Raw genomic sequence first — 70,433 nt, forward strand, 5'->3', positions numbered from 1 at the left:
GAAAAACAGAAACGAGCGGACAAGAACGCACTGTAAAACAGATACGACCTGACTACACGCCCTGAAAGACAGATACGAACCCACAAGCACCAACTGAACAGCAGAAAACGATCTGTAAAGCACGGAGACTGAAAATCGTGAATCGGTTCTCAAACTTTTACTAACGCACGGTAACACGAAATCAGCCCAAAGGGTGGCACCGTTGGATTTGATCTTCCCCTTTATAGTACCGTTATACGTGTTGTGCGTCACCGCGTTTTGGACGGTCGGAATTTGGTCTGACAGTGTAGGCAAGACAGCTTGAACGGAATTCTGACGGAAAATTCCGTCTGAGTTTATCACGTTTGGAAATTCCGATCGTGTGTACAGGGCATTAGAAAGCCTGAAGGCGGTGATTGGTTTTCGGGGTCCTGTAAGTGGCTAGGCTGCCAAAAAGTCCCACATGTGTGGTATCCCCGTACTCAGGAGAAGCAGTAGAATGTATTTTGGGGTGTCATTTCACATATGCCCATGGCATGTTTGAGCAATATATCATTTCAGTGAGAACTGTTTGTTTAGTTTTTTGGCATTTTTCAATCACTTATGACAAAAAAATAAAACATTCAATGTGCGCAAAAAGCCTCTCAGCAATTTCATTGTCTACTTTCCAAAATTGGGTCATTTGGGGGAGGGGGGGGGTTGTACTGCCCTGCCGTTTTAGCATCTCAAGAAATGATAGGCAGTCCAAACTAAAAGCTGCGTAAATTCCAGAAAATGTATCCTAGTTTGTAGAAGCTATAACTTTTGTGCAAACCAATAAATATACGATTATTAATTTTTGTTTTTACCATGTGGCTGAAAGCTGTTTGGCCTAAATATATGACTACAATTTTTTGATCTTTTTTTGTTTATATCACCAAAAATAAAAACCACAAAGGTGATCAAATACCACCAAAAGAAAGCTCTATTTGTGGAAAAAAAATTATGCAAATTTCGTTTGTGTACAGCATTGCATGACCACAAAATTACCAGTTAAAACAGCGCAGTGCCAAATTGTAAAAGGTGCTATGGTCAGGAAGGGGGTAAAACCTTCCGGGGCTGAGGTGGTTAAGCAACATTGCCTGTGGCCCACCACACAGGGCACCCATTTTTAAGAAGGTTTACATTCTGTGTCTTCCAGCTCCAGGAGAGGCTGAACCTGGAGGGGTAGGTGAGGCAGTGGGATATACTTGCAGCAACCAAAGTACTTACCAATAAGGATGAGCTCCAGCGTGTTTGCATAGTACATGTGCAGAGCCTGCCAGGAAGTCTGCACGGCACTGCGCTAATCACAGGCAGGGAGACATTTCCCGATCTCTGCAGCCAAGCATCGGGAAAAATGTCTCCCTGGCTGTGATTAGCGCAGCACCGTGCAGACTTTCTGGCGGGCTCTGCACGTGTACTATGCGAACACGCTGGAGCTCATCCTTACGTACCAACTGAAATCAACAGGTTGCCTGGATCATGAGCAAAAAAAGAGAACACTTCAGCTGGGAGGGGCTGTCTTTTATTTAGCTAGGAAGAGGTTGTCCTGTGGGTTCCAGGGAAGGTATTAACCTGTTGTGTGCTGACGTGAGGTGGGCTAGGAAAGTAATTTTTGTTAGATAGCTGTTAAACTGGTTTTAAAGGCAGATTTTTTTTATCTTAATGCATTCTGTGCATCAAGATAAAAGAAAAAAAAAAAACTGTATATAGCAGCCCCCCTCATACTTACCCGAGCCCATCTCAATCCAGCAATGCTGTGCGAGAGCCACAAAGTATATGCATATTGTAGCATTATCATGATCTTAATTGTGCAGAGAACATTTTTATTGTGGCATTACTGTGACATCAGAGAAAAACCTTCTACAGTGTAGTCTATGACCAGTCTAACATTAAAGGGGTTCTAAATAGGTTCCTTTAAGCTAGTGTATTGTTGGTTCACTAACCTTTTCTTTCGAAATGTTTTTTTTTTTCTTTGTTTTCTTTGTCTGAATTTCTCACTTCCTGTTCCTCCTCAGTAAGCTGTTCTTACATAGTTACATAGGTTGAAAAGAGACACAAATCTATCCAGTTCAACCATAAAAAATAAAATAAAAAAAATATCGTACAATCCCATATACCCAATTCTATACCCACAGTTGATCCAGAGGAAGTTCTGGCTGACCAACCCCCAGCCAGAAGAGCTTGGATAACAGGGGCAAGTTTACTGAGGAGAAGCAGGAAGTGAGGAATTTAGACAAAAAAAAAACATTTAGAAGGGAAATCGAAGGAAAAGGTAAGTGAACCAACAACGCACTAGCTTAAAGGAACCTATTTAGAAAATAAAAACACCTTTACAACCCCCTTAATATTTAGTTTAGAAGTGATCCCAAATCATACACTTGTCAGTGTTTTTCAGTGATAGGTAGAGAATAACATTCTACAGCTGGTTGAACCAGTCTGACAAGAAGAGGGAGGAGTACATTGCATTGCATTAACAGTTCTACAATAATGACAGGTAACTCTTTAAATACCAAGCAAGGCCACATACCTGGCATTCCAATCGTGTCCTACCCTATGAGGCATGCTTTCTGCATTCTAAAGAATATTTCATGACTTACACAGAACCAAGACACCAAGCTGCTACGAGAAAACAAGTTTAACAAGTTATGCATCCTAGATGTGGGAGAAAGACAAAAATATAACCAGTAGGTAACTGGGCACATCACAAGGCAACGTATAATGTGTTCCAAGCACAGATTTCTGGCACAGTAATATACTCAATAGGAAAACTGGTGTCTTTCCACCTAAAGAAAACAAAAAATGTGTTGATACAAATATACTGTAGCTATAGACTATCAAACAAAAAAATACTATGTTAAAACCATAGATAATAACTGTTTTTCTTAAAGGATAAAATTGGGAAGAATATTGCATATAGTAAACCATAAACCCACTCTAAGTGCAGATTCACACTGCTGTGATGCGGGAACCCTGCGAATCCACTGCAGGTTAATGCATCGCATGTTTCCCGGAGGCAGTCCACACTGCCCTATGCGAACTGCTGCGATTTTCAGTTAAAAGTTAATGACACCCCCAAATCAGTTTGCATATCGCAGTACGAACTGCAAAATCGGACAGAAATCGGATGGCATGGGTGTGAACACCCATGCGATCCAATTCTGCTGCAGACAAAAAAAAAAAAGGGTTCTGTGCGAGTTTGATGCAAATTCAGCCATACGATCTTTATGGCTGAAATCGCATTGCAAAGGGATTGCATATGATTTTCACTGCAGTGCGGTATGAATCACATCCGATCTCTGACATCACACCAGTGTGAACCGACCCTTAAAGTGGTTTTAAAGGCAGAAGGTTTTTTATCTTACTGCATTCTATGCAGCAAGATAAAAACCTTCTGTGTACAGCAACCCCCTAATACCTCCCTGTACTCCATCTTGATCCAAAGATGTTGCACGAGGGCCTCGGCTGTCGGAGACTCTCCCTCATTGGCTGAGACAGCAGTGGGTGTCATTGGCTCCCGCTGCTGACAATCAAAGTCAGTGAGCTAATGAGGAGAGAGAAGGGGCAGGGCTGAGCTGCAGTTCAGTGTCTGACGCAGAACAGTGGCTCAGGTGTCACATAGCAAGCTCCTTGCTATGGGGGCACTTGGCAGGAGAGAGGGGCCAGGAGCCCTGGCGAGGGACCCAAGAAGAGGAGGATCTGGGTTGCTCTGAAAAACCATTGTACAGTGCAGGCAAGTATAACATGTTTTTTTGAAGAAAAAACAAAGACTTTAACTACTTCAATACAGGGCACTTATACACCCTTCCTGCCCAGATCAATTTTTAGCTTTCTGTACTCTCACACTTTGAATGACAATTACTCAGTCATGCTACACTGTACCCAAACACATTTTTATAATTTTCCTCACAAATAGAGCTTTCTTTTGGTGGTATTTAATCACCGCTGTTTTTTTTGTTTGTTTTTGCGATATAAGAGCGAAAGTTTCTATTGTAAAATTTTGCAAATAAGGGCTCTTTCACACATATGTGTGGAGAGACGGACCTGTAGGAGCATAAATTACACATCTAATTTCATTCCTACCTATTATAATTTTAAAGGCCCTGGAGCACCAGGACTCTGTAAACGCCCACAAAATTACCCCATTTTAGAAAGCATGGGTCTTTTGAACATGTCGTTTTTTTTCCCACAAGTTCAGAAAATGTGGGGGGAGAAAGAGAATAAAGCATAAAAATAACACAACATGTACATAGAAAAAATTACACCCCAAAATGCATTTTGCTACTACTCCCGAGTATGGTGATACCACATGTGTGTGAGACTAGCCACACAGAGAGGCTCAACATCCAAGTAGCACCTGCCTGTGTTCTAGGGACATAAAATACACATATAAATTCCTGCCAACCTATCACATTGTCGAAGGCCCTTCATATTTCTAACACATAGCATGTACTGTACATACCAATTACAAACCAATATACATTCTGCTGAGCAAAAGGTAAACAAAAGATTACCTGTGGTTTTAGTAGTGCAGTGGTCCACAGAGGAAAGCATCGGTCCAGGCAGCAGACAGGAATGTGGACAATGACAGAAAAACAGGCAGCAGGCAGGAATTCTGTGCATAGTCAGTGCAGGTAGAGATATTGTCAGCACAGCCAAAGCATTTGTCCCGGCAGCAGACAGGGATGTGGTCAGGAGCAGTGAAAGCAGCAGGCAGCAATACTGTCCATAGTTAGTACAGGCAGCAGGCAGAGATATGGTCAGTACAGCCAAAGTATTGGTCCAGGCAACAGGCACATCGTCCATAAAAAGTCCTGGGTCAGTGCAGGCAGAGATATTGTCAGCACAGCCAAAGTATTGGTCCAAGCAGCAGGCAGGACCATCAAACTTAGAGCCTCAGTCAGGAAAGAATGGGGATGGGGTAGAGGCTTCTCCCACCCAAATCGCTTTGAAGCCTCCGGACTCCAGACCCTGTTCTGGGAATTACAAAACAAAGAAAACCAAAAACATTTTTTTTCAACTCAGAACAAAATTCTGAAGCCCCTCACATATGTGAGACCCCTGTGTAGCAGGGTGAAAGATCAGCCCAAGTGGCAGGCAAAAACATGGTCAACAGGCCAGTGCAGGTAAAAAAAAGGCAGAAATAGAGGGTAGGCATAGTCGATAGTCCAAGGTTAAGTCCAGGGTCAGTTCACGCGAAAGGCATAAACACGGCGGTGCTCGCTCCTACGAGGCAGCCCATGCTTGCCAGCCCTCATTTTCCACTCGCGAGTAGGTGAGTGGAAAATTTGAGGGCTGCTAAACTGCTACCACTTATTAGAAATAGGAAGCAGCTACTCACAACCTAACAATGTGTCCCCACATCTAAAATACAATTGTTTACAAATATGAAGTAGCGCTATGCTTCAAAATCTAAAAGAATATTACATGTGTCTGATGTCTCAAGGTAGATATTGAATAATGTTTTATCTACCCCCCCCCCCCCCCAACTAGGTATAGAATTGGGTATATGGGATTGTATGATTTTTTTTTTTTCATGGTTGAACTGGATGGACTTGTGTCTTTTTTCAACCTGACTAACTATGTAACTATGAGTTAGTACTCAAAGTGCCAGTGCTGCACCAAACTTCACTTTAAGTTGTGCACCATAACGCAAATAAACATAATAAAATTATATATATATATATATACATATATATATATATATATAAATGTAAGTAAACGTCTCCAGACATCATTGCATACAGGAGGTGCTATGGGTGAATACATTTCATTGCAACCATAGCACCCTCTATGGGTGAGTAAATTCAATTGCAACCATCCTACCTCTGAAAAGTGATACCCAATCAATGCTATATCTTTTTTTTCCCCAGCACAATAGAAAATCATTATTTATCAAAAAATAAATAAAAAAACACTAAAAATGTAGGCATTTCTATATTGCTATTATATCTCCTCTCAAGCGTCTTGTCTCCAGGGAGAATACTGTAAGTTTAGGGCTTTAAGTTGTTCCTCGTAATTGAGGTCCTCCAGTCCCCTTATTTTTATTTATTTTTGGTCAAATACAGCCCCACCACAATTACTGTGTATTATACAAAAATAGACCAGATTCGTGCCGACAGTGCCCACAGAATGTATAGATCAAAAAGCAACACAAATATAAGGCAACTTACATAAAGAAAATACATGACCTTGTCAACGCTATTCCCATACTAAGTTCAAATTGTATAATCAGCCCACATTAAGGCCAATAAGCCAGTCCATTTTCCGATCCGCTGGAACAAGCCCAGGTGCATCTAGCAATGGGTCCCAGAGTTTATCATATTTGCGTGCCCTATGCTGGTAAATGAGCTTTACCATTCAAATGGTTTTTCCCACAGCAACCACCCACTTTTTAACCATAGGAGAAGTGTCTGATTTCAAATGTATCATCATTAGAGTTGAGCGGACACCTGGATGTTCGGGTTCGGACCCGAACCCGGACTTTGAAAAAAATGTTCGGGTCCGGGACCGAACCCGAACCCGGACTTTGACCCGGACCCGAACCCCATTGAAGTCAATGGGGACCCGGACTTTTGACTACAAAAATGTCTCTAAAAAATTAAGGGAAAGGGCTGGAGGGCTGCAAATGGCAGCAAAATGTCGGGAAGAGCATGGCAAGTACTCTGGAAATAAATGTGGATAGGGAAATAACTTAAAATAAAAAATATAATGATTTTGACCTTGGATGACGAGGTCCATGCAGTTTTGTTCAAAATGATTCAACCCCCCAATGCTGTAAAGGGTTTTAGGGAATTTAGTGTACATTTGTAATTGTATTCAGAATGAAATCCTACAAGGACTTCATAAAGAACCATATGCAACTAATATGACATCAATTGTTTTTGTAATACAGTAGTAAATGCAAAATTCAAGGCAAAGGGCACTGTTGAAACGCTACCTGGTCGCGGCAGAAAGAAGATGCTGACTTCGACTGCTGTGCGCTACCTGAAGCGTAGAGTGGAGAAAAGTCCCCGTGTGACTGCTGAGGAACTGAGAAAAGATTTGTCAGATGTGGGTACTGAAGTTTCTGCTCAGACAATATGGCGCACACTGCGTAATGAAGGCCTCCATGCCAGAACTCCCAGGCGCATCCCCTTGCTGTCTCCAAAGAATAAGAAGAGTCGACTGCAGTATGCCAAAAGTCATGTGGACAAAGCACACAAGTTTTGGGATTGTGTTCTGTGGACTGATGAAACAAAATTAGAACTGTTTGGGCCCATGGATCAATGCTATGTTTGGAGGAGGAAGAACAAGGCCTATGATGAAAAGAACACCTTGCCTACTGTGAAGCATGGCGGGGGGTCAATCATGCTTTGGGGCTGTTTTGCTTCTGCAGGTACAGGGAAGCTTCAGCGTGTGCAAGGTACCATGAATTCTCTTCAGTACCAGGAGATATTGGATAACAATGTGATGCAGTCCGTCACAAACCTGAGGCTTGGGAGACGTTGGACCTTTTAACAGGACAATGATCCCAAGCATACCTCCAAGTCCACTAGAGCATGGTTGCAGATTAAAGGCTGGAACAATTTGGAGTAGCCATCGCAGTCACCAGACTTAAATCCGATTGAGAACCTCTGGTGGAACTTAAAGAAAGCAGTTGCAGTGCGCAAGCCTAAGAATGTGACTGAAGGATGGAAGCGGCGGTGGAGGAGGAGGAGGAGGTAGCCAACACACCAGGTTTTGGTTTTTAATTGATTTATCTTTTAAATTAGGGTAAACCCCAAAATCGTGAGACAGATCTAGGGTTGCTACCTCATCCCTTTAAACCTGAACACAGAGTTACACAGGTTCTGGGGCTAATTTGATGTCGATAAGGCACCAAGTGAGTTTAATTAGCAGCACCTTAATCAGCCAGAGAACCCTTGTAATTAATATGTTTTTGCTTTGAAAGGGATGAGATGGCAACCCTAGAAAGCTCAGAAAAAAACAATGGCTGGGTAAGGCCGGCCCGGTGTCTATTCTGCACAAGGTACGGACAACTCCTCTGGGATCCATGCCTGGTTCATTTTAATGAACGTGAGCTTGTCCACATTGGATCTGGACAGGCGGCTGCGCTTGTCTGTGATAACGCCCCCTGCCGTGCTAAATACACGTTCAGACAATACACTGGCCGCAGGGCAGGCCAGCACCTCCAAGGCGTAAAAGGCAAGCTCAGGCCATGTACCCAATTTGGAGACCCAGAAGTTTAAGGGGGCATAGCCGTCATTCAGTACGTGTAGGGGTGTGCTCACATACTGCTCCACCATGTTGCTGAAATGCTGCCTCCTGCTAAAACTTTCCATATCAGCTGGTGGTGCTGTTTGTTGTGGCGTGCTGACAAAGCTTTTCCACATTTCGGCCATGCTAACCCTGCCTTCTGAGGTGCTGGCGGTGCCCCTGCTGCGTTGGCGACCTCTTCCTCCTCCTCTGCCTTAGCCTTCTGCTTCCACTGTGCCCCCGCTGCCAGGTGGGAATTGCACCAGCAGCGCATCTAACAGCGTGCGCTTGTACTCGCGCATCTTGCGTTCACGCTCCAGTGAGGAGATTAAGGACTGTACATTGTCCTTGTAACGGGGATCCAGCAGCGTGGCCACCCAGTAATCAGCACCTGTCATAATGTGCGAAACACGCCGGTCGTTGCGGAGACACTGCAGCATGTAATTGCTCATGTGTGCCAGGCTGCCCAGAGGCAACGAAAAGCTGTCCTCTGTGGGAGGTGTATCATCTTTGTCCTCTGTATCCCCCCAGCCACGCACCAGTAATGGCCATGAGCTGGTCTGGATGCCATCCTGCTGTGAACATGGTTCCTCCTCCTCCTCCATGTCTTCCTCCTCCTCATCCTCCACCGCGTCATGCTCCAGAACTGTGCCCTTGCTAGACAATTGTGTACCTGGCCTTTGTTGGTGCATGAACCCACCCTCGGAGCCACTTGACTGACTGCCCTGAAAGCCTTGCAAATGATCCCGATTCCTCCTCCTCCTCTTCCTCCTGTGCCACATCCTCTTCCATCATCGCCCGTAGCGTTTTTTCAAGGAGGCATAGAAGTGGGATAGTCACGCTGAGAGCGGCGTCATTGGCACTGGCCATGTTGGTGGAGTACTCAAAACAGCGCAACAAGGCACACAGGTCTCGCATGGAGGCCCAGTTATTGGTGGTAAAGTGGTTCTGTTCCGCAGAGCGACTCACGCGTGCGTGCTGCAGCTGGAACTCCACTATCGCCTGCTGCTGCTCGCACAGTCTGGCCAGCATGTGCAAGGTGGAGTTCCACCTTGTGGGCACATCACATATGAGGCGATGAGCGGGAAGGCCGAAGATACGCTGCAGCGCTGCCAGGCGAGCAGCAGCAGGGTGAGCAGGGTGAGAACGCCGAAAGTGCGCACAGACGGCCCGCACTTTCTGCAGCAGCTGTGGCATATTGGGGTAAGTTCTCAGGAAACTCTGCACCACCAAATTCAGCACATGCGCCAGGCAAGGAATGTGCGTCAAACCGGCTAGGCCCAGAGCTGCTACGAGATTTCGCCCGTTATCGCACACCACCAGGCCCGGCTTGAGGCTCAGACGCCAACCACTCATCGGTCTGTTGTTCCATGTCCCTCCACAACTCCTGCGCGGTGTGTGGTTTTTCCCCCAAACAGGAAAGTTTTAAAACTGCCTGCTGGTGTTTACCCATGGCTGTGCTGAAGTTGGTGGTGAATTTGTTACGCTGACTGGATGAGGAGGCGGAGTAGGAGTTAGGAACAGGAGGCAAACTGAAGCGCCCTGCAATCCTCGGTGGTGGAAGGACATGCGCCAAACTGCTATCCGCCTCAGGCCCAGCCGCCACTGCATTTACCCAGTGAGCTGTTAGGGAGATATAACGTCCCTGACCGTGCTTACTGGTCCACGTATCCGTAGTTAGGTGGACCTTGGCACAGATGGCGTTGCGCAGTGCACACCTGATTTTGTCCCCCACTTGGTTGTGCAGGGAAGGGATGGTGTAACGGCTACCCACTGGTGTGAGGGTCTCAGCCGCTGGAGACGTCCTTTTCCCTGGCAAGCTGCGATATGCAGGTACCGCCGGTATATCCCATCGAACGCCCTTCCAAGAAACGAGACGGACTACGTTTGCAGAGTCAAGCAGGACTGACTTTTAATGCCACATTTTTCTTCCTTATATCTGGTTACAAACTGTACAGAAACAAATGACACTCCCCCCCCCCCCCAGGGGGCCTTCAATACACACACTTTGAAAGAATGACCTTCCCTTGAGCCAATCAGCCGCTAGCCGTTTCGGCTCCTCAACTTGATCAGACAATAGAATTCAATTAACCTTTAAAACAATTATCACTCACACATAATCCCCATCAGCATACACCTCACAGGAGGCTGTTACCTCCACAAGAGAGTTCTCATTAGCTATGCGAAGGGAACATTAGCATTCAGCAATGAAAGAGACTTGTCCAATTAACCCTTTGAGCTCAGAATACAATGTGGTACATCCAATTGTGACAAGCCATGCAGTTACTTGTAGTCCTTCCTGCATGAAGCTTATAACTGTCTTGGCAGCATGCATATGTCCGTTACAGATGGCTCGCCTGGAAAAGTAGTGGCGGCTGGGCACGACGTACTGTGGGACTCTGCGTCTCCACCAGACGGAATGACAGCATTTCAAAGGCCAGTAATTTTGAAATGCTGGCATTCAGGGCCATGGATCGAGGGTGGGTAGAGGGGTACTTCCTCTTACGCTTCAGTGTTTGGGAGATGGAGAGCTGAATGCTTCCATGGGACATTGTGGAGATGTTTGGTGACCCAGGTGGTAGTGTTGCTTGCCGGTCCTCTAATTGAGGGGTGGCAGGTGGCACTGTCACTACGGAGGTGGATGAAGAGGCAGAGAGGCCCGAGACTGATGCAGAAGAGGAAGCAGGAGGAGCCAGAGACCTTTCTTGGTTTTTGAGGTGTCTACTCCACTGCAGCTCGTGCTTTGCACTTAGATGTCTGGTCATGCAGGTTGAGAACGTTTATGCCTCGCTTCAGGCTCTGATTGCACAACGTGCAAACCACGCATGTCTTGTCATCAGCACATTGTGTGAAGAACTGCCACGCTAGGGAACTCCTTGGACCTGGCTTTGGTGTGCTCGGTCCCTTGCTGCGTTGGGCAGTAGCAGGCGTACTGTCTAGGGGACGGACGCTCTGCTTTGGCACCCTGCTCCCTCTTCTGCTGTGCTGGTGGCTCTGTGTGACCACCGCCTCTTCCTCCGAACTACATGGGTCACCTGCATGAGGTTGATTCCATGTCGGGTCGAGGACCTCATCGTCCTCCACATCATCTTCCACCCAGTCTTCACCACTGCCCTCCTTGCCGGTCTGCACAATTGCAAAAGCACCAGCAGTTGGCAACTGTGTTTCATCATCATCATGCAAGACGTGCTGTGATGGTCCCCCCATTAACTCATCCTGAAATATAAGTGGTTGGGCATCGGTGCACTCAATCTCTTCCCCTTCTGGGGCTGGGCTAGGTGGATGGCCCTGGGAACACATGCTAACAGACTCATCAAAAAGAAGAAGAGACTGCTGCATGCTTTGGGGCTCAGACTGCTTGGCTGATTTGCAAGGGGGTGAGGTGAAAGACTGATGGTGAACATCGGCTGCAGGCGCCAACTCTGAGCTTTCAGCACAAGACTGGTTGGAAAACAATGTGAAGGAACTGGAGGCACTGTCAGCAACCCAATCTACTACCGCCTGTTCTCAACATTCGTAGAGCTGGATTAGGCCCGACCAAATACCGCTGCAGGCTCTGTCGGCTACTCGCACCCGAGAAAGGTGTTTCACTTGTGCTTGTAGCTGGCACAGATCGACCACGTCCTATCCCTGTAACAGGAGCTCCACCAGCAGCAGCACCACGACCGCGGCCACGTCCCTTATTTGACGTTTTCCTCATATTTCTAAAATTTAGGGTCTTGCCCTAATTTTGAGAAATTTTAAATACAAAAATAGTGTAAGCTGGTGAAATAGGCAGAGATTCACCTATATATTTCTCTAGCTATAGCAATAAGCAGGAAGCCAGCACTAAACAATGTACTGCACAGACAGTATATCACAGGGGTAAGGTGGAGTGCTGGTGAAATGGGCAGAGATTAACCTATACTGTATATTTCTCAAATTTAGGGTCTTGCCCTAATTTTGAAAATTTTTAAATACAAAAAAGTGTAAGCTGGTGAAATAGGCAGAGATTCACCTATATATTTCTCCACCTACAGCAAGAAGCAGGAACCCAGCCCTAAACAATGTACTGCACAGACAGTATATCACAGGGGACAGGTGCAGTGCTGTTGAAATACTCAGTCACCTATAGAGTGCAGACTGCCCCTATAGGAAAAATATTTCAGCAAACTCTCCCTTACTATGTACTTGACAGAAACACAGTATATCACAGGTGGTGTGGCAGGTGTACTGCTGTTGAAATACTCAGTCACCTATAGAGTGCTGACTGCCCCTATAGGAAAAATATTTCAGCAAACTCTCCCTATGTACTTGACAGAAACACCATATATCACAGGTGCACAGGTGGTGTGGCAGGTGTACTGCTGTTGAAATATTCAGTCACCTATAGATTACAAACTGCCACTATAGCTGAACAAAATTCCTAAACTATATGAAGCACAGCAGATGTCACAGGAATAGAGTGCTTGTTGATATTTCTGGAGCAACATACATCTAAAACTCTCCCTAAGCAGATTCAGCAGCCTTTCCCTCACATAAGTGAAGCAGTGACAACGAGCCAGATGCCATAAGATGATGCAGATATCAAAGAAATAAAGTGTGCTTCTTGATATTTCTGGAGCAGCATACCAGCATAGACCCAACACTGTCCCTGAGCAGATTCAGCAGCCTTTCCCTCACATAAGTGAAATACAGTGACAACGAGCCAGATACACCTAAGACTTTCCCTAAGCAGCAGATTCCAGCAGCCTTTCCCTATCATGAGTGAAGCAGAGTGGCGATCTGTGCTGTGTGCCTCTATCTAATATAGAGACTGGTCACATGCTGCACTGGCCAATCACAGCCATGCCATAAGTAGGCATGGCTGTGATCAGTTCCCAGTCACAGTAGTAACACGAATGGCGATTGGCTGCCGTGCAGCGCTCCAAAACATACCCAGACTTTTTCCAATTATTCGGGTTCGGGAAAAACCCAAAGTCCGTACCGAACTTTGCAGTTCGGGTTCGCTCAACCCTACCCTTGGTTTGAGTCTCTGTCCGCTTCATATTACCAAATTTACTGTACTTGATCAGTTCATGACTGATTTTTTAATTCTCAATCGTTTGCGCATATATTTATATGCTGTTTATTTGAATTTGTCTCATTAGGGTGACATTTTTTTTGAAGAATCAACAAGTGGGACACAATCGTGAAGTGGAACGAAATTTATTGGATATTTCAACGTTTAACAAATAAAAAAAGTGAAAAATTGGGCGTGCAAAATTATTCAGCCCCTTTACTTTCAGTGCAGCAAACTCTCTCCAGAAGTTCAGTGAGGATCTCTGAATGATCCAATGTTGACCTAAATGACTAATGATGATAAATAGAATCCACCTGTGTGTAATCAAGTCTCTGTATAAATGCACCTGCACTGTGATAGTCTCAGAGGTCCGTTTAAAGCGCAGAGAGCATCGTGAAGAACAAGGAACACACCAGACAGGTCCGAGATACTGTTGGAGAAGTTTAAAGCCGGATTTGGATACAAAAAGATTTCCCAAGCTTTAAACATCCCAAGGAGCACTGTGCAAGCGATAATATTGAAATGGGAGTATCAGACCCTGCAAATCTACGAAGACCTGGCCGTCCCTCTAAACTGATCAGTCTTCTCCTTGTATGAGCTGAAAGATGCAGCCAAGAGGCCCATGATCACTCTGGATGAACTGCAGAGATCTACAGCTGAGGTGGGAGACTCTGTCCATAGGACAACAATCAGTTGTATACTGCACAAATCTGGCCTTTATGAAAGAGTTGCAAGAAGAAAGCCATTTCTTAAAGATAACCATAAAAAAAGTGTCGTTTAAAATTTGCCACAAGCCACCTGGGACACACACCAAACATGTGGAAGAAGGTGCTCTGGTCAGATGAAACCAAAAATTTGAACTTTTTGGAAACAATGCAAAACGTTATGTTTGGCGTAAAAGCAACACAGCTCATCACCCTGAACACACCATCCCCACTGTCAAACATGGTGGTGGCAGCATCATGGTTTGGGCCTGCTTTTCTTCAGTAGGGACAGGGAAGATGGTTAAAATTGATGGGAAGATGGATGGAGCCAAATACAGGACCATTCTGGAAGAAAACCTGATGGAGTCTGCAAAAGACCTGAGACTGGGACGGAGATTTGTCTTCCAACAAGACAATGATCCAAAACATAAAGCAAAATCTACAATGGAATGGTTTACAAATAAACATATCCAGGTGTTAGAATAGCCAAGTCAAAGTCCAGACCTGAATCCAATCAAGAATCTGTGGAAAGAACTGAAAACTGCTGTTCACAAACGCTCTCCATCCAACCTCAGAGCTCAAGCTGTTTTGCAAGGAGGAATGGGCAAAAATTTCAGTCTTTCCATGTGCAAAACTGATAGAGACATACCCCAAGCGACTTACAGCTGTAATCGCAGCAAAAGGTGGCAGTACGAAGTATTAACTTAACCACTTGAGCACCGGGCCATCGTCAAATGACGGCTCCACGGTGACTCTGAAAATTCAACAGGACGTCAATTGACGTCCTGTATTTTTGCGGCCACTGGGGGGCGCGCGAGCGCGCGTCCGAGATGCCGATGCGCGTGCCTGGCGGTCGCGATGTCCGCCAGGCACTCGGAATCGGCGGCTACAGGGACAAGACGTGGAGCTCTGTGTGTAAACACAGAGCTCCACGTCCTGTCAGGGGAGAGAGGAGACAGATCTGTGTCCCTTGTACATAGGGACATAGATCGGTCACCTCCCCCAGTCACCCCCCTTCCCCCACAGTTAGAACACAATTTAGGTATACATATTAACCCCTCCCTCACCCCTAGTCTTATCCCTTGAAATGCCAGTCTCATTTATACAGTAATTAGTGCATATTTATCGCATTAATCGCCTGTATAAATGTGAATGGCGCCAAAACGTGTCAAAAAAGTGTTTCCACCGCAATGTCTCGTGACAGAAAAAAAAAATAAAAAAAAAAATCGCCGCCAATACTAGTAAAAAAATTAAGAAATATAAAATGCATAAATCTATCAGCTATTTTGTAAACCGCTATAACTTTTGCGCAAACCAATCAATATATGACATTGCAATTTTTTTTAACCAAAAAATTTGTAGTATAGAGAATACATATCGGGCCTAAACTGAGGGAAAAAAAAGTTTTTTTTTTAAAAATTGTGATATTTATTAAAATAAAAAAGTGTTTTTTTTTTTTTAAATTGTCAGTCTTGTTTATAGATCGCAAAAAAATAAAAACCCGCAGAGGTGATTCAAATACCACCAAAAGAAAGCTCTATTTGTGGGAACAAAATAAAAAAATTGTTTGGGTACAGTGTAGCACGACCACGCAATTGTCCATTCAAAGTGCGACAGTGCTGAAAGCTGAAAATTGGCTGGGGCAGGAAGGGGAGTAAGTGCCCGGTTATGGGAAGTGGTTAAGGGGACTGAATAATTTTGCACGCCCAATTTTTCAGTTTATTTGTTAAAAAAAGTTTGAAATATCCAATAAATTTCATTCCACTTCATGATTGTGTCCCACTTGATTCTTCTTCTTAAAAAAAAAAATAGTTTTATATCTTTAGGTTTGAAGCCTGAAAATGTGGCAAAAGGTCGCAAAGTTCAAGGGGGCCGAATACTTTTGCAAGGCACTGTAAATAGCTTCCTTTACCTAACTGCAGTCCTGTTTTCATGTCCTTATTGTTCATTTTTGCTATGATGTGGCTGTAATCCTGTTCTGAACAGTCTGTTTCCTGATGAAAAAAGTAATGGGAGCCTCCTCTCTGTGGCACTAATCAAGGCGGTGCGATTACTGTGTCTTAAACCCCTCAGAACCAATCACTTTACAAACCATCACTGCCCTCTATTGGCTCTGTACTTCACAGAAGCAGGAAACATGCAAAAACAAAACTGAAACTACAGGTACATTATGATTGATATTTTTAAAAGGAATTAGTTAACTATTATGTCTCTATACCCTGTAAACAGTCATTTCAGCAAAATAAAATTTCTCCTTTACAACTCCTTTAAGCATTTCCACCTCTTTTTTGTGACTGGGACTTCATAACTTGGCAACTTAGGTAATGTTTGTCATAATGTTGTTTTATCACCAATTACTAGGTTCCCTTTTTTTAAATGTTTAACTTTTTCATATGCACCGTTATGATCCATGGTGCCGTTAGGTTATAATGTAGATAAACACAGAGGATCCATGATAAACCTGATTACCATGTTCTCGGAATCCCACAAGAATGTGACGTCAGGGTTGCTCTTACCAGTCTGCGGACAGCAGTTCAAAATAGGCGTGGCTGCAAGGCGGGCACACCTGTGCGTGTTATGTTAGTTGTGGTGTTATATATATATATATATATATATATAACACCCGTGCCCCCGGAAGAAGCAATCTGTTACAAAACAATGTAGTGCGGAGCAGCGAACTGACAGTCACCTACTACACTTCTGTACCCAGGCTTAAGGCTTTTTTTATACTGCATGAATTGTAAGTGTGCTACCTTTTACACCTGATAAATATTGAAGTGGTTTTACACTATATAAGCTTTGGTGTAAAAGCTGGTATCATATATGAGTCTGAGATCTACTGAAAATATCCAGAGTGGTTGGCCTGGGATTGAAATCTCACGTGTTCCTGAAGTGTCTTTCATACCAAGTTATTCAGATCCTCTAACTGGGGGGGGGGGGGGGGGTCACAGAGCTCTGGTAAGAAGGCATTTTCAGTGGTGGATCTCACATTTGTCTCTTTTGGACATCTGAGAAGTTTTGCCTATGAATGTATTTTATTAAGGAAATTGCATGGATGTCCCTCAATTTTTTCAACTTATGAACTTTGATTCACAGAATTGACCATTGATTTATGAATTCTCATATCACTATTTTTCATTGATCCGATTCTTTTGGTTTGAGATAAATTTGGTTTATTCATTAATGCAGTGTTTCTCAATTCCAGTCCTCTGGCCCCCCCCAACAGGTCAGGTTTTCAGGATTTCCATTATTTTGCACAGGTGATTTGATCAGTTTCACTGCTAGTAATCACACAGCCTTTTCATCTGAGGGAAATCCTGAAAACCTGACCTGTTGGGGGGCCTGAGGAACTGGAATGAGAAAACACTGCATTAATGCAAGGTTTATATCTTCAGCCTTTTCTGATAATCACAAGTGTGCTCTTATTGGATCATTCATATGTTGCTGTATTCACAAGGTTACATAAGATTTGTAATCACCATAGGTTTAGCGCAGCCCTATTTTTTTCCACAATCTCAGATGCTGTCCTGAAAGTTGTTTGGGGGGGGGGGGGGGGGGGGGGGAGAAAAAAAAAAGTGTGGCCAGTATTTGTAATCAAGGCACTCTGCCACAGTTCAGGTGTATGCTGTTAGAATGGTGTAGGGCTCCACAAACTGCTACTAAAGTTAGAGTGGCTGAATTATTTTTTTCTTCCTCTTAGTAATCCGGCATCTCTCAGCCCCACACTCCCCCATCAGAAGCCCATTGCACAGATGTGGTCAACACCTTTACCACCTACTCCACTTAGATGGCTGTTAATAAATAGAGGGGGAAAATTAAGCAACGGTGTCCCAACAAAGCTTTAACATTTTTCTATATAATCCAGGAATACCTAGATACCAGGTATTTCATAGACCACTTGCTTCATCGATTTATTTTTTTAGGGTATGAAATACAACACAGCCAAAGCCATTGGCAGGAGAAGTGGAAAGAAGAAAACTTGCCTCCTGCTCTGGAAAGGATATTAGAGAGCTTTATTGCTATAGTTGATTTAGGTATTAATGGTGTACACAAGACTATGAATGGATGTGGTATAATGGGCAATACATGAGGTATTGCTTAATGTACACCAGCAATTGTTTATAAGGAAAGTGCCCAGGTGATGGGGAATTTGGAGTGGGAAGGGGAATGAGTGGTCCGTTTTATTGTCTGCAGTTCTCATTAAATGGTGGAAAAAAACACACAATGGAGTAAAAATAGGTTTAATATCCTTTTAATACACTCACAAACCCACATCTACAAAATACCAACTGCCACTAACAAGCATTCAGCTGGAAAGGCACAGGTCGAGCAACCATTCCCCTGGACACAGGCTTTATGTGTTGACACCGAGGGCAAAACTAGAAAAAAAAAAAAATGTACAAGATGTTATAGGCAATTTGTCTCAGAATATGAAGCTTCTTAGACAAAACAGTAGCTCAAGTACAAATCTAAAAAAATTTAACTCCATGTTTAGATTGCAAAATCTATCAACTTGTTGCAATGTTGAAAGAAATAAGTGTATGCCGTTGCCAAGCGATACGTATAACCAAGTGGTCATTGATGAAATTTTTCATAAAAGCAGTAGTAAAGACTGCTTGGTGATTTTTAACCAATAGGCAAGCCTTAGTTCAAATGAATATCTCCTAAACATGTGCAGTTTAGGAGGAGATTTTACCACAACGCGGAGGTCCATTATTTTTTTAAAGCCAGCAGCTACAACTACTACAGCTGCTGACAAAAAAAAAAAAAAAAAAAAAAAAAGGGACTTACCTGTCCAGTGCACCCACAATGTCAGCAGACGAGGCTGAGCAAGCACTCGGTCCTCAGCCCCTACTAGGATGCGCAAGGATCGCAGTCACTGGTCCCTGCTCTCTCCTGGGAACAGTTTCCCAGAACCCAGAAGTAGTGCAGATACCTGTCTAGACAGGTATCTGCACCCCCCTGAAAAGTGCCAAATGCGACACCGGAGGGGGATCCAAAAAGTGGAGGTTCACTTTGTGTGAACCTCTGCTTTAAATGCAGCTAGTTATGGCACATTATGCAATTGCTATACAGGTTTTTAAGCATCTGCAGTTTACTATTGCTTTAAATGGTCACATGTCTACTACTGAACTCAGCAGTCAGATCCATATAGTTGTCATCATAATGCAGGTTCGGGATAGACTCATCATTGTTCAGATACAAATCTTTATTCAAGAAAACTGCACATACCAGGTGGCCTGCTGTATCATCCCAAAGTCAATGTAAAGGAAACCATTTCAGAATATAAACCAGAATAGAATGCAATAGAGGCCGAGTCAGTCCAGTAGCGCAAATTCACCCTTTCAGCACAGATACCAGAGATGCCTGATGTTACTGTGCTGGGCAGGTCGTTTATAAACATTTAGCCCTGCTGCAAGCTGGTGATTTTGCTTGTAGACTAGGAGCATTTGGGCAGCAGTGCTGCCACAACCCATGCTCCGCTTGTTCATCTGCAGGCCTGGCAAAGCAGGTGCTGCCAGATAAGGGGAGGCGAGCAGATTTTCTTTACTCCCCATCTTGTTCCTGACCCAGAAGTGATATGCATGACACCACTTGTCCCCATTGACAGTTTCTCTGGCTATTAAGGCTGTGAAAGAACAATGCATTACATTCAGTGGCACAGGGGAGACATTAAAGAGAACCTGTTACCAAAGAAAACCACATCAGGGATGTCTATGAAAAAAGGGATAGTAAAATCCTTTAAATTGTTTATATATATTATAGATATAGAGCACATGTCTCGGGGTGCCTAAACATGAACAGCAATAGATGTTACATTGCTAGCACCAGACCAACAGAAAACTGATCTATAGGGGCTTTTAAAGCATCGCCTACAGAAAATATAGGGTACCGACGTTTGCGAAATCACAGGTGCATGCAAATTTAGGGTCTTGACATCTTGGTGCAACCTCCGCTTTTGCAAAAAAAAGTTTATGCCTCTAAAAATTATACTAGTGTTTAGACCAGGCTGTAACGTGACAGAAGTGGACGAGACATTTTATCCATATAGGGCATCCACTTGCAGACTATAAAAAGGTTTTGTGCAATCTCCAAAGCTAAAATTAAACTTGTGCAAACAAGAGCACTGGGTTAATAGAATGGAGACTGGAGCTTGACATTGCTGTTCAGCGTGTGCATAGACAAGTAGTTGATTCAGCAGCCAGGGGATGTGGACTTTTTTTTTTAAAGTTTCTTGAGTCCAGTTCTAATTTTCTTGGCAATGATTGCTGGCTTTTGTAAGGGTTAAAACATTTGTATACCCCCAGTCATTTTATGATATCGCCTAAAGGTTTTTCTTTTCATGCAGTTGCTGACCTCAGAAGCACATGTGCTCTGAAGGCCCGGCAGATTGTAACAGAACAAAGGACTCATGCATGCAAGGTAGTGATGCAATCATGGCTCTGGCCACTCACAGCACTGGAGCCCGTGAACCCAGAACAAACATGTAAGCCCTCAGCGGTTAACCGGGGCAAGCTTTATTCCAAGGTAAGCATTTCTTAATGTGTATGCGATGCATATACACTTTGCCGTTAGAGCGGTAGTAAACTGCTGAACAACCTGCAAGACAGACACTTGTTTTCAGCTTGCCTTACAAAAAAAGCACAGAAGGTAAAGCTTGAAGTAATTGTAACCCCCCCCCACAGCCAAGCCTAGATTAAGGCTTAACATGTAGGTTAAGGAGATTTCTTGCACCTACAGGTAAGGAGATATTTGCTGAAAATACAGCACCGATGTCTATGGCGCATGCATGCCGTAGACAACGGTGCAGGCGCACTGAAAGCCTGGAAAATTCAGGATTAATGCAAAATTTTCACACATGCACAGGAGTGATGTCATCGCCGCTCTGGCCAATCACAGCCCCGGAGTGGCAATAACAGGAAGATTGGAGACATGGTGGCAGAGGAGAACTTTGGGGGCTTCACTCTTGTAAGTTGATCATAATGAGCTAGTATGCGCTATGCCTACTAGCTCATGACCATACTAGCTCATGACCATCTTGCAGGGTATTAAAAATAAACAAGAGTTTTTTTTCTTTAAAAATGCTAGTTCAGATGGTTTTAAATTGTTTCAAACAAGCATTTCAACAACAAATCAGAAGCCCACATACCTGACACTTGGGACATCCTTGGATCACAAGCACAGTGCCAGGTACACTAGATTCAATCCACATCACAACCTGTGTAAGAAAACCACCACATTTACTTATACTTAAAACATAGTGTACCAAGATTAGCACTCGGATTCTGCAGAGCATCAGCAAAGCCATCTGGCAATATCGTCAAAGCCTTTTCAATGAGGCTTGGAAGACCATCGTGAGAATAGACATCATTTGCACTGCATAATCTAGAATCACCAACAGCCCTTCCATTGCATATATCTAAACAGCACAGATCCATTTACACAGGGCTCGACAAATCCCGGTCGCCATCTCCCCCCTACCCCACCCCAAACATATATATTTATCCTAACACCCTAGAGAATAAAATGGCGATCGTTGCAATACTTTGTCACGCCGTATTTGCGCAGCGGTCTTACAAGTGCACTTTTGGGAAATTACACTTTTTTAAACAGTAAAGTTATCCTTATTTTTTTTATATTATGAAAGATGTTACGCTGAGTAAATTCACACCCAACATGTCACGCTTCAAAATTGCGTCCGCTCGTGGAATGCTGACAAACTTTAACCCTTTAAAATCTTCATAGGAAAAGTTTAAAAAAAAATCTACAGGTTGCATGTTTTGAGTTACAGGAGGTCTAGAGCTAGAATTATTGCTCCAACGATCGCGGCGATAGCTCACATGTGTGGTTTGAACACCGTTTACATATTGCGGGCGCTGTTCACGTATGTGTTTGGCTTCTGCGCGCAAGCTCATCGGGATGGGGTGCGTTTTCTGGCTCCTAACTTTTTTAGCTGGCTCCTAGATTCAAAGCAAATTTGTCAAACCCTGCATTTACAAATTTCTAGCCGAGAGAAGAACCTTGAAAGGCATGCTTCTTCAGTTTGCAAAGTGCGCTGGGCAATAACTATATGGAACAAATTTTAGTACAGGATATCATGGTGCACTCCATGACTATACAAACCTTTAGTAGTTAGCAAGGCTTCACCGGCTCACACGTTATCCAAGGCCAGAATCACACGTGTCCTGCAAGACAGAGGACTGTCAAGTCACATGTTTATGTAAAATGTCAAGGCATTCAAGTTTGGTTTTAGCTAGAGATGTTGTGAACTCAGCAGTCAGATCCATAAAGTTGTGTCATCACCAATTCAGGTTCGGGATAGACTCATCATAGTTCAGCTAATTTGACTGTATTCTGGTGAGTGAACAAAAACCCCAAGAAAAACTGCAAAGTCACAGCGCTGCCAAAACTGAGTTTAGCTAGTTTAATTGTTATTTTGTGCTGGCAGCAGAATCAGAAGCAAACCTATAGAATATCAAGTGCACTACCAAAAAAAAAAAAAAAACACCCCACAACTGAATTATGCTAAACACAAGCATTCCTACCTCAAAGCAGACGATTTTGTAGCACTATAGTCCATACAATTCTGAACTTCCAACTTTTATCAACCTAGAAAATAAAAAAAAGGATTCAATATGACAGAACTGCTTTCTTAAAGTTAAGTCACACGTATTAAGTCACATGTCAAGACATGCAAGTTTGGCTTTAGCTAGAGATGTTTTGATGAACTCAGCAGTCAGATCCATAAAGTTGTGTCATCACCAATTCAGGTTCGGGATAGACTCATCATAGTTCAGCCAATCAGACTGTATCCTGGCGAGTGGACACGCCCAAGACCACTGCCAAGTCACAGCTTTGAAACCATCTTGTACATTGTTTTCCATTTAAACGTATATAAAAAAGCTACAGTTGAGTCAATATTTAATATTTTGTGCTGGTAGCAGAATCTATCAAATAACAACCTATAGAATATCAAGTGCGCACAAAAAAAAATATATGAATTATTGCTAAACACAAGCCATTCCTACCTCCAAAGCAGACATATTTGGCACTACTATAGTCCATAGAATTCTGAACTTCCAACTTTTATCAACCTAGAGAAAAAAAAAAAAAAAAAAAATTCAATAGCTGACAGAAAACTGCTTAAAGTTATCTATAGAGGCAAACCGTTTTGCATCAGTTAAGCCTATTGGCAATGTCGTCAGAGCCCCATCACGAGGCTTGGAAGACCATCGTGAGAACAAACATCATTTGCATTGAAGTCCTGGTTCACACTGGTGTGATGTGGGAAACCCTCCATTCAGTGCCGTTCCCATCAACATCTGCTGGGGGTGTTAAAAGTTAATGGCACCCACAGATCAGTAAGCAGATTGCCGTGCAAATTGTCAAATGTGCAGGAATTTAATAGGTGTGAAGAGACCCATGCGATCAGATTCCAATGCAGACCCAAAGGGTCATTGTTGGGATTTTGCATCATACCTTAAAGCGGAGGTTCACCCAAACATCTATATCAGACCAACTTCTTTATACTTCTAACATGTACAGTCCGCATTTTTTTTTGCCGTACATACTGTATAATCTATATTTGCAATCTGGCTTCCGGGTACTTTTGCGGGAGTAGGTGTTTTTATGCCGAGGAGGAATGTCCTCTGGGAGGTCGCCCAGATTGACGTCCTTTCAGAAAAAGTCCCCCAAGCGGATAAGGCCCCACCCCCCTTATTGCGTAGGCGTGTCACCGAAAGAAGCCGAACATGCAGAGCTGCGAGTCGGCTCTATACAGCTCGTATAGAGCTTCTTCCGGAAACGCCGTGACGCGCCTACGCAATACGGGGGGCCCACTTTTTCTGAAAGCACATCAATCTGGGCGACCTCCCAGAGGACATTCCTCCTCAGCATAGGAACGCCTAATCCCGCAGGGAGAAGTACCTGGAAGCCAGATTGCAAATAGATTATATGGTATGGACGAAAAAAAAAAGCGGACTGTACATGTTAGAAGTACAAAGAAGTTGGTCCGATAGTCATTTGGGTAACCCTCCGCTTTAAGCCCAAAAATTCAGATTTGGGTGGTGCCAGATTGCATGTTGCCTGGTGTGGGAATTCAGCTGGTACTCCACACATGGTCTGAGGCTGTGCTGCATTGCACAGATATTTGAAATGCCAAATGCCATTTTCACTAGATCCTAAATGTTTGCTGGGTTATATGGCTGAAGTTACACCTTTTAGTAGGCAAATCCCAGTAATTAGGTAGGGATGTTTAGAAAAAATGTAACAAACTATGGGGGGTCTTTGTTCAATAAGGCATACCTATATCCCATGTATTGGATGTTTACATGCTCATAGATTATGGTATTTTTAGCTTATGAATTACACATGACTAACCACCATCAGAGAACTGGAAGGGGATTAGATTAAAGTGTTAAATGACACACACACTATGAATGGTTGTATAATGGACAATATAGGGGTATTGCTTAATGTACACCAGCAATTGTTTATTGTACATGGTGAAGTATCAGGTGAGGGGGAAGAGTGGTCTGTTAATTTTGTTGTCTGCCGTTCTCATTGAATGTGAGGCAAGAAAAATAATGAAAATGTATTAACTTTAGTAACACCACAATACTAACCATCACTTAACATAAGTGTTCAGCTGGAAAGGCACAGGTCGAGCATTATTCCCTGGACACAGGCTCCATGTGCTGACACTGGGGGTAAAAACCTCAAGTTAAAAAAATAAAATTGGGTGGACAAAACATACAAGGCGAATAGGTAATTTGTCTCAGAATATGAAGCTTTTCTCAGAAATCAAACAATGTAGGTAAAATACAAATCATCATTGACAAATAATTTTTTTATTCTTAATGAGTAGACGACTCACCAATAATGTTTAGCCTTAATGTTGCAACAAGGTTGACGATTCTGCAAAGAAATAAGCGCAGGCTGTTGATAAGCAATACGTATACCAAGTGATTATTGAGCAATATTTCATTAAAGCAGCAATAAAGACTGCTTGGTGACTTACCAATAGGTAAGCTTTCTAGGTAAAATTAATCCTAGATGTGCACCATTTAAGAGATATTTCCCTGGATGCAGCCAGGTATGTTACTGGTGCATAATTGCACATATGCAACTGCTTTACTTTTAAGCAGCAGTATACTAATTGCTTTAGTCACATTTCTACTACTGAACTCAGCAGTCAGATCCATATAGTTTTGTCATCCTAAAGCAGGTTCGGGATAGACTCATCATTGTTCAGATACCCGTCACATGACCATCACAATACCATACTTCTATTCAAGAAACCTGCACATCCCAAAGTCAAATTGAAGAAAACCATCTCATAAAAATACAACTCAGGAAGGAACACATTAGAAGCAGAGTTGGGCATCCTTGTACTGAAAAGGGTGAATTGGCCCTGCTGAATAATTGTTGATGTGCTGGGTAGGTAGCCCTTTTAAACATTTAGCCCTGCTGCAAGTAGCAGGGTTTACCTTTAGAATGGGAGCATTTGGGCAACAGTGCTGCCACAACCTGGGAAAGTGCACACCCCACGTATCTTGGGCACTGCTGCCCATCTACAGGCCTGCCATTACAGGTGCTACTGGGTAGAAGGGAGGGAGGAGAGCAGATAGGGAGGCAAGACCCATCTTATTCCTGATGCAGCAGCATGTCCCACCACAGTTTCTCTGGCCATAAGACCAGGAAAGAATGTAATGTAGTGCATTACATTCAGCGGCACACAGGGGAGACATCCAGGGTCATTAGGCCTCTAAATATTTTTTTAGACCTGGGCAATACTGCAACAAGAGGAACACCACCATTTTACCTGTAGAAAGTCTCAGAATTTATAAGGTTTGGGGGGTCGCGTAATCTTCAGGCTTAAATTTAAACTTGTGTAATAAAAGCTCTGGCAGCAAAAGTGTTAATAAAATAGAGACTGGAGCTCGATATGGCTGCTCAGCATGCGCCAAAACTAGTTTAAATTTTTTTTCACACCCCTGGCTGCTAAATAAAAGTTCCTCAGTGTAATTAAGTCTAGTTTCAATTTTCTTGGATATTTGAAGCAATGATTGCTGGCTTGTGGGGACCAGAAACATGGTAAACAGCAGACACTTATAAGGCAAGAAGAAAGCCTAGAAGGCAAAGCTAAAAATGCTATACCTTTTGGTTTTAAATTGTGTCACAGACAAGACATGCATCCACTCCCAACCCCCTGAAAGGCATGCTACTTCAATTTGGAAAGTGCGCTGGGCAATAACTACAGTACATAGAACAAAGGTTACTACAGGATTTCATGGTGCACTTCATGACTATACAAACCTTGTAGTAGTTAGCAAGGCTTCACCAGCTCACACGATGTCTAAGGCTAAAATCTCATGTGACCTGCAAGAAAGAAGACTATTAAGTTACATGTCTAGGCAAAATGTCAAGACATGCAAGTTTGGCTTTAGCTAGAGATGTTCTGATGAACTCAGCAGTCAGATCCATAAAGTTGTGTCATCACCAATTCAGGTTCGGGATAGACTCATCATAGTTCAGCCAATCTGACTATCCTGGCAAGTGAACAAGCCCAACACCAATGCCAAGTCACAGCTTTTAAAGCATCTTGTATACTGGTTTCCCATTTAAGAGTATGAAAAAAAAAAAAAAAGCTACAGTTGTCAAATTTAATATTTTGTGCTGGTAGCAGAATATCAAACACACAACTATAGAATAATCAAGTGCAAAATATATATATATATATATATATATATATATATATATATATATATATATATATATATATATATACACACACACACACACACACACACATACACACACCACACACACACACACACACACACACATGTGTGAATTATAGCTAAACACAAGCCATTCCTAACTCAAAGCAGACATATTTGGCACTACTGTCATCCATAGAATTCTAAACTTTTATCAACCTAGAAAAAAAAAAAAAAAAAATCAATATCTAACAGACATCCTTTCTTAAAGTAATCTATAGAGCCATACAGTTTTGCATCAGTTAAGCCTATTGGCTTTGTCGTCAGAGCCTCTTCACCATTGAGGCTTGGAAGACCATCGTGAGAACATCATTTGCATGAGAGACACCAAGGGCAAGTTCACTCGTGCAATGCGGGGAAACCCGTTTTAGTGTCTGTACCATCGGCACCCGCAAACCACTGGGGGTGTGAAAATTAATTAGGCCCCAGTGCAAACTGTCAAATAGTGCAGGAATCCGATTGCATGGGTCTTCACACCTATGCAATCAGATTCCAGTGGCCAAAAAAAAAAAAAAAAGCCTGCATTATTTTGGTGCCAATGTGATTTTAGCCAGTTTGTATGGCTGAATTTACATCACATGTGATCTACAGTGCAAGACATGTGATGCCCGACCACAGCCAGGTTCACACTGGGCTGCGGGAGTGAAGCGATTGGCAGTCCCGATTTCAGAGACTGCAGGTTTCTGCATAGATGTAAATTGCGGGCTGAAATCGCAAATCATAACAGAAACTACTTTTTGGAATCAGTGCAGTGCTGCAGATGCGGCGTTGCACCGATTGAGATGTGTCAATGCTGCCGACTAGACATGTCAAAACGCATCAGTAAAATCAGGGCCAAGGATTGATTACTAAAACTGTGCAAAATCCCAGGACTAGGAATGATGCTCTGCTGGACCTAGAAATCTCAAACCATGCATAGCTTATGATTAATGTTCATAAACACATATCAGGGACCATAACACGACTTTAAAGCGGAGGTTCACCCAAACATCTATACAAGACCAACTTCTTTATACTTTTAACATGTACAGTATGCACTTTTTTAGGCTGTACATACCTTATCGCCATTTTCAATCCGGCTTCCGGGTACTCACTCCCGCGGGAGTAGGCGTTTCTATGCTGTGCCGCAATGTAATCTGGGAGTTCGCCCAGATGATTGATGTCCTTCAGAAAGTTTCCGAAAGTAGCCGAACATGTAGAGCCGAGAGTTAGCTATACACGGCGCCTGCGCACCGACTAGGAGCCGTGTAGAGCCGACTGGGCAGGTGCTGTATAGAGCAGACTCGCAGCTCCACATGTTCGGCTACTTTCGGAAATTCCATGACTCTCCTACGCAATACGGGAGGGGGGCCCTTATCCGCTGGGGGAACTTTTTCTGAAGGACATCTGGGCGAACTCCCAGATTACATTGCGGCACAACATAGAAACACCTACTCCCGTGGGAGCGAGTATCCGGATTGATAGAGATAATGCATGTACAGCCTAAAAAGTGCATACTGTACATGAAGTATAAAGTTGGTCTTATATAGATGTTATTTGGGTGAACCTCTGCTTTAATGTTGACCAAGAAACACACATTTTTTTTGAAAAGCCTATGGCGTGTGAACACACCCAAAAAAACTCCACCCGGTGCAGAAAAAAATGTGCACACATAAAGAGTGTTCACAAAAACGTGCAGACGGGTGCAACGTCAAGTGGTCCTCCTGTGAAGAGGGACCCAAACCCTGATCCCCCGGGGCTTTAGGCTCCAGACGGGGACTGAGGTACTGTGGTCCGAGCAACCGAAGCCGACACGGACCCAACTTCCTCGGAGGGACTGCCGAAACAGAACCCTCCCAGTACTAGGTGGGGCACCCCCGAAGAGAGACCCCATGAGAGCAGGCGAACTAAGCCAGAAGGCCATGTCCACCCACTCCCAAGACGTTCAGGGCTGGCCCGAGGACCCGCACCCTACTAATCACAGTGACAAAACGTGCACAACAAAAAAAAAGACAAAAAAGTGACAAACACAGGCTTAAATAAATAAAGTGGGGGAAGGGATAGTGGAGAGGAGAGTGAAAGAAGTGGCCATTGTGGTGAAACAATGACCAGGCCCTCCGGCCAGGAATAAAAAATTCCTCCGGTCCTAGCCAAAAGGCCCAGCCCAGGTGCTAAAAAAAGCGTGTATCTGGTGCAGTGACCGTGATATCCTTAAATCAATGTGTCCCTCACACACAGTGATCTTCAGATACCCCTGGACTGCCACTCCACACATACCGGAAAGAAAAACTTAGAAAGCACACATTCTCCTTCAGTGATCCCACTTGGTTCCAGGTCCCATGATGGGCAGTCCACCTGTTAACATTGTGAGATCAGGAGCTGCGAGTGTTCAGCAAAAAAGGCTACACTTCAGCTTGTCAAATCGAAACACATACCCATAGAATAATCAAGTGCGCAAAAAAAATTGTATAGCTAAACAAACCATTCCTACCTCAAAGCAGACAGATTTTGCACAACTATAGTCGATAAAAGTTGGAAGCTCAGAATTCTATCAACCTAGAAAAATAAAATTAAAAAAGGTTCAATATTGGACAGCCATCCGCTTTAAGTCATTTATAGAGGCATGCAGTTTAGCATCAGTTAAGCCTATTGGCCATGTCGTCAGAGCCTCTTCACTGAGGCTTGGAAGACCATCGTGAGAACAAACATCATTTGCATTAGAGACATTGGGTCCTGGTTCACACTGGTGCGATGTGGGAAACCCTCCAATTCAGTGCCGGTTCCCACTAACATCGGCAAACTGCTGGTAATGGCACCCCCATATCGGTTTGCAGATTGCTGTGCAATTGGTCAAGTGTGCAGGAATCGGATTGCATAAGTGTGGAGACCCATGCAATCAGATTCCAGTGCAGACCAAAAGGGTTGGTGCAAATGTGATTTCAGCCAGTTTGTATGGCTGAATTTGCATCGCATAGACATTGCATGTGATCGGCACAGCAATTCGGTGCAAAACACAGGCAATGTCAGACTGCATAAGTGTTAACCCAGCCTTAGAGGTTGATTTACCCAAAACTGAAGAGTAAAATCTGGTGAGCAAAAAATAACACATTTGTAATTAAGCTTTGACAAAACCATGGAAGCAGATTGGTTTCTATGCAGAGGTACTTCTTACCTTTGGTTTTCAAGATGTTCCTTTTATGTGAAGCCACGGTCAGTCAAGTAAAATCCATGACTAAATTGGATTCCTAAAATATATAATTAACAAACTATTACGTTTTTACACACAGAACTGAATTGGTATTGCAGATTACAGGCTATACTCTTTGGAAAGACAGGGTACAACAGGGGTGTTGGTGGTGTGTAAGACAATGAGACATTATGGGTTGAACTGCACATGGGTGTGCATACCACAAAAGCAATCATTGGAGTTTGTTACAGACCTCCCAGTGTTAATGTGGGCCTTGCAGAGATAGCATGGGCTGCAACAGTGATAAGGGGGGATTTTACCAACCTAGAAATTGACTTGAATGGCACTGTAGGAACAGTTAAAAAATAAAAAATAAAATCCTATGACAAGAGTTATGGTCAAGTTCATTGAGGTCAGCTGGACCTGGCAATCTCAAACCATGCAGAGCTTATTACCGATGTTCATGCAACACATCTGGGGTAGCAGGGATCAGAACAGGATTTTATTTAATGTTTGTTGCTTACAGCCATCACATACTGGAAAGAAAAAAAATAACCAAGAACCCCTTTCACACCGAGCCCCCCCTATAGTGTCAGCGGTAAGATGCTGCCATTTTTAGCGCCGATGCTATGGGCAGATTTTCAGCACATTTTGACTCATTTAAACACCCCCCGCTAGCAGCCGAAAAAGCGTTAAAAACCACTGAAGCAGCACATTGTGGGTGGTATAGCTGCCCCATTGATTTCAATGGGCAGGAGCAGTACACACACACACCACTCCAAAGATGCGGCTAGCAGGATTTTTACCATCCTGCTAGCGCAACGCTCCAGTGTGAAAGCCCTTTTTGCATCAGTTAAGCCTATTGGCAATGTCGTCAGAGCCTCACCACGAGGCTTGGAAGACCATCGTGAGAACAAACATCATTTGCATTGAGACATTGAAGTCCTGGTTCACACTGGTGCGATGTGGGAAACCCTCCGATTCAGTGGCAGTTCCCATCAACATCTGCTGGGGGTGTTAAAGTTAATGGCACCCACAGATCAGTAAGCAGATTGCCGTGCAAATGGTCAAATGTACAGGAATTGGAGATTGCATAGGTGTGAAAAGACCCATGCGATCAGATTCCAGTGCAGACCCAAAGGGTCATTGTTGGCATTTTTGCAATTATCGTGCAGAACATACCTTAAGCCCAAAAATTCAGATTTGGGTGGTGCCCAGATGCATGTTGCCTGGTGTGGGAATTTAGCTGGTACTCCGCACATGGTCTGAGGGTGTGCTGCATTGCACAGAAATTTGAAATACCAAAATGCCACTTTTTTATTAGATCCTAAATGGTTAGCTGGGTTATATGGCTGAAGTTACACCTTTTAGTAGACAAAAACCAGTAATCTGGTGTCACTCTTCTCCCCCCAGCTCAGAAGCTTATTGCTCAGGTAATCATTACCTTTACCACCTACTTGCCTGGACTGGTTGGAGGGCTGTTAAAGATAGAGAGGGAATCAAGTAGGGATGTTTACAAAAATTTAACAAACTATGGGGGTCTTTGTTCAAGGCATACCTATATCCCCATGTATTGGATGGTTTACATGCTCATAGATTATGGCATTTTTAGCTTATGAATTACACATGACTAACCACCATCAGAGAACTGGAAGGGAGAATTTCTTCTCTCCTGCTCTGGAAGGGAATTAGTGCTTTTTGTCAAATTAGATTAAAGTGTTAAATGACACAAAACTATGAATGGTTGTATAATGGACAATATAGGGGTATTGCTTAATGTACACCAGCAATTGTTTATTGTACATGGTGAAGTATCAGGTGAGGGGGAATTTGTGGTGGGAAGGGGGATGGAATGGTTTGTTAATTTACTTGTCTGCTGTTCTCATTGAATGCATGGCAAGAAATACTAAAAGTTAATGAAATGTATTTTTTTTTTTTTTACTAACCATCACTTAACAAGCGTTTCAGCTGGAAAGGCACAGGTCGAGCATTATTCCCCTGGACACAGGCTCATGTGCTGACACTGGGGGTAAAAACCTCAAGTTAAAAAAATAAAAAAAAAAATGGGTGGACAAACATACAAGGCGAATAGGTAATTTGTCTCAGAATATGAAGCTTTTCTCAGAGAAATCAAACAATGTAGGTTAAAATACAAATCATCATTGACAAATATTAAAAAATTAATTAACCTTAATGAGTAGACTCACCAATAAGGTTTAGCCTTAATGTTGCAACAAGTTGACAGATTCTGCAAAGAAATAACAGTGTAGGCTGTTGATAAGCAATACATATACCAAGTGATTATTGAGCAATATTTCATTAAAGCAGTAGTAAAGACTGCTTGTCGACTAAGTTAAGCTTTCTAGGTAAAATCTCCTAGATGTTCACCATTTAGAAAAAATTCCCCTGGATGCAGCCAGGTATGTTACTGGTGCAAAATTGCACATTATGCAATTGTTTTACTTTTTAAGCAGCAGTTTACTATTGATTTAGGTCACATTTCTACTACTGAACTCAGCAGTCAGATCCATATAGTTTTGTCATCATAATGCAGGTTCGGGATGGACTCATCATTGTTCAGATACCCGTCACATGACCATCACAATACATCTTTATTCAAGAAACCTGCACATCCCAGATGGTCTGCTCCACCTTCCCAAAGTCAAATTGAAGGAACACATTAGAAGCAGTCAGTCCAGAGCCAATTCACCCTTTCAGTACACAAAGCTACAAGGGATGCCCAATTCCTATTGCCTGACGTTCTGGGCAGGTAGCCCTTTTAAACATTTAGCCCTGCTGCAAGTAGCAGGTTTACTTTTAGAATAGGAGCATTTGGGCAGCAGTGCTGCCACAACCTGGGAAGTGGCACACCCCCACACTATGCATCTTGGGCACAGCAGCCCACCTGCAGGCCTGTCATAGCAGATGCGCCTGGGTAGAGGGGAGGGAGGAGAGCAGATAGGGAGTCAAGACCCATCTTATTCCCAATGCAGAATGTACAACTACAGTTTCTCTGGCCATAAGACCAGGAAATAATGTAATGCACTACATTCAGTGGCACACAGGGGAGACATCCAGGGTCATTAGGCCTCCAAGTAAACTTTTAGACCTGGGCAATACTGTGACAGAAGTCAAACTACCACCATTTTATCCTGTAGAAAGTACCAGAATTAGAAGGTTTTTGGGGGGGGGGTCTCATGTAATATTTAAATTTTAGATTTAATTTTGTGTAAATAAAAGCTCTGGAAGCAACAGTGTTGATAAAATGGGAGACCAGGGCTTGGTATGACTGCTCAGAAAATTTTTGTGTCACAGCAAAGACATGCATCCACTCCCAACCCCCCCTCCCCCATAACTACAGTATACAGAAAAGATTACTACAGGATTTTATGGTGCACTTCATGACTATACAAACCTTTTAGTAGTTAGCAAGGCTTCACCAGCTCACATATATGAATATCGATCCAAGGCTAAAATCTCATGTGACCTGCAAGAGAGAAGACTATTGCATTACATGTCAAGGCAAAAATGTCAAGACATGCAAGTTTGGCTTTAGCTAGAGATGTTCTGATGAACTCAGCAGTCAGATCCATAAAGTTGTGTCATCACCAATTCAGGTTCGGGATAGACTCATCATAGTTCAGCTAATTTGACTGTATTCTAGTGAGTGAACAAAAACCAAGAAAAACTGCAAAGTCACAGCGCTGCCAAAACGGAGTTTAGCTAGTCCAATTGTTAATATTTTGTGCTGGCAGCAGAAGCAAAAACCTATCGAATAAACAAGTGCACAAAACCCCCCCCCCCAACTGAATTATTGCTAAACACAAGCCATTCCTACCTCAAAGCAGACGATTTTGCACTACTATAGTACATAGAATTCTGAACTTCCAACTTTTATCAACCTAGAAAATAAAAAGGATTCAATATGACAGAACTGCTTTCTTAAAGTTAAGTCACACGTATTAAGCCACATTGTCTAGGCAAAATGTCAAGACATGCAAGTTTGGCTTTAGCTAGCGATGTTCTGATGAACTCAGCAGTCAGATCCATAAAGTTGTGTCATCACCAATTCAGGTTCGGGATAGACTCATCATAGTTCATTCAGCCAATCAGACTGTATCCTGGCGAGTGGACACGCCCAAGACCACTGCCAAGTCACAGCTTTGAAACCATCTTGTACATTGTTTTCCCATTTAAACGTATATAAAAAAACTACAGTTGAGTCAATATTTAATATGTTGTGCTGGTAGCAGAATCTATCAAATACACAATTATAGAATATCAAGTGCGCACAAGCCATTCCTACCTCAAAGCAGACAGATTTTGCACTACTATAGTCCATAGAATTCTGAACTTCCAACTTTTATCAACCTAGAAAAAAAAAAAAAGTTCAATAGCTGACAGAAAACTGCTTAAAGTTATCTATGGAGGCGAACAGTTTTGCATCAGTTAAGCCTATTGGCAATGTCGTCAGAGCCTCATCACGAGGCTTGGAAGACCATCGTGAGAACAAACATCATTTGCATTAAGAGACATTTAAGTCCTGGTTCACACTGGTGTGATGTGGGAAACCCTCCGATTCAGTGCCGGTTCCCATCAACATCTGCTGGGGGTGTTAAAGTTAATGACACCCACAGATCAGTAAGCAGATTGCTGTGTAAATTGTCAAATGTGCAGGAATTGGATTGCATAGGTGTGAAGAGACCCATGCATTCAGATTCCAATGCAGACCCAAAGGGTCATTGTTGGGATTTTTGCAATCATCGTGCTGAACATACCTTAAAAGCGGAGTTCACCCAAACATCTATATCAGACCAACTTCTTTATACTTCCAACATGTACAGTCCGCATTTTTTGCCGTACATACCGTATAATCTATATTTGCAATCTGGCTTCTGGGTACTTCTCCGCGGGAGTAGGTGTTTCTATGCTGAGGAGAAATGTCCTCTGGGAGGTCGCCCAGATTGACATCCTTTCAGAAAAAGTCCCCCCAGCGGATAAGGCCCCACCCCCTGTATTGCTTAGGCGCGTCACTGCGTTTCCGAAAGAAGCCGAACATGCAGAGCTGCGAGTCTGCTCTATACAGCGCCTGCGCACAGACTAGGAGCCGTGTAGATCTGACTGCACAGGCGCCGTATAGAGCTTCTTCCGGAAACGCCGTGACGCGCCTACACAATACGGGGGGGGGCCTTATCCGCCGGGGGGGAACTTTTTCTGAAAGCACGTCAATCTGGGTGACTTCCCAGAGGACATTCCTCCTCAGCATAGGAATGCCTACTCCCGTGGGGAGTAGCAATAGTAGGAATGAGATGGACAGCCGCACTCGAAAATAGACAACTTTTTTGAAAAGTTATTTCGAAGCAGGAAACAGCATAATCACCACAACCATAAACCAGGACAGCCGACTAGTTTCGCACTCTTGCTAGTGCTTAATCATGGCTAAAATATGGTTCAAAACTCTTCTACTCCCGCGGGGAGAAGTACCTGGAAGCCAGATTGCAAATATAGATTATACGGTATGGATGGCAAAAAAAAAAAAGCGGACTGTACATGTTAGAAGTACAAAGAAGTTGGTCTGATAGTCATTTGGGTAACCCTCTGCTTTAAGCCCAAAAATTCAGATTTGGGTGGTGCCCAGATGCATGTTGCCTGGTGTGGGAATTCAGCTGGTACTCCACACATGGTCTGAGGCTGTGCTGCATTGCACAGATATTTGAAATGCCAAATGCCATTTTCACTAGATCCTAAATGGTTTGCTGGGTTATATGGCTGAAGTTACACCTTTTAGTAGGCAAATCCCAGTAATTAGGTAGGGATGTTTAGAAAAATGTAACAAACTATGGGGGTCTTTGTTCAATAAGGCATACCTATATCCCATGTATTGGATGGTTTACATGCTCATAGATTATGGCATTTTTAGCTTATGAATTACACATGACTAACCACCATCAGAGAACTGGAAGGGAGAATTTCTTCTCTCCTGCTCTGGAAGGGGATTAGATTAAAGTGTTAAATGACACACACACACACACACACACACACTATGAATGGTTGTATAATGGACAATATAGGGGTATTGCTTAATGTACACCAGCAATTGTTTATTGTACATGGTGAAGTATCAGGTGAGGTGGAAGAGTGGTCTGTCAATTTTGTTGTCTGCTGTTCTCATTGAATGTGAGGCAAGAAAAATGAAAATGTATTAACTTTTTAGTAACACCACAATACTAACCATCACTTACATAGCGTTTAGCTGGAAAGGCACAGGTCGAGCATTATTCCCTGGACACAGGCTCCATGTGCTGACACTGGGGGTAAAAACCTCAAGTTAAAAAAATAAAATTGGGTGGACAAAACATACAAGGCGAATAGGTAATTTGTCTCAGAATATGAAGCTTTTCTCAGAAATCAAACAATGTAGGTAAAATACAAATCATCATTGACAAATAAAAAATTTTTCTTAATGAGTAGACGACTCACCAATAATGTTTAGCCTTAATGTTGCAACAAGTTGACAGATTCTGCAAAGAAATAAGCGTAGGCTGTTGATAAGCAATACGTATACCAAGTGATTATTGAGCAATATTTCATTAAAGCAGCAATAAAGACTGCTTGGTGACTTACCAATAGGTAAGCTTTCTAGGTAAAATTAATCCTAGATGTGCACCATTTAAGAGATATTTCCCTGGATGCAGCCAGGTATGTTACTGGTGCATAATTGCACATATGCAACTGCTTTACTTTTAAGCAGCAGTTTACTAATTGCTTTAGTCACATTTCTACTACTGAACTCAGCAGTCAGATCCATATAGTTTTGTCATCATAATGCAGGTTCGGGATAGACTCATCATTGTTCAGATACCCGTCACATGACCATCACAATACATCTTTATTCAAGAAACCTGCACATCCCAAAGTCAAATTGAAGAAAACCATCTCATAAAAATACAACTCAGGAAGGAACACATTAGAAGCAGAGTTGGGCATCCTGTACTGAAAAGGGGTGAATTGGCCCTGCTGAATAATTGTTGATGTGCTGGGTAGGTAGCCCTTTTAAACATTTAGCCCTGCTGCAAGTAGCAGGGTTTACCTTAGAATGGGGAGCATTTGGGCAACAGTGCTGCCACAACCTGGGAAAGTGCACACCCCACGTATCTTGGGCACTGCTGCCCATCTACAGGCCTGCCATTACAGGTGCTACTGGGTAGAAGGGAGGGAGGAGAGCAGATAGGGAGGCAAGACCCATCTTATTCCTGATGCAGCAGCATGTCCCACCACAGTTTCTCTGGCCATAAGACCAGGAAAGAATGTAATGTAGTGCATTACATTCAGCGGCACACAGGGGAGACATTCCAGGGTCATTAGGCCTCTAAATATTTTTTAGACCTGGGCAATACTGCAACAAGAGGAACCACCACCATTTTACCCTGTAGAAAGTCTCAGAATTTATAAGGTTTGGGGGTCGCGTAATCTTCAGGGCTTAAATTTAAACTTGTGTAAATAAAAGCTCTGGCAGCAAAAGTGTTAATAAAAATTCACACCCCTGGCTGCTAAATAAAAGTTTCTCAGTGTAATTGAGTCTAGTTTTAATTTTCTTGGATATGCCAAAGCAATGATTGCTGGCTTGTGGGGACCAGAAACATGGTTAACAGCAGGACACTTATAAGGCAAAGAAGAAAGCTAGAAGGCAAAGCTAAAAATGCTATACCTTTTGGTTTTAAATTGTGTCACAGACAAGACATGCATCCACTCCCAACCCCCTGAAAGGCATGCTACTTCAATTTGGAAAGTGCGCTGGGCAATAACTACAGTACATAGAACAAAGGTTACTACAGGATTTAATGGTGCACTTCATGACTATACAAACCTTGTAGTAGTTAGCAAGGCTTCACCAGCTCACACGATGTCCAAGGCTAAAAATCTCATGTGCCCTGCAAGAAAGAAGACTATTAAGTTACATGTCAAGGCAAAATGTCAAGACATGCAAGTTTGGCTTTAGCTAGAGATGTTCTGAAGAACTCAGCAGTCAGATCCATAAAGTTGTGTCATCACCAATTCAGGTTCGGGATAGGACTCATCATAGTTCAGCCAATCTGACTATCTGGCAAGTGAACAAGCCCAACACCAATGCCAAGTCACAGCTTTTAAGCATCTTGTATACTGGTTTCCCATTTAAGAGTATGAAAAAAAAAAAAAAAAAAAAAAACAAAAAAAAGCTACAGTTGAGTCAAATTTAATATTTTGTGCTGGTAGCAGAATATCAAACCACAACTATAGAATAATCAAGTGCAAAATATATATATATATATATATATATATATATATATATATATATATATATATATATATATATATATATATGAATTATAGCTAAACACAAGACCATTCCTACTCAAAGCAGAATATTTGGCACTCCGGGTCATCCATGGAAATTCTAAACTTTTATCAACCTAGAAAAAAAAAAATTCAATATCTAACAGACATCCTTTCTTAAAGTAATCTATAGAGCCATACAGTTTTGCATCAGTTAAGCCTATTGGCTTTGTCGTCAGAGCCTCTCACCATGAGGCTTGGAAGACCATCGTGAGAACATCATTTGCATGAGAGACACCAAGGGCAAGTTCACTTGTGCAATGCGGGGAAACCCGTTTTAGTGTCTGTACCATCGGCACCCGCAAACCACTGGGGGTGTCAAAATTAATTAGGCCCCAGTGCAAACTGTCAAATAGTGCAGGAATCCGATTGCATGGGTCTTCACACCTATGCAATCAGATTCCAGTGGCAAAAAAAAAAAAAAAATCCTGCATTATTTTGGTGCCAATGTGATTTCAGCCAGTTTGTATGGCTGAATTTACATCACATGTGATCTACAGTGCAAGACATGTGATGCCTGACCACAGCCAGGTTCACACTGGGCTGCGTGAGTGAAGCGATTGGCAGTCCCGATTTCAGAGACTGCAGGTTTCTGCATAGATGTAAATTGCGGGCTGAAATCGCAAATCATACAGAAAATACTTTTTGGAATCGGTGCAGTGCTGCAGATGCGGCGTTGCACCGATTGAGATGTGTCAATGCTGCCGACTTGACATGTCAAAACGCATCAGTGAGAATCAGGGCCAAGGATTGATTTACTAAAACTGTGCAAAATCCCCGACTAGGAATGATGCTCTGCTGGACCTAGAAATCTCAAAACCATGCACTAGCTTATGATTAATGTTCATAAACACATATCAGGGACCATAACACGACTTTAAGCGGAGGTTCACCCAAACATATACAAGACCCAACTTCTTTATACTTTTAACATGTACAGTATGAACTTTTTTAGGCTGTACATACCTTATCGCTATTTTCAATCCGGCTAGCGTTTCTATGCTGTGCTGCAATGTAATCTGGGAGTTCGCCCAGATGATTGAGGTCCTTCAGAAAAAGTCCCCCCTGCGGATAAGGCCCCGCCCCCTGTATTGCAGGCGCATCACAAGAGTCACGGAGTTTCCGAAAGTAGCCGAACATGTAGAGCCGAGAGTTAGCTCTACACGGCGCCTGCGCACCGACTAGGAGCTGTGTAGAGCTGACTGCGCAGGTGCCGTATAGAGCCGACTCGCAGCTCCACATGTTCGGCTACTTTCGAAAATTCCATGACTCTCCTACGCAATACGGGGGGCCCTTATCTGCTGGGGGAACTTTTTCTGAAGGACATCAATCTGGGCGAACTCCCAGATTACATTGCGGCACAACATAGAAAAGCCTACTCCCGAGGGAGTGAGTACCCGGATTGATAGAGATAATGTATGTACAGTCTAAAAAAAAAAGGTGCATACTGTACATGTAAGAAGTATAAAGTTGGTCTTATATAGATGTTATTTGGGTGAACCTCCGCTTTAATGTTGACCAAGAAACACATACTGGAAAGAAAAACTTAGAAAGCACATTCTCCTCCTTCAGTGATTCCACTTGGTTCCAGGTCCCATGATGGGCAGTCCGCCTGTTAACATTGTGAGATCAGGAGCGGAGAGTGTTCAGCAAAAAAGGCTACACTTCAGCTTGTCAAATTGTTTAAAATTCAGCGCTGATAGCAGAATCAAACACATACCCATAGAATAATCAAGTGCGCAAAAAATAAAATTGTATAGCTAAACACAAACCATTCCTGAAAATGGAGGTAGAGGGCGCTCAACCACACAATAGTGATTGTGGAATACCACACAACGTGCAATAATAAATAAAATACGTTTCCAAAAGCATATGTGAACAGTGATTGCTGAAACAATATAAATCAATATACAGCAGAAATGTCCCACAAAGATGTGCATGAATACGCAGATTCCTCTGCAGTGTAAGCAAAAAACACTGAGGTTTACCGTGTTAAACACCAAAAAAATAAAATTAAAAAAAAAATAAAAAGAGAGTCCCAATAACATGCATAGAAAGCCAAACGAATCTTGACAATTACTGTGATCTTCCTAGTGAAGAAAAGTAGAAAATGCCACCACCATACTTTTCAAATTTCACTTGTTTCCACCCAAGGTGCTTTGTATATAAAGTGCTCTTACCAGAGCCTGTTGACCACTTTAATTAAAAAGGATGGTCATACGGGCTAGTGCAGGATTGTGCCTACACACACACGGATATGGACTATTGAATCTCGTTTCCAGGCGTTCCAGATAAGGATGATATGCAAAAAAAGAGAACCGGTAGATGCCGATAGCGTTAATAACGTTTTAATAATAAAAACAACGGAAAGCCAAATGGCCTCTTACTTTAAAAGTGCCTACCCGGCACTGGGACTGCAGGCCTGTCACCGCCAATCTGCGGTTCAAAACTTGGGTTATCAGGATCGGATACCACCGCCGTAGTTCCACCATAAAACTCCTTCCTGTCAGCTTCACCAGAGCGGGGGGCGTCTCGTGACCAGGACTGCCTCCAAAGGCAGGAGGCAGTCCTGGTCACGAGACGCCCCCCGCTCTGGTGAAGCTGACAGGAAGGAGTTTATGGTGGAACTACGGCGGTTGGTATCCGATCCTGATAACCCAAGTTTTGAACCGCAGATTGGCGGTGACAGGCCTGCAGTCCCAGTGCCGGGTAGGCACTTTTAAAGTAAGAGGCCATTTGGCTTTCCGTTGTTTTTATTATTAAAACGTTATTAACGCTATCGGCATCTACCGGTTCTCTTTTTTTGCATATCATCCTTATCTGGAACGCCTGGAAACGAGATTCAATAGTCCATATCCGTGTGTGTAGGCACAATCCTGCACTAGCCTGTATGACCATCCTTTTTAATTAAAGTGGTCAACAGGCTCTGGTAAGAGCACTTTATATACAAAGCACCTTGGGTGGAAACAAGTGAAATTTGAAAAGTATGGTGGTGGCATTTTCTACTTTTCTCCACTAGGAAGATCACAGTAATTGTCAAGATTCGTTTGGCTTTCTATGCATGTTATTGGGACTCTATTTTTTTGGTGTTTAACACAGTAAACCTCAGTGTTTTTTGCTTACACTGCAGAGGAATCTGCGTATTCATGCACATCTGTGGGACATTTCTGCTGTATATTGATTTATATTGTTTCAGAAATCACTGTTCACATATGCTTTTGGAAACGTATTTTATTATTAATTGTTGCACGTTGTTGTGTGGTATTCCACATTTCACAATCACTATTGTGTGGTTGAGCGCCCTCTACCTTCCATTTTCATTATCACAATTCAGTATTGTTCTTTGAGGAGCAGCTAATTTAGTATTTATTTATATTTGGCGCGGAATTTTCTATTCTACAAACCATTCCTACCTCAAAGCAGACAGATTTTGCACAACCATAGTCGAAAAAAGTTGGAAGCTCAGAATTCTATCAACCTAGAAAAATAAAATTAAAAAAGGTTCAATATTGGACAGCCATCCGCTTTAAGTCATTTATAGAGGCATGCAGTTTAGCATCAGTTAAGCCTATTGGCCATGTCGTCAGAGCCTCTTCACTGAGGCTTGGAAGACCATCGTGAGAACAAACATCATTTGCTTTAGAGACATTGAGTCCTGGTTCACACTGGTGTGATGTGGGAAACCCTCCCAATTCAGTGCCGGTTCCCACTAACATCGGCAAACTGCTGGGGGTGTTCAAGTTAATGGCACCCCCATATCGGTTTGCAGATTGCTGTGCAATTGGTCAAGTGTGCAGGAATCGGATTGCATAAGTGTGGAGACCCATGCGATCAGATTCCAGTGCAGACCAAAAGGGTTGGTGCAAATGTGATTTCAGCCAGTTTGTATGGCTGAATTTGCATCGCATAGACATTGCATGTGATCGGCACAGCAATATGGTGCAAAACACAGGCAATGTCAGACTGCACAAGTGTGAACCCAGCCTTAGAGGTTGATTTACCCAAAACTGAAGAGTGTAAAATCTGGTGAGCAAAGGATGACACATTTGTAATTAAGCTTTGACAAAACCATGGAAGCTTATTGGTTTCTATGCAGAGGTACTTCTTACCTTTGGTTTTCAAGATGTTCCTTTTATGTGAAGCCACGGTCAGTCAAGTAAAATCCATGACTAAATTGGATTCCTAAAATATATAATTAACAAATTATTACGTTTTTACACACAGAACTGAATTGGTATTGCAGATTACAGGCTATACTCTTTGGAAAGACAGGGTACAACAGGGGTGTTGGTGGTGTGTAAGACAATGAGACATTATGGGTGGAACTGCACATGGGTGTGCATACCACAAAAGCAATCATTGGAGTTTGTTACAGACCTCCCAGTGTTAATGTGGGCCTTGCAGAGATAGCATGGGCTGCAACAGTGATAAGGGGGGATTTTACCTACCTAGAAATTGACTTGAATGGCACTGTAGGAACAGTTAAAGGAAAAAAAAAAAAAAAAGTAAAATCCTATGGACAAGAGTTTTATGGTGAAGTTCATTGAGGTCAGCTGGACCTGGCAATCTCAAACCATGCAGAGCTCATTACCGATGTTCATGCAACACATCTGGGGTAGCAGGGATCAGAACAGGATTTTATTTAATGTTGGCTGTAAGCAACAATCACATACTGGAAAGAAAAAAAATAACCAAGAACCCTTTCACACCGAGCCCCTCCTATAGTGTCAGCGGTAAGATGCTGCCATTTTTAGCGCCGATGCTATGGGCGGATTTTCAGCACATTTTGAGTCATTTAAACCCCCCCCCCCCCTAGCAGCAGAAAAAGCGTTAAAACCGCTGAAGCAGCAGGGTGGTATAGTTGCGCTGCCCCATTGATTTCAATGGGCAGGAGCGGCACACACACACACCACTCCAAAGATGCGGCTAGCAGGATTTTTACCATCCTGCTAGCGCAACGCTCCAGTGTGAAAGCCCTTTTTGCATCAGTTAAGCCTATTGGCAATGTCGTCAGAGCCTCACCACGAGGCTTGGAAGACCATCGTGAGAACAAACATCATTTGCAATAGAGACTTTGAAGTCCTGGTTCACACTGGTGTGATGTGGGAAACCCTCCGATTCAGTGGCAGTTCCCATCAACGTCTGCTGGGGGTGTTAAAGTTAATGGCACCCACAGATCAGTAAGCAGATTGTCATGCAAATGGTCAAATGTACAGGAATTGGAGATTGCATAGGTGTGAAAAGACCCATGCGATCAGATTCCAGTGCAGACCCAAAGGGTCATTGTTGGCATTTTTGCAATTATTGTGCAGAACATGCCTTAAGCCCAAAAATTCAGATTTGGGTGGTGCCCAGATGCATGTTGCCTGGTGTGGGAATTTAGCTGGTACTCCGCACATGGTCTGAGGGTGTGCTGCATTGCACAGATATTTGAAATACCAAAATGCCACTTTTTCATTAGATCCTAAATGGTTTGCTGGGCTATATGGCCGACGTTACACCCTTTTAGTAGGCAAAAACCAGTAATCTGGTGTCACTCTTCTCCCCCCAGCTCAGAAGCTTATTGCTCAGGTAATCATTACCTTTACCACCTACTTGCCTGGACTGGTTGGAGGGCTGTTAAAGATAGAGAGGGAATCAAGTAGGGATGTTTACAAAAATTTAACAAACTATGGGGGTCTTTGTTCAAGGCATACCTATATCCCCATGTATTGGATGGTTTACATGCTCATAGATTATGGCATTTTTAGCTTATGAATTACACATGACTAACCACCATCAGAGAACTGGAAGGGAGAATTTCTTCTCTCCTGCTCTGGAAGGGAATTAGAGTGCTTTATTTTGTCAAATTAGATTAAAGTGTTAAATGACACAAAACTATGAATGGTTGTATAATGGACAATATAGGGGTATTGCTTAATGTACACCAGCAACTGTTTATTGTACATGGTGAAGTATCAGGTGAGGGGGGATTTGTGGTGGGAAGGGGGATGGAATGGTTTGTTAATTTACTTGTCTGCTGTTCTCATTGAATGCATGGCAAGAAATACTAAAAGTTAATGAAATGTATTTTTTTTTTTTTTACTAACCATCACTTAACAAGCGTTCAGCTGGAAAGGCACAGGTCGAGCATTATTCCCCTGGACACAGGCTCCATGTGCTGACACTGGGGGTAAAAACCTCAAGTTAAAAATAAAAATTGGGTGGACAAACATACAAGGCGAATAGGTAATTTGTCTCAGAATATGAAGCTTTTCTCAGAGAAATCAAACAATGTAGGTAAAATACAAATCATCATTGACAAATATTAAAAAATTAATTAACCTTAATGAGTAGACTCACCAATAAGGTTTAGCCTTAATGTTGCAACAAGTTGACAGATTCTGCAAAGAAATAACAGTGTAGGCTGTTGATAAGCAATACATATACCAAGTGATCATTGAGCAATATTTCATTAAAGCAGTAGTAAAGACTGCTTGTCGACTTACCAAAGTTAAGCTTTCTAGGTAAAATGTATCTCCTAGATGTGCACCATTTAGGAGATATTCCCCTGGATGCAGCCAGGTATGTTACTGGTGCAAAATTGCACATTATGCAATCGTTTTACTTTTTAAGCAGCAGTTTACTAATTGCTTTAGTCACATTTCTACTACTGAACTCAGCAGTCAGATCCATATAGTTTTGTCATCATAATGCAGGTTCGGGATGGACTCATCATTGTTCAGATACCCGTCACATGACCATCACAATACATCTTTATTCAAGAAACCTGCACATCCCAGATGGTCTGCTCCACCTTCCCAAAGTCAAATTGAAGGAACACATTAGAAGCAGAGTCAGTCCAGAGCCAATTCACCCTTTCAGTACACAAAGCTACAAGGGATGCCCAATTCCTATTGCCCGATGTTCTGGGCAGGTAGCCCTTTTAAACATTAAACCCTGCTTCTTGCAGCAGGGCTAACTTTTAAAATGGGAGCATTTGGGCAGCAGTGCTGCCACAACCTGGGAAAGTACACACCCCCACACTATGCATCTTGGGCACCGCTGCCCACCTGCAGGCCTGTCATAGCAGGATGCGCCTGGGTAGAGGGGAGGGAGGAGAGCAGATAGGGAGTCAAGACCCATCTTATTCCCAATGCAGAAGCAGCATGTACAACTACAGTTTCTCTGGCCATAAGACCAGGAAAGAATGTAATGCAATGCACTACATTCAGTGGCACACAGGGGAGACATCCAGGGTCATTAGGCCTCCAAATAACTTTTAGACCTGGGCAATACTGTGACAGAAGTCGAACTACCACCATTTTATCCTGTAGAAAGTCCCAAAATTATAAGGTTTTGGGGGGGGGGATCTCATGTAATCTTTAAATTTTAGATTTAATTTTGTGTAAATAAAAGCTCTGGCAGCAAAAGGGTTAATAAATGGAGACCAGAGCTTGGTATGACTGCTCAGCAAAATTGAGTTTAGTGCCAATTTTTGGGAAATGCCAAGCAATGATTGCTGGCTTGTGGGGACCAGAAACATGGTTAACAGCAGACACTTATAATGCAAGATGAAATGCTTGGACGGCAAAGCTAAAATGCTATACCTTTTGGTTTTTAATTGTGTCATAGCAAAGACATGCATCCAACCCCCCCATAACTACAGTATACAGAACAAAGGTTACTACAGGATTTCATGGTGCACTTCATGACTATACAAACCTTTTAGTAGTTAGCAAGGCTTCACCAGCTCAAACGATATCCAAGGCTAAAATCTCATGTGACCTGCAAGAAAGAAGACTATTAAGTCACATGTCAAGGCAAAATGTCAAGACATGCAAGTTTGGCTTTAGCTAGAGATGTTTTGATGAACTCAGCAGTCAGATCCATAAAGTTGTGTCATCACCAATTCAGGTTCGGGATAGACTCATCATAGTTCAGCCAATCTGACTGTATCCTGGCAAGTGAACAAGCCCAACACCAATGCCAAGTCACAGCTTTTAAAGCATCTTGTATACTGGTTTCCCATTTAAGAGTATGAAAAAAAAGCTACAGTTGAGAGTCAAAGTTAATATTTTGTGCTGTAGCAGAATCCATCTATAGAATCAAGTGCACAAAAAATAAAAACGCAACTTAATTATAAGTCATTCGTACCTCAAAGCAGACATTTGGCACTACTATAGTCCATAGAATTCTGATTTTCCAACTTCTATCGTCCTAGAAAATAAAAAAGAAGGATTCAGTATCTGAGACATTCATAAAGTCATCTATAGAGCCGAAACTGTAGTTTTGCATCAGTTAAGCCTATTGGCCATGTCGTCAGAGCCTCTTCACCATTGAGGCTTGGAAGACCATCGTGAGAACATCATTTGCATTGGAGACACAAGTCGCAGTTCACTCGTGCAATGCGGGAACCCCGATTCAGTGTCTGTTCTACCGGCACCTGCAAACCACTGGGGGTGTCCAGAGTGGATGGAGGGAAATCAGACCTTTTTCATTCAACCTACTGGTTGAACCAAGTAATTGGCAAAAAAAACAATTTTAAACTTTTAAGCAAACTGTTCCAGAAAAGGTCTTAAAGTGGAGTTCCACCTAAAAGTGGAAGATCCGCTTCCTCCCAACCTTCAGTGACACATTTGGCACCTTTTGTGGGGAAAGGGGTACCCGTTTGACAGGTACCCATCCCAACTTCAGCAGATCTCACCGAGGAAAGATTTATTGGGTAGGTTTTTGTAGCAGAAAGTAATATTGGTCTTACAAAATTCAATCTCATAGCCATACGTAGGGTTTGCCTCACTGTCCAGACAAGGGAACTCTAACAAAAGCCTCCAATTATCCTAATTATGAACGATAGACTAAACATTTGGATAGAGAGGGTTCTTACTAAGTCTAGAAGGAAAAAAAAACTATTTTAAAATAAGAGTTGATATATAGATATAGATATATATAGTTTTTCCCACCCAGGACCAGCGCTGACACCACACCAGTCCTGGGGAGCTTCAGGCAGGAGTTTAGGGGCAGGACCGGTGATCTGACAATATGGTTCTTGTCTGCGCAGGCAAATTCTTTGCCAAGGGAAATCACCAAACCTCCAGGGCGACGTGGAATTTTAGGTAATTTTAACATCCTCCAATCAATAGGGATGTTAAGGAATGAGCCTGGATGCCTCGAGGTTCGGAGATTTCCATGGGCTTCATCCACAGTCAGGCAGGGAATCATCTTGATAAAGGAACCAGATCGACAAGACACCGGCACAGTGCCAATATAAAAAACCCTGACTGGACAAAGTAGCAAGTTATAATCCCCAACCTTCCCAACCAGAATGCATTCAGAAAATACAAAGAAACCTCTGAATAAGATAACAGATCACTCACTACCTTGTCCAATCAGAGAACACTTAAAGGGGTGGTTCCCCCTAAAACAAATTTCTAACAATACATTCGGAAGACTGCTTACACTGCGGGTAGGCTGGCTTTTGTTTTTTTTCGTACATACCTCGATCATATCGCCGTTTCATCCCTTGGCTTCCGGGTATGAGTCTTGCTGGACCTAGTTGATTGACGTTCCTCCGACCGGCGCATACTGCGCGTCACGACTTTCCAACAGAAGCCGAACGTCATTGCACAAGCGCCGTATAGGGTCGGCTCTATACGGCGCCTGCGCAGCGACATTCGGCTTCTTTTGGAAAGTCGTGACGTCAAGTATGCGTCGGTCGGAGGAACGTCAATCAACTAGGAACGCCCACCGCCACAAGACTCATACCTGGAAGTCGAGGGATGAAACGGCGATATCGAGGTATGTACGAAAAAAAAAAAAAAACAGCCTACCCGCAGTGTAAGCAGTCTTCCAAATGTATTGTTAGAAATTTGTTTTAAAGCAGGAGTTCACCCATTTATAAAATTTTTCCCCTTAGATTCCTGCTCGTTCGGTCTAGGGGAATCGGCTATTTGTATTAAAATATGAGCCGTACTTACCCGTTTTCGAGATGCATCTTCTTCCGTCGCTTCCGGGTATGGGTCTTCGGGAGCGGGCGTTCCTTCTTGATTGACAGTCTTCCAAGAGGCTTCCGACGGTCGCATCCATCGCGTCACTCGTAGCCGAAAGAAGCCGAACGTCGGTGCGGCTCTATACTGCGCACCGACGTTCGACTTCTTTCGGAAAATCGTGACGCGATGGATGCGACCGTCGGAAGCCTCTCGGAAGACTGTCAATCAAGAAGGAACGCCCAGTCCCGCAGCCCATACCCGGAAGCGACGGAGAGGATGCATCTCGTAAAGGGGTAAGTAATGCTCATATTTTAAAACAAATAGCCGATTCCCCTAGTAAAAACGAGCAGGAATCTAAGGGGAAAAAGTGCCCTCTAAGGGTGAACCCCCGCTTTAACATTCATTAGGGAAATGTGTGGAATGATATGAATGGCACCCACGGTGTACATTCCTGTTTTTTTCGGAGCCCAGGACCTCACTGAAGTATGGCGAGCAGCGTCTGGCAGCACCAGCCAGGGTTTCTGCAGTTACATCGGACCAAAGGATGGAGAAATCCTATGGCGGGAGTTATTCCTAAAAAACACATGTGCTAATACAGCAACCGACCAGAGAGCCGCCATGTGGGAACACGTGAGCAAATCAAGCAGCACTGCTGTGTGTAAGGCGAACACAATTCTTCCACGGTAATAAAGTTTTCACGGCTAGGGCGCCCCAATACAGTCCTACTGGCGGCCGTTAACACGCACTCCTTACCTCGCATTGACGAAGTCGGAAGAAAGAGAACACCTCCCCACTGCGTAGCCTATCTTATAGCAGCAGTGGGAGGAAGTGATGTCACGAAACTGGAAGATGGGAGGGTTGCTGTGTGTATGTTAAGGATTTGAGACTCTATCGCAGATCGCCATTACTGGAAAGAGGGACGTCTCGCGAGACCTATGTCTCCGGTGGGTGTTACAAGATGTCCGATTGCCGCTTTTTGGTGTATCGTGTGGAGGAGTGCGGGGTGTAGCAAGATGGCGGCGACGAAACATCACTTCCGTTAATAATTCTGACGGGTCGCCTACTCTGACGGAACAGAGGGGAAGGGAAGTTTCAGGGACTGGAGCCATGTTTGTGTAGACTGTAGAGATAGTAATAACACAGCACACAGGCGAAGGAAAGCTGCTGAGGAAGGAAGTCTTAGCGTCAACATCAAATTCCTCATTGCTGACCTGACCATTTTGTTTGGCTGGCTTGCCATGCTTACCCTCTTTTCTCTTTAAAACTTTGAATCTGATTTAGTAATAGATATTAGCATGCAGTAGTGTTTTGATTGTGTGTGGACATCCTCAATGCTATATTTCTGCTTAAAGCGGGAGTTCACCCATTTATTAAATTTTTTTTTTTCTCCTTAGATTCCTGCTCGTTTTGTCTAGGGGAATCGGCTATTTGTTTTAAAATATGAGCAGTACTTACCCGTTTTCGAGATGCATCTTCTTCCGTCGCTTCCGGGTATGGGTCTTCGGGAGCGGGCGTTCCTTCTTGATTGACAGTCTTCCGAGAGGCTTCCGACGGTCGCATCCATCGCGTCACTCGTAGCCGAAAGAAGCCGAACGTCGGTGCGGCTCTATACTGCGCCTGCGCACCGACGTTCGGCTTCTTTCGGAAAATCGTGACGCGATGGATGCGACCGTCGGAAGCCTCTCGGAAGACTGTCAATCAAATAGGAACGCCCAGTTCCGCAGCCCATACCCGGAAGCGACGGAGAGGATGCATCTCGTAAACAGGTAAGTACTGCTCATATTTTAAAACAAATAGCCGATTCCCCTAGACAAAACGAGCAGGAATCTAAGGCTAAAAAGTGCTCTCTAAGGGTGAACCTCCGCTTTAACTGCTTGAGGACCGCCACACGATTAAATACGTTGGCAGAATGGCACGGCTGGGCACAGGGGCGTACATGTACATCTCCTTTAAGATCCCAGCCGTGGGTCACGATAGCGCCGCCGGCAGTGCGCTCGTGACCCGGTCCTCTTCTCCGCGACCATCCCTACGGGAACAGTGGACCTGATCGCCGCCGGTATCCCGCGATCGGGTCACAGAGAGGAAGAACGGGGAGAGATAAGTGTAAACAAACCTCTCCCCGTGCTTCCTAGTGAGCCTGTCACTGATCGTCTGTCCCCTGTCAAAGGGAACGACGATCAGTGATGTCACACGTCCAGCCACACCCCCCCACAATAAGAATCACACATTAGGGCACACTTAACCCCTACAGCGCCCCCTCCTGGTTAACCCCTTCACTGGCAGTGTAATTTTCTATAGTAACCAGTGCATTTTTATAGCACTGTTCGCTGTAAAAATGACAATGGTCCCAAAATAGTGTCCGATGTGTCCACCATAATGTCTCAGTCACGATAAAAATCGCTGATCGCCACCATTACTAGAAAAAAAAAATATTAATAAAAATGCAATACCATTTTTTTTTTTACCAAAAATATGTAGAAGAATACGTATCGGCCTAAACTGAGGAAAAAAAAAAATTATATATATTTTGGGGGGATAATAATTATAGCAAAAAGTAAAAAATATTGAATTTTTTTCAAAATTGTCGCTCTATTTTTGTTTATAGTGCAAAAAATGAAAACCGCAAAGGTGATCAAATACCACCAAAAGATAGCTCTGTTTGTGAAAAAAAGGACGCCAATTTTGTTTGGTAGCTAAGTCGCATGACCGCGCAATTGTCAGTTAAAGCGACGCAGTGCCGAATCACAAAAAGTGGCCTGGTCTTTAAGCTGCATAATGGTCCGGGGCTTAAAGCGGTGGTTCACCCTAAAAACTACATTTTCTTATTCCACTGCCCCCCCACATTACAATCTGATTAAGGCTCTTATTATTTTTTTCATGCTGTACATACCTTAGTACAGCATATTCACCCGTGCATCCGGGTTGCGAGTCCCGCGGGAGTGGGCGTTCCTCACATGTGTGTGATTGACATTTTGCCCAAAAACGAGCTCCCCCCGTCACGTAAGCCGCGTCACGATTGGCGAAAGGAGCCGAACGGCGATGCGCATGCGCAGTATAGCGCCGACTCGCCGTTCGGCTCCTTTCGCCAACTGTGACGCGGCTTACGCGACGGGGGGGAGCTCGTTTTTGGGCAAAACGTCATTCACCGGCATGTGAGGAACGCCCACTCCCGCGGGACTCGCAACCCGGATGCACGGGTGAATATGCTGTACTAAGGTATGTACAGCATGGAAAAAATAATAAGAGCCTTAATCGAATTGTAATGTGGGGGGGCAGTGGAATAAGAAAATGTTGTTTTTAGGGTGAACCACCCCTTTAAGTGGGGCTTAAGTGGTTAAAGTTGCTCTAAAGGTTTTTCTTTTTTTTAAATAAACAATCTTTCTCTTCTGGAGTGCCCAGTGGCACTCTTGCCTCCTCCCCTTCATCGAGTGCACCCACGGAGAGCTGCTTTTCCTAGGGGCACCCGTGCGGACACGCTCCCGAGTACCACTGTTGCATCCATTGATACAGACAGCAGTACTTGGCCCCGCCCCCGGTGAAAAACCATGAGACTCTACAACCCCTTTAACCACTTCAGTACCAGCCCATAGTCATATGATGTCCACAGAGGGGATCCCCCATCCCAGGTGGACGTCATATGACGTCCTGGGCTTTGTGAGGGGATATTTGAATGATGCCTGCAGCTAGAGGCATCATTCAGATATAATTTTTTTTGCCGGCGGCAATCCTGCGCACCATAAGAATGATCATAGCGGCAGTTCCCCCACGCAACCATCCGGTGCTTCTTTGGGCTCTCCTGTGCCATCGGGGGCCCGGAGAAAGAATCGTCCAGCGCCGGATGGTCACCAGTCATCTCTATGACCATCGGAGGCCTGGGCACGATGTGATGACGTCACGCCCGGGTACCCGGAAGTAAACAGAGCCACGATTGCGGCTAGTAAGCATGAGATCGGTGAATTTTTTTTCACGATCTCCAGCCTGGAGGAGAGATGTGGGGTCTTATTGACCCCGCATCTCTCCATAAAGAGGACCTGTCACACACCTTTCCTATTACAAGGGATGTTTACATTCCTTGTAATAGGAATAAAAGTGATCAAAAAAATAAAAAGGTAAAAAAAAGTGTAAAAATAAAAAAAAATAAGTAAAATAAAAAAATAAATAATATATAATTTTTTTTTATAAAAACGCCCCAGTCCCCAGTAGCTTGCGCTCAGAAGCGAACGCAAACGCAAGTCCCGCCCACGCATGTAAACGCCGTTCAAACCACATATGTGAGGTCTGCATGTGCAACAATTCTAGCACTAGACCTCCTCTGTAACTCTAAACTGGTAACCTGTAAAAATTTTCAAAGCATAGCCTATGGAGATTTTTAAGTAACGAATTTTGGAGCCATTCCATGAGTGTGCGCAATTTTAAAGCGTGACATGTTAGGTATCTATTTACTCGGCGTAACATCATCTTTCATATTTTACAAAAACATTGGGCTAACTTTACTGTTTTGTTATTTTTTAATTCATGAAACCATTTTTTTCCCAAAAAAAGGCGTTTGAAAAATTATTGCGCAAATAGATAGATAGTTGCAATGACCGCTATTTTATTCCCTAGGGTGTCTGCTAAAAAAACATATATAACGTTTGGGGGTTCTGAGTCATTTTCTAGCAAAAGAATGATGATTTGTACATGTAGGAGAGAAGTGCCAGAATAGGCCCGGTATTGAGGTGGGTATAAAAGCCCTGTATTGAAGGGGTTAAAGTGATTGTAAAGAATCAAACATTGTTTTAAAATAACAAACATGTAATATTTACTTGTTCTGTGTAATGGTTTTGCACAGCGCAGCCCAGATCCTCCTCTTCTCAGGTCCCGGACTCCTAGCTCATGTCCCATAGAAAGCCGCTGGCAATGGGGGCAATGGGGGCACTTGCAAGCCAGCTCCATCCCCTGCTCCCTCCTCACTGTCTGTGATTGACAGCAGCAGGAGCCAACGACTCACGCTGCTGTCTCTGAGCCTATGAGGAGGGAGAGAGCCTCCGTACTTGTGCACATTGATGGATCAAGGTAAGTAAGGGTGGGCTGGGGGATAGCTTCATGTAAAATATTTTTTTGCCTTCATGCATAGAGTGCATGAAAGTAAAAAACCTTGAGCATTTCAAACCACTTTAACAACCTATTGACCAGCCAATTGTAAAGTACTACTTAAAGTGAAACAACAAAAATGAAAAATTCCTTTAAATATAGGGCCAAATCCACAAAGACCCGGCGTAACGGCGAATTTCTAATTTAAGTTACACTGCCTTAAAATTTCTACCTAAGTGCCCGATCCACAAAGCACTTACCTAGAAATTTCTGGCCGTGTAACTTAAATTCCACCGGCGCAAGGCGTTCCTCATTTCATGGGGGCGATTCCCATTTAAATGAGGCGCGCTCCCGCGCCGGCCGTACTGCGCATGCTCGTGACGTCATTTTCCCGACGTGCATAGCGCGAAATTACGTTACGTCGGACTTTGTGGATTGCGACGGGTCAATAAAGTTGCGTCGGGAAAACAAAATTTCAAATAAAAAAAAAAAATGCAACGCTAGACAGAAGGGTCTGCTTTTACATGGTGTACTAACTTTACACCTTGTAAAAGCAGCCCTAATTTTGCGTATGCAATTTAATACTTACGGAGAAAAAACGAAGCTGAAAAGCTTCGTGGATCTCCGTAAGTGCTAATTTGCATACCCGAGGCGGCATTTCGACACAAAATGCCCCCACCGGCGGATGCGGTACTGCATCCTAAGATCCGGCAGTGTAATTCAATTACACATGCCGGATCTTCGTCCTAACTATGGAAAACTGATTCTGTGGATCAGTTCCATAGTTAGGACCAGGGATACGACGGAGTAACAGCAGTTACTCCGTCGTATCTCTTTTGAGGATTTGGCCCATAGTGCCTGGGGGGGAGGGGGGCTCCGCTTAGTCTGCCTAAGTGGCACATCTGTAGCATGTATAGAATGCTGCAGCAAAAATGACATTTCTAAAGAAAAAAAAGTCAAATCACATTTACAGTAGGCTGGGTTCACACTATTGCAGCAAGATGCTCGCAGCAGGGGTCCAGTGCGTCACCATTTGAGATCCGATTTCAGCCTGAATTTTTGGCTGAATTCGGACCTGAAACGGACCAAAAGACGCACAGGACCCCTGTGCAAATTCGCACCGAAGCCACAGCGAAGATATGTGAACCGGCTTCATAGAGAGCTGATCAAAATCTTCTGTTATTGCGAATTGGATGCGGTTCCCAGCCTTAAATTGACTCACTGTTGCAATTGTTGGCTATTTCAAAAATAATTAAACAAAAAACTGACATGGGGGTCCCTCAGTCCATAGTAGGCCCTTTGTATCTGGTATGGATTTAAAAAAAAAAATGACGTGGGCTTCCCCCCAAAATCCATACCAGACCCTTATCTGAGCACACATCCTGGGCTGTGGTTGTGGGGGGCTTATCTGAATCTGGAAGCCCCATTTAACAATGGGGCCCCCAGATCCCCGCCCACCCCCTATGTGAATGAATATGGGGTACATCGCACTCAATCACCACAAAATACTGTATTCACTTTTTAGAAATTTTTGGTGAATGGATAGGGATACTTTATACTAGAGTTGTCCCGATACCACTTTTTTGAGACCGAGTACAAGTACCGATACTTTTTTTCAAGTACTCGCCGATACCGATTACCGATACTTTTTTTTTAATGTCATGTGACAGTGTCCGTAGTTTTTATTTTTTTACAATTTTTTTTTTAAAACATTTTTACATTTTTTTTTTTTTAACAGTGCTTTCTTCTTTTTTTAGGAGGGGGAGTGGATTGTCAGTGTGTTTTTTTTATTTACATTTTTATAAAAAAAAAAATAATGTTTTATTGCAATTTATTTTTTATCAGCCCTATTGGGGGGTCTTTGGTGAGATATCAGGGGTCTTAACAGACCCCTGACATCTCCCCTTTGAGACAGAGAAAGGGACTAAGGACACAGATTTCCCAGTCCCTTTCTCTGCAGCCTCAACTAAAATGAATGGAGAGAAGCTCCATTCATAAACTGAAGCATCGTAAACAGAGGTTACGATGCTCAGTTATGTGAATGGACAGAGTCAGTGATCACTGACTCTGTTCATTCGGAAAAGGTAGGAGCCAGATTTAGCGGCTCCTACCTCCGCTCTCCATCCTGACAGATCGAGGGGGGAGAGCAGCACGGAGGCGGGAGAGCAGCTCCGAGGGGGGAGAGCAGCACAGAGCATGGAGGGGGGAGAGCAGCACTGAGCACGGAAGGGGGAGAGCAGCACGAAGGGGGAGAGCAGCACGGAGGGGGAGAGCACTGAGAACGGAGGGGGAAAACACGGGGACAGTCAGCAGTGATCAGTGCGGCTTTGGGGGAAGTTATAAGCACCGATCACCACTGTATAACTTTAACTAAAGCAGCTGAAAAGGGGGCAGATCAGTGCTTGTAACTCCCCTGCCGCACCCTGATTTCTGGCCTGGACCTGCTGATTGGTTCTGGCAAATAAAAAGCCTCCTCTGCCTGTGTAATGTAAACACAGGCAGAGGAAGTGATGTCATCTCCCCTCGTGGAGCCCTTTTCGGTTTTAGCGAGTGAGGAGAAGACATCCATAGTGAGCACACCAAGCATTACACTAACACCAGTACACATAGGCACACTTTTAACCCCCTGATTGCCCCCCCCCCCAGTTAACCCTTTCACAGTGTCACCAACTGCAGTTTTCAGATTTTTCACTGTTCACTGTACTGGTGTCACTTGTGACACTAAACAGTGTTAGGGCAGTTAGTGACAGTTAGTGTAAGGCTGCATTCACACCAAGGCGTAGGCGATTTGCTGCGTTTTTTACCGCGACAAATTGCAGCGTTTTTCCCCGCGGTTTTGTACAGGTCATTGACATCAATGTAAAATGCCCAAGCCGCCCGATTCGCGCGTCAAAAAAGGGTCCGGGACTTGTTTGAAATTCAGGCGTTCAGCGTTCGGCGTTTTGCATTAGAGATGTGAACCATCTCCATAGAGAATAATGTTATTTTTCCCCTCTAGCGTCTTTGAGCGTCGCGCTTCAGGTGACAAAACGCTCAGGTGTGAATGCAGCCTTAGGCCCAGATAGGTTTAGGGTACCCCCATATAGTCTGTAATAAAGGTTTATAGGTTTAACCCCTTGATCACCCCTAGTTAACCCTTTCACTCCCTGTCACTGTGGTTTAGTATAGTGTACAGATCTGTTTTCTGATCACTGCATTAGTGTCACGGGTTAGCTAGTTAGCGTCAGTTAGGTGTCAGCGTCAGTTGGCTTTAATCCCAGACAGGGTCAGATTTTAACCCTTTGATTGCCATTAGCGCTAACACACACGCACACAAAATAAACTCCCGTACTAGAATAGTGTTTGATCGGATCAATATCTTTGATCTGATCAGATCTATGCTAGCGACCCCAATAGTATAATAGTATAGTGTTCTCAAAAACACGGCGGTAGCAGGACCAGCCCAGACACCTACCAGCACCTGCGTTTAGCCCCTCTGCCCAGCCCAGCCTACCCAAGCGCAGTATCAATAGATCACTGTCACTTACAAAATACAGCACACAAAACTGCAGAGTTATGCCTGATCTCTGCTAGCACTAACAGTTAATTTTTTTTGTAGTGATTCAAGCAGTTGCTGACATCCAGATGCTCTTTTACCTGTGAGTCGCACTAGCTGTACCTATAAATTTAGTGGCCAAAATGTCCAAACAGTGGTACACTAGTGAAGAGGACTAAACAACACTGAGCATGACAGATTACAGTGAAGGGGAAGCCTCACTGTCAGATTGAGGCTCAGTATACGAACCTGTAGAGAGCAGCGGCATCCTGACAGATTGTCATCAAAACTGAGTAGTGGTCCCTGCTAAGGTCAGGCATACCGATCCTGTTCTTCTGTTGCTGAAGTGCAACAACTGTATGGTTTTAAAATGCAGCAGAGAGCCAGTACTAGTGCCGCTCAACCTTCTGGTGAACTGGCAAGCACCACCAGCCTAGTACATTCTGGTTGTAGACAAACCAGCACCGCAGTCACACTTGGTAATGTGGCGAGTCCCATAAGTGGAGTTCAAGCTGGTGCGGTGGCTAGCACAAGTAGTGCCCCACAGCCACAAAGACAGGCCTGTAGAGCCCATAGTGCCCTTTCTGATGTGTTTGCAAATCCTGATTGGCAGCCCACCACTTCTGCAGCGCCCGTACTTCCCCCATTTACTGGCCAACCTTTAATTCAGGTGGAAACAGCGGATTTGACTTCCCTTGACTTTTACAAGCTGTTTTTCACGGAAGATCTGTACATAGTTACATAGTAGGTGAGGTTGAAAAAAAGGTTGAAGGGAATTCCACATCCTTGCCGCTCTTACAGTAAAGAACCCTCTACGCAGTGTGACAGGAAGTCAGGTAAATCTGTGGGTGTTGTCACAAACGGGACATACATTTCTGCCTTGCTTAGACAATACACTAATCATTATTAGGCGTCGGCTGCGAGAAATAGCCAGGAAAGGTTGGAGGGCCGTTGGAAGACTCCAGCTGTTCAGAATGAGGCAATTAAGGCCTCTATAAGTAGGCCAAAGGATTACCACTAATTTGCTGCATCATTCCTAAGGCTTTGTGAGTAGAAGAAGCATACTGAAAGTCTCCTGAGGAGGTGAGGAAACCATTGATTTTTCTGTGTGATAAAAATCAAAAGACTATTGTGTTGTGTATGACCAGCACTGTCTACCCAGCAGTAGGCTGTGTTAGACTTCATAGATAGGTTCCTGTGTGGAAGGTAGACGCCCAAAGTGGCTAGAAGTTATTTTATGTTTGATTTTGTATATGCTGTTTGGATGCTTGCAATTGTTTTCCAGCAAGATGGAAAAATAAACCAAAAACTTTGTTTTCAACTGTCTTCGACTGCCAGTCTGTATAAACTCAGTGTGTGGTGAACCCATCCAAGGGGTCACACACCCCGCTACCGAGCTAACCCCTCACAGCAGTTTAAGGTTAAACCTCTTTTCTTCTCATTTTAATGCGTGGCAACATGTCTTATTAAACTCCCTTCTGCAAAAAAGTTTTTCCCCTATTGTGGGGTCACCAGTACGGTATTTGTAAATAGAAATCACATCCCCTCTCAAGCGTCACTTCCTCAGAGAGAATAAGTTCAGTGCTCGCAACCTTTCTTCATAACCAATATCCTCCAGACCCTTTTTAGCTTTGTTGCCCTTCTTTGTACTCGCTCCATTTCCAGTACATCCTTCCTGAGGACTGGTGCCCAGAACTGGACAGCATATTTCAGGTGAGGCCGGACCTAAGTTTTGTAGAGTGAGAGAATTATCGCTTTATCCCTGGAGTTACCGTATTTTCCGGCGTTTAAGACGACCTTTTACATCTAAAATAATGTCCCAAAAGTCGGGGGTCGTCTTAAAGGCCGGGTACCTGTGTGTCAGACAGCGGCCATCCATTATTCAAAAGCCGCGCCTCCTCCTCAGACTGTTCCGTTATAGGCAGAACACAAATTTTCCCAGCAGAGCCTCTCTTCAGTGTTCCGCCTATCTAGGATGCCTTCTCATCCTCGGCCTCGGAGAGGACATTCGTGATAGGCGGAACACTAGTGCTGGGAAAATTTGTGTTCCGCCTATCACGGAACAGCCTGAGGAGGAATAATGGATGGCCGCCGTCTGTACTCTGCAAACAGGAGAAGATAGGGAGATCGTCGAGGCAGGGAATGGAATGGTACAGTGAGGCATGTAATAATTGCACAGTGAGGTATGTAATAATGGCACAGCGAGGCATGTAATAATTGCACAGTGAGGCATGTAATAATGGCACAGTGAGCCATGTATAATGGCACAGTGAGGCATGTAATAATTGCACAGTGAAGCATGTAATAATGGCACAGTGAGGCATGTAATAATGGCACAGTGAGGCATATAATAATGGCACAGTGAGGCATGTATAATGGCACAGTGAGGCATGTATAATGGCACAGTGAGGGGTCGTCTTATTTGGTGAGTACTGTATATCCCAAAACCAACATTTTAGCTGGAAAATTAGGGGGCCATCTTATACGCCCAGTCGTCTTATACGCCAGCAAATACGGTAATCCCTGTTTTAATGCATGCCAATATTCAGTTTGTTTTGCATTGAATGTTCAGATCTTCTTGCAAGGTTTCCACATCCTGAGGATAAGTTATTGCCCTGCTTAGCTTAGTGTCATCCACAAATACAGTGATTGAGCTGTTTACCCCATCCTCCAGGTGATTTATGAACAAATTAAACAGGATTGGTCCCAGCACAGAACTTTGGGGAACCCCACTTCCCACCCCTGACCATTCTGAGTATTCCCTATTTATCATCACCCTCTGAACTCGCTCTTGTAGCCAGTTTTCAATCCATGTCCATATATACCACGTATACAGGCCTTCCTTTATCTAGCTAACAGCTCACCTCCTCATAGAAGGTTAATAGATTGATTTGGCAAGAATTATTAATCCTTCATGAATAAAATGCTGATTACTGCTAATTATACCGTTGGTATTACTAAAATCTTGTTTATAGTCCCCTATCATCCCCTCCAAGAGCTTACATACTATTGATGTTAGGCTAACTGGTCTGTAATTCCCAGGGACGTATCTTGGCCCTTTTTTAATTATTGGTGCTACATTGGCTTTTCTCCAATCAGCTTATACCATTCCAAATCATTAGAAGTGGGTGGATGCAGGACAGTATTCTGATAGTGGGCATACCACCAATCAATCAATGTGAATGGAGAAATCTGTTAGGTTCTCTTTTTTCCATGTAACCTACAGGCTGCATGAAAAAAGAGAACATTACAAAATATGCCCAACAAGGACCAGCGACGTACTGGTATGTTGCTGGACTTTGAGTGGTTATACCAGAATGATGCCTGCAGGTTTAGGTATCATCTTGGTATTGTTTGTTTTTTTCAGAAGGTGGTTGGCTTTCATGTAAAAGCCATTCACCTATGCAGCTAGGGGTTCGGATCCCGGTCTCGGCTACATGTGAATTGAGTTTGGTGGTCTCAGCCCGGCTCCCGGTGGGTGTGCTATGCGAGGTAAGCCTGCGCTTAGTACGCCCACCTCCCTCCCACAAAAACCACCACACTTACACGCACTCGAAATTGGGTTAACATGCACGCACTTTGACCACGCGGTCTCTAAAAAGAGAGGCGAAGGACTAGCGGGGCTGGTTGAGCGGGCTAATCCTCTCACTCCCTTATAGCGAGTACACGCACAAAATACACTTTAAAAAAAAAAAAAAAAAAAAATTAGCCACTAGACTGCTTTTACAAGCAGTGTTGTTTAAGAAACCAAAAGCTACTGGGGCGTATGCGCGGCATGGGACGGAGCAACCGCTTCTAAGGAGAGCTCCGGTTCTTTCAGGGCTTTTGTGGCAAGTGACAATCCGCTACGTGTGGCAGGTGACATTGTGGCAAGTGACAATTTGCAACATGTGGCAGGTGGAAAGTGACAATCCGCAATGTGTGATGTTGTGGCAAGTGACAATCCGCAATGTGTGGCAGGTAACATCATGGCAAGTGACAATCCGCAATGTGTGACATCATTGCAAGTGACAATCCGCAATGTGTGGCAGGTGACAATCCGCATCTGGTGACAGGTGACGCAGCAAGTGACAATCCGCATCTGAAGGCAGGTGACACGCTCGGGGCTCCCACTGATTCTGCATTAGGGTGAGTTGAACTATTTTATTTTGTATAACAATGTAATAATAGAAATGTAGCGCCCCCTTACTTTCAGTATGGGCACTACGCTAAAGTTAATGGGGAATGGGAGAGTTACTTTGCTCCTATTCACAATTTATTTAAATTGGGACCTCTGTCATTCCAGAAATGTCAACTGGGTCAGTCTGTACTCCAGGGATGTGATACCATCCCTGGCCAGCAGTTGGCACCAGAGGGGTTCTGGCAGAGCAACTTTCCCCAGCAGCCAATTAGAGGAGTTTTTTCCTCGCAGGGCATGCTGGGGAGGGATATATCTGTGACAGGTGTCATGTGCTAAAAAGTCTTCGCAGGGTCCCGGTTCCAGGTGCGGCATCCACCTTCAGGGTGCGCGCATCCATGGACCCCGCCGGCGCGGCCCACCTGGCCAAATTTGCAGGCTACACAGAACCTCATCCGGAGGTAAAAGGGGACGCCAGTGACTTACTGGATCCCCGATCCTATTGAGAAGATCCCAGGCTGAATGCCGTTCGATTGGGGGGTCGGCTTGAGGAGAACCCGGAGGCAGGTTGTCCAACAGGGCTTGAACGAACCAATCGGGGGTCGGGTGACCGGAACGCTGACAGGTACGCTTTGCTGTCATCCGGTGACCTATGCAGAAATCTACTGGGAGGATTCGCTCCATTCATTCATTCATTCATTCATTCAGCTCACCTAAAGTAATTGGCCTGTGGCAGAGGTCCTAGAGCCAGGTCTGTGAGAGAGATCTGTTCTTCCCAGAAATCCAAAGTGACACTTCGGCTGCCAGGCTTGTGAGAGGGGTCTGTCCGGGGGTACTTCACCCACTCCAACTAGAGTGGCGACGATTCGCAAATTGATACTACTGAGAGCAGGACTGCTCGGTTCATATCAAGGCCTGATACCGCAAGGTTCTCTTTTCTCTTCATCAACCTTTCCTTTCCTATTTGATGTTGATGTTGGCTGTGTTGGCCTGGAAATAAAGCATTGGAAAACCTTTATTCACTGTCTGGACCTTCGCTCACCACTTTGTTTCTACAATTGCACCCCTGGGCCACATCAAGGTAACTTAATATGCCGATCCCAACAACAAATCAGCGGCTCCTGCGGGGGTAGCGCTACAGAAATAATGCACTTCAATCATTTTTAGCGAGACTGCGACATTGCGGTGGACAGATCGGACACTTTTGACACATTTTTGGGACTATTGACATCTATACAGCGATCTGTGCTAAAAAAAGGCACTGATTACTGTGTAAATGTCACTGTCAGGGAAGGGGTTAAATGTGTTCCCTGGGAGGTGTTTCTAATTGGGGTGGATGGGACTGACTGGAGGAGGAGAGAGATCTCTGTTTCTAATCACTAGGAACAGCAGATCTGTCTCTCCTCCCCTGTCCGAATGGGGATCTGTCTGTTGACAGATCCCTGTTCTGGCTCTCTGTGGAGCGATCGCTGGTGGCCGGCTGACATCGCAGCCGCTGGCCACGCACAGGTCCTTTTATACTCCTATATACATGTATAGAGCCATGACAGGTCCTCTTTATACTTCTATACACATGTATAGAGCCATGACAGGTCCTCTTTTTTATACTTCTATATACATGTATAGAGCCATGACAGGTCCTCTTTATACTGCTATACATGAATAGAGTCATGACAGGTCCTCTTTATACTCCTATACATGTAAACAACCATAATAGGTCCTCTTTATACTCCTATACATGTAAACAACCACAATAGGTCCTCTTTATACTCCTTTATACATGTATGGAGCCATGACAGGTCCTCTTTATACTCCTACATACATGTATAGAGCCATAACAGGTCTTTTTTTATACTCCTATACATGTAAACAACCATAACAGGTCCTCTTTATACTCCTATATACACGTATAGAGCCATGACAGGTCTACTTTAGTTATCATGATATAAAATGATGGATGTGGGGGCATTTTGGTGGGCGTGATTTCTTTTTTTGGGGGAGAGCATTTCATTTTTGGTACCAGGCAGCACAATGTCTTGGGCCGGCACTGGCTAAACCCCCTCCAGACAAGCCCCCCAGGGACATTTTATTATGTATGAAGGACTTTCTGGTTAAGGAGGAAATTATGCGTGCTGCACGAGGCATTAGAAACATTGTCTCTGACCATCGCCTGTAGTATGCATGCAGTCTCTGACCCTCTCCTGTAGTATGTCTGCAGTCTCTGACCGCCTCCTGTACTACAGTATGTCTGCAGTCTCTGACTGTATCCTGTACCATGTCTGCAGTTTCTGACTATCTCCTGTACCATGTCTGCAGTCTCTGACCGTCTCCTGTAGTATGTCTGTACAGTGGCGTCACTAGGGTTGGCTTAGACGCTTCCCTGACGGGTCAGTATTTGGCGCATTACAAATCCATTAAATCAATCAATCAATCAATCAATCACCCGGTGCGTTAAAACATGGTGTCACCCCCCTCTGTCTAGGCTGCCCAGCACCAAGCAGGCAGCGCACGGGCACGGGGCACACCCCAAACCAGCCCCTGTAAATGATAGTATAAGGCAGTATAGTGGCAGGTTAGGGTAGTATAGATTGGTATAGTGGCAGGTTGGTGTAGTGGGGTGGTATAGGATAGGTTAAGGTGGTATAGGGCATGTTGGGGTGATATAGGGTAATTTGGGGTGGTATAGGGCAAGTTAGGGTTGCATAGGGCAGGTTGGGGTGGTATAGGGCAAGTTAGGGTGGTACAGGGCAGGTTGGGGTGGTATAGTGCAAGTTAGGGTGGCATAGGGCAAGTTGGGATGGCATGGGAAAGGTTGGGGTGGTACAGGGCAAGTTAGGGTGGCATTGGGCAGATTGGGGTGGTATAGGGCAAGTTATGGTGGCATAGGGCAGATTGGGGTGGTACAGGACAAGTTAGGGTGGCACAGGGCAAGTTGGGGTGGCATGGGAAAGTGTGGGGTGGTACAGGGCAGGCTGGGGTGTTACAGGGCAGGCTGTGGTGGCACAGGGCAGGCTGGGGTGGTATAGTGCAAGTTAGGGTGGCATAGGGCAAGTTGGGATGGCATGGGAAAGGTTGGGGTGGTACAGGGCAAGTTAGGGTGGCATTGGGCAGGTTGGGGTGGTACAGGGCAAGTTATGGTGGCATAGGGTAGATTGGGGTGGTACAGGACAAGTTAGGGTGGCACAGGGCAAGTTGGGGTGGCACAGGGCAAGTTTGGGGTGGTACAGGGCAGACTGGGGTGGTACAGGGCAGGCTGTGGTAGCACAGGGCAGGCTGGGTGGTACAGGGCAGGCTGGGGTAGTACAGGGCAGGCTGGGGTGGTACAGGGCTGTTTGGGGGGTACAGGGCAGGCTGGGGTGGTATAGGGCTGTTTGGGGTGGTACAGGGCAGGCTGGGGTGGTACAGGGCAGGCTGGGTGATACAGGGCAGGCTGGGGTGGTACGGGGCAGGCTGGGGTGGCACAGAGCAGGCTGGGGTGGTACAGGGCAGGCTGGGATTGCACAGGGCAGGCTGGGCATGTAAAAAAAAACAAAAAACGGGATGGTGTCACCCCTCTAGCGGGTGTCACCCGGTGCGGACCGCACCCCTGCACCCCCCTAGCAATGCCTCTGTGTCTGTAGTCTATGACTGTCTCCTGTACTATACCTGCTGTCTCTGTAGTATGCCTGGAGTCTAACCATCTACTGTAGTATGCAAGCAGGTTTCTAACCGTCTCCTGTAGTATGCCCGCAGTCTCTGACCCTCTCCTCTACTATGTCTGACCAGCTCTTGTTGTATGCCCGCAGTCTCTGACGGTCTCCTGTACTATGTCTGCAGTCTCTGACCAACTCCTGTAATATTTTCACAGTCTCTAATGCCCTGTATACACGATCGGTTCGTCTGATGAAAACGGACCGATGGACTGTTTTCATCGGACGAATCGATCGTGTGTGGGCACCATCGTTTTTTTTCCCATCAGTGAAAAAAAATAGAACCTGTTTTAAAACTTTCTTATGGTTAAAAAACCGATAGCAAAAAACGATCATCTGTGGGGAAATCCATCGGTCAAAAATCCACGCATGCTCAGAATCAAGTTGACACATGCTCGGAAGCACTGAACTTAATTTTTCTCAGCACGTCGTTGTGTTTTTCATCACCGCGTTGGACACGATCGGATTTTTAACCGATGGTGTGGGGCAAAACTGATAAGTCAGCTTCATCGGAATATCTGATGAAAAAATCCATCGGCCCGTTTTCGTCAGACGAACCTATCGTGTGTACAGGGCATGACAGTCTGCTGTACCATGTCTGCAGTCTCTGACCATCTCCTGTACTATGCCTGCAGTCTCTGACCATCTCCTGTAGTATGTATGCAATCTCTGACCATCTCCTGTAGTATGTCTGCAGTCTCTGACCATCTCCTGTGCTATGTCTACAGTCTTTGACCGTCTCCTGTAGTATGTCAACAGTCCCTGACCATCTCCTTTACTATGTCTGCAGTCTTTGACCATCTCTTGTATCATGTCTGCAGTCTCTGACTGTCTCCTGTACTATGTTTTCAGTATGTCTGGGGGCTCTTTCTAACAGACTCTCTAACAGAAGCCCTCTCTGTGTGCATCAGAAAGATCCCCCTCCAGGTCCCATTAGTGTATTGCCTTCCTGTATTTTCTTCATTGTTAAAAGTTAATGGGAGGATCCCAGGGTAACGAAGACTTCTTAGGGGAGCATCTCTGTTGCCATATAAACATTTTAAAGGGAGGGGTTAGTAAGATGACCACGCCCATGTGGGGGCGCCAGAAATATTTCTGCACCCAGGCGTCTGTGACCCCAGGATCGGCCCTGGCTGGGGATACATGGAAGGGAGAGGAAAAGAAAGGGAGGAACAAAGAAAAAAGGCAGAGAAAGAACAAGAAAAACAGCTAAAGAGAGGGATGGGGAAAAGAAAACAAAACAAGAAATTAGGATAGAGAGAGGGAAAAGGGAAAGAAAGGAGAACAAAGAAAGAGTGGTACAAAGAGAAAGAGTGGTACAAAGAGAAAGAGTGGTACATCCTAAAATGTACCATAACGCGTTTTAATACTGTATGAGTGGAAGGCACTCAGGGAGCTCTAAATGTCCGTGGGTTAGGGGAGCAAATTACTTGCAAGTCTTGCCTTGGGTGCCTATGAAAATAAATTTTACTGTTAAGGGTCCCCACAACTTGGGAAATTTTATCAAGGGGTCATGGCACTAGAAGATTGAGAACCACTGCCCTAGATGGAGTTCAGTTGCAGATTTACCCAGACATCTTGCAAGCAACACTGGACAGACGCAGAAAAAAATGAAAGAAATTACAGCTGTACAATTCACAGCAAGAATCCGGTACAGATGGGGTCTCCCTTTTAAACTGATTATTCATGATTATGGCACTACCTACATCTCCACTACTATCCCTGAAGGTCCGGACATCCTGGTCAAATTGGGTCTTTTGGATCCCAACAATCTGCCACGCACTCCCTCTACACCTCACCCAGCTCCCATCTGAAACACCCCCGCATCACGGGCAGAAAGACGCAGAACCAGACATGAAGCTGGTCATTGAATCTGGCGTATCTATTGATATTTTGCTCCGGCGTATCATTGTTTTGTATCCACAAAACAAGATACGCCTGAAGCTGTGCTAGATCCGACTGGCGTACGTCTTAGTACGCCGTCAGATCTTAGGTGCATTTTTCCGCTGGCCGCTAGGTGGCATTTCCGTCGAATTCCGCGTTGAGTATGCAAATTAGCTAGATCCGGCGATCCACGAACGTACGTCCGACCGGTGCATTTTTTTACATCGTTTGCGTTAGGCTTTTTCCGGCGTATAGTTACCCCTGCTATATGAGGCGTATCCTATGTTAAGTATGGCTGTCGTTCCCACGTCAAATTTTGAAAATGTTACGTCGTTTGCGTAAGTCGTTCGTGAATAGGGATTTGCGTAGAATCACGTCATTGGCATTGGCTTGTTCCGGTTTAATTTTGAGCATGCGCACTGGGATACCCCCACGGACGGCGCATGCCATTCAAAAAAAATGTAATTTACGTCGGGTCACGACGTATTAACATAAAACACGCCCCCATCACATAGATTTGAATTGCGCGCCCTTACGCCGGGAGAATTCCGATACGCCGCAATAACTTTAGAGGCAAATGCTTTGTGAATACAGCATTTGCCTCTCAAAGTTGCGGCGGCGTAGCGTTACTAGGATACGCTACGCCTGCATACAAATACGATCCGCTACGTGGATCTGGCCCAGAATATATACTGACTTCAATGTCCTATGTACTAACTCTGTGTAATGTAGATTTTCACAGTAAGAAAATTGCTAAAAGCAACCTAATAGTGAGGCCACACTGACATCTACAGCCCTAAAACGGAACAGCAAGCTTTAACAAATTTCTATTGGCTACAGTTCATTACCAAAACCAGAATAGAATTTCACAGTTTATTATAATCTAACACTGCCATCTTCCATCCTATATTGGTACTGCAGAATCATTGCAAATATTCGAGTTATAGAAACTATTTGCATTCCTTTACTGTGGCTTTTCACAGAAAACATACTTTTACAGTAGCACCATTTGCAACAGAGGATATATTCTTTTTTTTTTATCTCTTCCTCTTCAAACCCTAGAGACGCATCTAGAGTATATAAGTGTAGCACCCTGCTCCTGTTGAACAGGTGCTACTGTAAATTTAGAGGTGGGGAAGGAACAGACGCCGTTGGCGGAGGGTCCGTTGTTCGCGCCTCATGGCCGCCTGGCCTGGGGTGCGTGTTCCTAAATCCTGGCTCCGGGACCACGTTGGTCTGGGGTCGCAGCTTCACCTGGGAGGGCCAGTAGTCAGACTGGGGCCTGTCTTTTTTAGAGGTGATCCTGTGCTCTCCGTTCTGCGGGAGGAAGCCACTTGATGACGGAAGCCAGGGGAGGACCTATCCTGGAGAGGACCATGCAAGAGGCTGGTATCTTGGAAAAAGGCCTGAAAACGTAATCGAAGGATGCACCGTGCACTGAGAGGCTTGACAGTGTCGCCTGCCGGGTCTAAAGTTCTACTTAAACAAAGCTGGAGAGATCTGGGTGCTAAATCCCGTGGCAGGGGATTCTGGACCAAAAGTGTCTCCTCATAAAGGAAGGTCTGTGGCAGAGACTGTACTTTATTCCGTGCGAGAAAGTAAAACAGGGGGGAACTAATGCACAAACCACACTGTAGAAAGATAAATACTCTAAATAATAAATAAAGATATATAAAGAAGGTGCACACTAAAACAAGGGAACCCAAAGTGCACTTCCTGCCAAAGAAAATAACTTAACTGTTAATGAGGTTCCTCTAGTGGAGTATAGAAATAGATAAATAAATAAATAAATAAATATGTAAATCAATATCAAATACCAATCAGTATACCAAAGTTGCAGCAGATGTTTAAAATAAATGAGAATTCATCTATCAAAAAGCATTAAAATGTATAAAACCAATAGACCCAAATCTGGATCAAAACATGACAAAACAGCGCTAAGGTTGGATAAAGTCTGAAATCACATAAATAAATGAATGATGAAAGTCCCAGAGTGGTTTGTTCAAAAAGTGGTAAGTGCTTCTAGGGTTGGAATAGTAGTGCACCCTACACCAGCTCCCAATCTTCACCACAAAAGTGAGGCACACTCCCCCTCTGGGGTTCACACTCACCAGATGACTGAATAAACTGAGCCTTGTATACAAATTCCTCCTGTTTAGACCTCCAACATCACTCCAGAAGTGGCAAGGGTTAATTTACACTGACGGTCCATATAAAACACAAAGGCACTGACATAGTATAAATCTGCTTTAATAAGATCAAACCTGTCTACCAACAACCTCGCTTCTTATCTACGTACAATGTGTCAACTTGCAAAGAACATTAAAGAGTAGTCACCGCTCTCTCCGAACACAGGGGCCGCGCTGAATGCACAGTGCAGGAGATACCTTTCCTGGTTACGATGAGCCAGAGCACTCCTCTCACTTCCGACTTCAACAGAGGGCGTGGCTACTCGGCATCAAAACTATTTATCATCCCTCCTCCACGGCCATTGGATTAGACGATACTGCCCGCCCGCTCCCATTGGTGCATTAGAGAGCGGAAGATCTCCTAGGATTCGGCAACAAATTAGATATACAGATACCAGATCTGCCAGGATGGGTCTAGGGGTGAGGGGCGCAGTAAGGAGATGGGATGTTCCTTCCTTTTCCCGGGTTGTTTGACCCTTCTTGAAATTCTCTTTGGCTCACCTGTATTTTTAATTTTTTTTCTTTGTTTTCTCTCCCTCTGGGTCTTGGGTCTCTGTCTACTTCCGGTGTGGGAGGGGGGTGGTGGAGGGGAGTAAAAAGGGGGATTCATTGCGGCGGTTCCCTACCCCCGGGGGGGTCCAGCCACCCCCGTCTTTGGAGAGGGGGATGTCATGACTATGGTCCCACCTCAGGGAAACTGAACCAGGGGACTATGGATGGTTCAGTGGCCATTAGTGGGCCAACAGGGGGGGGGGGCTGTTGGGGGGGGGGCGGGTGGGGGAGGGAAGAAGAAGGGAGGGGAGGCGGATTGTCGGGGTGCTACCTCACTGATTCAGTAAGAAAAGAAAGGAAACCTCACACGGCTGCAGGGGCGAGAACCCAATGGGTAAACGTAAGGAAAAAGAGTAAAGAGAACACGAGTTGCCAATAATTAAGTTCATGTCTTACAATGTAAGAGGCCTTAACAGCCCCACTAAGAGGCATAAGATACTAAGCAAGCTCAGAAGGTATAGAGCGGAGGTAGTATTTTTGCAGGAAACCCACCTGACCCTGGAATCCAATGTAAGGCTATACTCCCAAGATTTTCCGAGATGGTACTATGGTGATACTATTTCAAAACGAGTAAGGCCCCGTACACACGACCGAGTTTCTCGGCAGAATTCAGCCAGAAACTCGGTTCAGAGCTGAATTCTGCCGAGAAACCCGGCCGTGTGTACACTTTCAGCCGAGGAAGCCAACGAGGACCTCGGCGAGGAAATAGAGAACATGTTCTCTATTTCCTCGTTGTTCAATGGCTTCCACAGGCTTCCACACTGAACTTGACGAGGAACTCGATGTGTTTGGCACGTCGAGTTCCTCGGTCGTGTGTACGGGGCCTAAGGGGGGTGGCAATAGGTCTGGCAAAAGGGGTGCGCTTTACATTGGAAGACAGGATGAAGGACCCAGAGGGAAGATTTATTTTCTTAAAAGGGAAGCTGGGGGGAGATGGAGTGCACCATGGCGAACATATACGCCCCCAATGTGCATCCAATAAAATATTTCAGTGAAATACTAGGAAAGTTGAAGGATTTCAAGGCAGGCAAGGTAATCTTGATGGGTGATTTGAATTTTTGTGTAGAGCCGGAAGTGGATAGTACATCCCGGGTACAGGGGACAAACAACGCACAGCTAAAA

At 44.2% G+C, this 70,433-nt stretch overlaps 1 long non-coding RNA gene and 26 other non-coding genes across 32 annotated transcripts; all 27 read right to left on the minus strand.

Moving 5' to 3' along the window:
* Positions 1-19,114: 19,114 nt before the first annotated feature.
* LOC120916668 lies at positions 19,115-19,180 on the minus strand. The gene has a single exon (XR_005744078.1). It is a non-coding gene; the product is annotated as a small nucleolar RNA SNORD50 (small nucleolar RNA).
* Positions 19,181-21,127: 1,947 nt separating this feature from the next.
* LOC120916573 lies at positions 21,128-49,093 on the minus strand. 6 transcript variants are annotated; one of them, XR_005744012.1, is made up of 20 exons: positions 49,026-49,093; positions 46,441-46,503; positions 46,009-46,071; positions 44,647-44,687; positions 44,394-44,470; positions 42,414-42,486; positions 41,718-41,782; positions 37,799-37,862; positions 36,412-36,452; positions 36,164-36,239; positions 34,238-34,302; positions 33,770-33,833; positions 33,347-33,418; positions 32,139-32,179; positions 31,878-31,954; positions 29,917-29,989; positions 29,236-29,300; positions 22,530-22,593; positions 22,108-22,169; positions 21,128-21,202 (listed from the first exon to the last, which is right to left on the minus strand). It is a non-coding gene; the product is annotated as an uncharacterized LOC120916573 (long non-coding RNA). The 6 variants fall into 6 exon arrangements; XR_005744013.1 differs by lacking the exon at positions 33,770-33,833 and having other exon boundaries at positions 49,026-49,092; XR_005744014.1 differs by lacking the exons at positions 29,236-29,300; positions 29,917-29,989; positions 31,878-31,954 and adding an exon at positions 24,609-24,686 and having other exon boundaries at positions 49,026-49,089.
* On the minus strand, positions 21,271-21,360 carry LOC120916651. The gene has a single exon (XR_005744061.1). It is a non-coding gene; the product is annotated as a small nucleolar RNA SNORD35 (small nucleolar RNA).
* On the minus strand, positions 22,252-22,320 carry LOC120916657. Its single transcript, XR_005744067.1, has one exon. It is a non-coding gene; the product is annotated as a small nucleolar RNA SNORD50 (small nucleolar RNA).
* LOC120916658 lies at positions 22,711-22,779 on the minus strand. Its single transcript, XR_005744068.1, has one exon. It is a non-coding gene; the product is annotated as a small nucleolar RNA SNORD50 (small nucleolar RNA).
* Positions 23,152-23,240, minus strand: LOC120916649. The gene has a single exon (XR_005744059.1). It is a non-coding gene; the product is annotated as a small nucleolar RNA SNORD35 (small nucleolar RNA).
* LOC120916644 lies at positions 24,754-24,826 on the minus strand. The gene has a single exon (XR_005744054.1). It is a non-coding gene; the product is annotated as a small nucleolar RNA SNORD34 (small nucleolar RNA).
* LOC120916667 lies at positions 25,168-25,235 on the minus strand. Its single transcript, XR_005744077.1, has one exon. It is a non-coding gene; the product is annotated as a small nucleolar RNA SNORD50 (small nucleolar RNA).
* LOC120916659 lies at positions 26,450-26,518 on the minus strand. Its single transcript, XR_005744069.1, has one exon. It is a non-coding gene; the product is annotated as a small nucleolar RNA SNORD50 (small nucleolar RNA).
* Positions 26,995-27,083, minus strand: LOC120916655. The gene has a single exon (XR_005744065.1). It is a non-coding gene; the product is annotated as a small nucleolar RNA SNORD35 (small nucleolar RNA).
* LOC120916653 lies at positions 29,372-29,461 on the minus strand. Its single transcript, XR_005744063.1, has one exon. It is a non-coding gene; the product is annotated as a small nucleolar RNA SNORD35 (small nucleolar RNA).
* LOC120916647 lies at positions 30,772-30,860 on the minus strand. The gene has a single exon (XR_005744057.1). It is a non-coding gene; the product is annotated as a small nucleolar RNA SNORD35 (small nucleolar RNA).
* Positions 32,027-32,102, minus strand: LOC120916643. Its single transcript, XR_005744053.1, has one exon. It is a non-coding gene; the product is annotated as a small nucleolar RNA SNORD34 (small nucleolar RNA).
* Positions 32,443-32,510, minus strand: LOC120916665. The gene has a single exon (XR_005744075.1). It is a non-coding gene; the product is annotated as a small nucleolar RNA SNORD50 (small nucleolar RNA).
* Positions 33,505-33,573, minus strand: LOC120916660. The gene has a single exon (XR_005744070.1). It is a non-coding gene; the product is annotated as a small nucleolar RNA SNORD50 (small nucleolar RNA).
* Positions 33,962-34,030, minus strand: LOC120916661. Its single transcript, XR_005744071.1, has one exon. It is a non-coding gene; the product is annotated as a small nucleolar RNA SNORD50 (small nucleolar RNA).
* On the minus strand, positions 34,368-34,456 carry LOC120916650. The gene has a single exon (XR_005744060.1). It is a non-coding gene; the product is annotated as a small nucleolar RNA SNORD35 (small nucleolar RNA).
* LOC120916645 lies at positions 36,307-36,379 on the minus strand. Its single transcript, XR_005744055.1, has one exon. It is a non-coding gene; the product is annotated as a small nucleolar RNA SNORD34 (small nucleolar RNA).
* Positions 36,720-36,787, minus strand: LOC120916664. The gene has a single exon (XR_005744074.1). It is a non-coding gene; the product is annotated as a small nucleolar RNA SNORD50 (small nucleolar RNA).
* On the minus strand, positions 37,948-38,017 carry LOC120916663. The gene has a single exon (XR_005744073.1). It is a non-coding gene; the product is annotated as a small nucleolar RNA SNORD50 (small nucleolar RNA).
* LOC120916654 lies at positions 38,446-38,532 on the minus strand. The gene has a single exon (XR_005744064.1). It is a non-coding gene; the product is annotated as a small nucleolar RNA SNORD35 (small nucleolar RNA).
* Positions 41,854-41,943, minus strand: LOC120916652. Its single transcript, XR_005744062.1, has one exon. It is a non-coding gene; the product is annotated as a small nucleolar RNA SNORD35 (small nucleolar RNA).
* Positions 43,281-43,369, minus strand: LOC120916648. Its single transcript, XR_005744058.1, has one exon. It is a non-coding gene; the product is annotated as a small nucleolar RNA SNORD35 (small nucleolar RNA).
* Positions 44,536-44,610, minus strand: LOC120916642. The gene has a single exon (XR_005744052.1). It is a non-coding gene; the product is annotated as a small nucleolar RNA SNORD34 (small nucleolar RNA).
* Positions 44,960-45,027, minus strand: LOC120916666. The gene has a single exon (XR_005744076.1). It is a non-coding gene; the product is annotated as a small nucleolar RNA SNORD50 (small nucleolar RNA).
* Positions 46,157-46,225, minus strand: LOC120916662. Its single transcript, XR_005744072.1, has one exon. It is a non-coding gene; the product is annotated as a small nucleolar RNA SNORD50 (small nucleolar RNA).
* Positions 46,572-46,660, minus strand: LOC120916656. The gene has a single exon (XR_005744066.1). It is a non-coding gene; the product is annotated as a small nucleolar RNA SNORD35 (small nucleolar RNA).
* Positions 49,094-70,433: the final 21,340 nt, after the last annotated feature.

The sequence above is a fragment of the Rana temporaria genome, chromosome 10, assembly GCF_905171775.1.
Source record: "Rana temporaria chromosome 10, aRanTem1.1, whole genome shotgun sequence".
In the NCBI taxonomy this organism is placed as follows: Eukaryota; Metazoa; Chordata; class Amphibia; order Anura; family Ranidae; genus Rana; species Rana temporaria.